The 72089-nt window shown below is 40.7% G+C and overlaps 3 protein-coding genes across 4 annotated transcripts; 1 reads left to right on the plus strand and 2 right to left on the minus strand.

Moving 5' to 3' along the window:
* The first annotated feature begins 35524 nt into the window (after positions 1-35524).
* LOC122638725 (RING-H2 finger protein ATL2-like) lies at positions 35525-36142 on the plus strand. The gene has a single exon (XM_043831577.1). It carries the CDS (start codon positions 35525-35527, stop codon positions 36140-36142), a length of 618 nt encoding a protein of 205 aa, XP_043687512.1.
* Positions 36143-43765: 7623 nt separating this feature from the next.
* LOC122638726 (protein DETOXIFICATION 30-like) lies at positions 43766-55352 on the minus strand. Its single transcript, XM_043831578.1, has 3 exons — positions 55299-55352; positions 54078-54083; positions 43766-44311 (listed from the first exon to the last, which is right to left on the minus strand). The coding sequence occupies exons 2-3, from the start codon at positions 54078-54080 to the stop codon at positions 43766-43768; spliced, it is 549 nt and encodes a 182-aa protein (XP_043687513.1). The 5' UTR covers positions 54081-54083; positions 55299-55352.
* A 1189-nt stretch (positions 55353-56541) lies between these two features.
* Positions 56542-59097, minus strand: LOC122640461 (PLASMODESMATA CALLOSE-BINDING PROTEIN 5-like). Of its 2 annotated transcripts, none has more exons than XM_043833668.1 (4): positions 58491-59097; positions 58307-58334; positions 58048-58202; positions 56542-56575 (listed from the first exon to the last, which is right to left on the minus strand). In XM_043833668.1, exons 1-3 carry the CDS (start codon positions 58900-58902, stop codon positions 58049-58051), a joined length of 594 nt encoding a protein of 197 aa, XP_043689603.1. In that variant the 5' UTR covers positions 58903-59097; the 3' UTR covers positions 56542-56575; position 58048. The 2 variants fall into 2 exon arrangements, with proteins under 2 accessions (XP_043689603.1, XP_043689602.1); XM_043833667.1 differs by lacking the exon at positions 56542-56575 and adding an exon at positions 57326-57345 and having other exon boundaries at positions 58042-58202.
* Between the last annotated feature and the right edge of the window lie 12992 nt (positions 59098-72089).

Below are 72089 nucleotides of genomic sequence, written 5' to 3' on the forward strand. Positions count from 1 at the left end.
TATACCTCTGGACTATGGAATAATGCACAAAAAAACTATAGCACTATCAAAAAAGAGATTTTATGAGTTTTTTCTCACCTTCAGAGGCTCCTTGTGTTGATCTAAATGGTGTAGCAGAAATTTCTGCTTCATTAATTGTTAATTTGAGGTTTGCTAATGGAGGATGGACAGATTCTATTGTTTCATTTGTGTCTGTCTTCCAGGATTTTGTTATTTTTTTGTTTGTGTTTAGACTAACGAATGGGTAGTCTATGTTGTGATTTTTGGCATGAATTTCTAAGTATGTAAAGAATTTGATGTTGAACTTATGACTAGTCATGAAATCATACCAGTGTGTTCTAATTCTTGTTCGTTGGTCTTAAGGAACAGCTCTGAAGAACCAGTCTTTCTTTTCTTTATTTCTGGAAGACTCAAAGTCTTCTCTTAACATGGGTTTGTTTATTTGGAAGTCTTCTTCCGTGAAGATGACTCCAACTCTGGCATCTGGTATTGGGGTTTCCATCTGAGAATATGATGGAGATCTTGGAGGCGTCGAAGTTGAGTCAGACTCCTGTGTCTCAGTTTTGTATTCTTGGTACATTCCATATAGGATGTTTCCTTGTTGTTTAAGGCCGGTAAGGCGACTACTTGCAATTTGGTAACTAAAATTTGAAGGCGTGCCAGAGTATGAGGCTCTGGCAGGTTGTTCTTTGGTCTTTGAGGATCCTACAGGTTCCTTTCCTTTCTGGGTACCTTGGGTCCTAATGAACTTGATTGATACTTCTCCGTCGATGGTCTAAGTGATATACTCGACCTCATGGTTATTTATTTGAGGGATCGGAATCTGACACTGCAGCTTCCATTCTTCAGGGAACGAAATCTCGTCCCATTTTGAGATTCTTGGGAGAATGGTCCTTGCATGAGCAAAGTCCGTTTCAATACATCTTGTTTGGCCTTTCTCGAATTTCCTTAGGGCTCTAGGGCAGGAAATCTTTGTTGGGTAACCTAGAGGGGGGTGAATAGGTTACCACTAGTGGATTTTGCCTCTTTTTCGATTGGTTGCACACTTATATTAAATATAAAAAGCAAAAGTAAATGAGGCACAAGATTTATAGTGGTTCGGCTAACTTAGCCTACATCCACTCCTCTCAACCTTGAGAGAATTCCACTAGTATTTCTCTTTCAATACAATAGGTGGGGAAATGACACCTTTACAACTCTTTTTAACAGGATAAGAGGATCCTTACAATCTTAGTTCCAGGACAAGAGTATCCTTTCAATCTCTTAAGGATGAGAGGGTCCTTGTACTAATCTAAGTACGGTCTAGATTAATACAACAATGCTTTATCAAATCAAAAGCATAAACAAGTAAATACAATAGAAGTTTGGTATAAATACCTATCAAAGAGTAGTGACACTTTTACCCTTTGAGTGATGGTGCTCAATGATATGAATGAGAGTGACGCACCTTGAGTCTCCTAGATGATTCTCCTTGATAGCATGAGTTGGAGAGAGTGGAGAGTTAAGAGCTTGGTAAGATCTCTTTGAAGAGCTTGAATTGAATAATTTAGCTCAATGACAAATTTTCACTTTTGTACTTTCATAAATGTCCTATGCACTTTTTCTATTAAAAGATGTGTTTTATAAAGTCAAAAGTTGGAGTTTGTTTGTTCCTCAACGGATATAAAACAGTCATTTTTAGACTATCAGTCGACCTATAAAGGTTGTTGGTCGACCATAAAAAACTAGCCGTTGAAAAAACTAGCCGTTAAGGCCAAGTTTGGGGCTGTCGGTCGATTGTCGGTCGACCTATGAATCGACCTACAAGTGTCGATCGACCTACAAGTGTCGGTCGACCTATAATTCTGTCGGTTGCAACCGATAGGCTACTAGAAATAGGTGTGTGTTTTTTATATTCTGTAGGTCGACCGACAGAGTCTGTAGGTCGACCGACAGACAGTTGTCCTATTTTTGATTGTCTGTCAAGGGGATTTTTGGTCCAGCTTGCTTGGGACTTCATAGGTTTTTGTCCAACACTTTAATGGCCATGTTTCTTGAGGCTAGAGCATGGGAATGAGTTCCTCCTAGGGTCTCTTACATGTGAATGCAATGTGTGTGCAATGTGATATGCACATGTAAAGAAATGTGTTCTAATGCACTTGAATCTTCTTGGAGAGTCTTTGTCTTGTTAATTCTTGGCTTCCTTTAAAAGTTGTTCTTCAATCTTCAAATTTCTTCTTTTCCTTAACTCTTCTGTTGTGAGCTCCGTTGATCAAGTCTTTCCTGGATGCTTAATGCTTCCAATGTCTGACTATGAAGCTTGCTTAAAGATTGGAATATTAGTATTAATCTTAATGTTTGTTATCATCAAAATCAGTTTATGGAGGAATGTGTTTTCCAACAATCTTCTTCATGTCTTTGTATTGAATCCTATGCACTACTGCAATTGGTATAGATCTAGCCTTCATATTGTAGCCATGGGTTTTGAGGTTGATCTTGAGAGCATCTAAGATGTTCTCATCTTTTAAACCCAAACTTATATCTGGGTAGCAATTGAAGTGTACTGGTCCATAACACATACTGGTCTCTATGGCTCCGATGAGGGAGTCGTCAAACTTAAGGAATCTAGTGTCTCTTAAGGCTAAGAGGATTGATGTATTTAGTCCTTCCCTATGAAGGCTACTTGAATTAATCTTATATAGATATAGTTGTATTTTCGTTTTAGTTCTTCGAGACTTTTGGGGTTAAGCAGGCAGATTTCCTGCATATTTGGGCTGCAGTCTATATATATATATATATATGTTTTATTTATTCATGTAGTACATGGGTAATATAGTATTACTTATATAAATGGAGAAGTAGGAGGTGGCTTATTGGTGAAGTAGGAGGTGGCTAGGAAGCATGAGGTGACTTATTGGTGAAGTACGAGGTGGCTAGGGAGCATGAGGTGGCTTATTGGTGAAGTAGGAGGTGTTTAAGGAAGAAATAATGGGTTGGTGGACAAAGCCACCTTGCACATGCAAGGTGGAGGTGTCCTTAATGAGATTGGGGCCAATTCTCCTATCTAGACAACAGACTTAACGATTGAATCAATTTTGGCAAAATTGAAAGGAAAAAGAGAAGAAGAAGAGCAAGAACTTGGGAGCTTAATTTTGATTTTGTAGGTAAGAACCTCACTCTCTCTTCCATTTTTATGTTAAGCCCTATGGTTGATTTGTCAGCCCTATTCTCTCGTCCAACACTAATCCTTGATAGTTCCTTTAGAAATCTATGGAAATTAAAGCTAAATCATCTCTATAACCACTCTTGACCTTCCATGTAACCTCTCCCTTAAATCTATGAGTTTTAATGGCAAACCCTAGATTTAAATCTTTTTGAATGATTTATTCATTGAACCCAACAAATCCTTTGATAAGAGTAGGGTATTATGACCCTAGATGGCTTAGTGACCATTTTCCCCAAGCCCATATGGCTTAAAACCCAAGTGAAATCAAGTTGGGAGGCTTAAATCTTAGAAATTCGGATTCAGTAGAGGTGGACTCAGAGGTGGACTCAGACCAGAATCCATAATAAGTACTCGCACCTATTCTATTTTCAGGTGGACTCAGAGGTGAACTCAGACCAGAATCCATAATAAGAGTCCACACGTATTTTATTTTCAGGTGGACTCAGAGGTGGACTCACGCTAGAATCCATAATAAGAGTCCACACCTTTGTTGTTTTTAGGTGGACCCAGAGTTGGACTCAGACCAGAATCCACCCAAGAGTCCAGTTCAGGTTTTTGGGGCATTTGCCCTGATTGGACCCAAACACTGTGCCTCCACATAAATGGGCTGAAATTCCACTTCAAGTTAGGTAACATGTTCTGTCTCCTATTTTGGGAGATTGACCCCTATTTAGTAAAAATGGTATAACTCCACCATCCGAACTTCATTTGCTCTAATTCTAATTTTGTTAGAAACTAGATTCATAGGGCTTCATTTTATTAGAATAAACCATTGCCCAATTCTGCCCTAAGTGATCCAAAATTTCCATACAAAATCTCCCATTTTTCCTTTAAATTCTTATAACTACTGTTAAACCTAAATGTGATTCTAAACCTATTCCAACCTAACCCTAAGGCTACCCTAGGATCCCACCAACACTCAAGCATATCCTAACACTTGTGTATGACTTAATAATTATAGGAAATAATCATTTGGTCATTGGAAACTATTGGCAATCGTCTCGAGGACTATTTTAATCTCGTAAACGCAAGCATAACAAGGTAAGTGGGGATAGGCTTTGATTTATTTTGGGAATGTTTATTTCATTTAGAATGTTGCTGGAAATCATGCATATGAATGAATGTTGTCTTTATTCGAAAATTATCTTTTGGCTAATGGTTATGGTTATGGATATGAAAATGTAGAGTGATGCTGATATGATGGTTTGAAATGTGAATCTTTATGTTAGAATAGATGTTGTAGTCGGCTTGGAAACGAGAGGTATGGTGTGCCGTAGTATGGGATGCAGGAGCACTGTACACCTCGTACTATGCCATTAGTTTGCATATGGCTAGGAATGTCACTCCCTGGTGCTACAACCCTTACCAACAGGGGTTTACATGTTGGACAGTCCTCCCTGGGGAAACCAGCCGTTACCAACGGAGGTACTGGAACCGATGATGTCCGATTGAGGATTGGGAAACCAGTAGTTACCAACAGAGGTACTGGGAACAGAAATTTCCGACTGAGGACCGAAACTGTGGTAGAGGACTAAATCTTGGGGGTTTACTGAGTAAACTAGCCGTTACCAACAGAGGTACTGGAACCGGCGATGTCTGATTGAGGACCGGGAAACCAGCCTGTAAGTACCGTGGTCCTCGCTTCTTCGATGAGGGTTCCTCAGCCTTAGGTGGGATGCGGGCATATTAAATGCTGGGTAATATTCAAGAGTGATACTAGGGGATTGGGATCATGCATAATGCACTACAGTAATGTGAAGTCGCCACCTAGGGTTAGGGCCTAGGACCTATTAAGTGTAGCCCTATCCGTTATGAAGGGAATCGGGCTACGTGACTCCATATGGCCTGACCAAAGATTTGGATAAGGGGTCAGGTTACGAGTGTGGGAAGGTGTTAGGCACCCACCTCGTTTGGTTGAAACCGGTCTTTCTTTATTAGATGCTACATAATGACGAATATTCTTTCTCTTTTATTACGGGGAAGGAAGATATTTTGAACTACATTATGCCATTATGAATTGAATTATAACGTAATAAACTACATTATGTATATGAAATATATACTAAAAAGATAGAATACAAAAGGACTACATTGAAACGATAAGAATGCAGCAATTATACCTATATGGTTGTATTCCCTTGGCTCAGGGGAGATGGATGAATGGACTGACGCCGATTCCTTCTGGGCAGAGCAACAGTTCTTTCAAATGATTTGATGGAGAACAAACAAACAGAATAACATCTGTAATAAAGGGATTTTGATTGCTAGCCGTACACTGACGGGATAACAATGCCTAGTAGCGGAAACGCTCTATGCTCGGAGGGATAATTGAAGGATCTATCCACATTGAAGAACCTTCACTCACTCACTCATTTCATAGGAGAAAAGGATGAAAAAGGGTGAAAGGGAAGGTCAGAAACATGTATGGAGGGTCTCCAACCAAAAAAACCATGAGATATGAGGGAAGGGGACCCTCCTATTTATAGGGAGGGGGGACCCTCTCCCTTGGGCCACATAAACCCTCCACGGCGCCGTGGGTGACGCTAGCAAGCTGATGTCACACCCCCTCATGGTGTCGTGGAAAAAGTGCATAGATGCCATGGTGGGCCCCCACGGTGCGGTGGAGAAAGTCCACCGCACTGTGGGAGCGCAGTACCACTTTTTCTTTATTTTTTTGGCTTGAAATGGGCTATTTTGGGTTCAGAATAGTTTTGGGCTTATGGGTTAGGTGTTTTGGGTCCAGAAAGAGAGAAAGTGCTTCGTCCATCGTCCATGTCCCGTTGTCATCATCGCCAAATAGGGGGTGACAAAAATCAGCGTCTACAGTTTTCCCCTCTTTGGCCGAGGCCTGTGCTAACAGCCGAAGGGTAATGACAAAAGACCACTAATTTTGTCACCAAGAGCATGTACTGCTGACACTTTGCTCAAAGGCGACAGAGTTGTTAAAGACAGGCGGTTAATCACGATGAAATCTTTCGATAAACCTCAAAAGAAAAACCTAAAAAAACCAAATCTTTATTATGTGAGCATCGCTCAATCAAATTTTGAGGGTGATAGGGCATCTTTCGACCGAAAATTAAGCTTTGAGGGTGACAAGGCACTGCTCGATCGAAGATCCGGTTTGAGGGTGATAAGGCACCGCTCGACCGAGGTTCAGGTTTGAGGGTGATAAGGCACCACTCGACCGAACTGGATCAAGTTTTGAGGATTTTATTGGGGATAAAGTTTTGAGGGTGATAAGGCACCGCTCGACCGGGGATTAGGTTTGAGGGTGATAAGGCACCGCTCGACCGAGGATTAGGTTTGAGGGTGATAAGACACACTTGACCAAGAATTAGTTTGAGGATGATAAGGCACCGTTCGACCGAGAATTAGGTTTGAGGGTGATAAGGCACCGGTGGACCGAGAAATGGGTTTGAGGGTGATACAGCACCACTCAACCGAGGATTAGGCTTGAGGGTGATAAGGCACCACTCGACCAAGAATTAGTTTCGAGGGTGATAAGGCACCGCTCGACCGAGAATTAGGTTTGAGGGTGATAAGGCACCGCCCGACCGAGAATTAGGTTTGAGGGTGATAAGGCACCGCTCGACCGAGAATTAGGTTTGAGGGTGATATGGCACCACTAGGCCGAGAATTAGGTTTGATAACTTCATTGAGGATCATATTGGACGTACCTCCCATGGTGGGATTAGAATAAATGCACTTTCCTGGTGATGTGGATGAATAATTGTCCCGCAGGTGGGTACGAGTACAAGGGAAAGTCAGATAACGAATCAATCCTGTAAAGAAGACCGCTGGGGATGTGGAATTGTACATGACCCCGGGGAAGATCAACTGTGCATGGGACCCATGACTCGAATTGTATGTGACCTTAATAGTGATCAGATAATCCGTTCGCATGTGAGTGTAGAAATGATCACGTGAGTTGGTTAAATTGCTAGAAGATTTGATAGAACCGAAAGATCAGAAACCAAATCCGCTCTGTCATGACTGTATAAAAAAATTTGAATGGTACATGGTCATGCAAATACAATCCTACGAATGCAAAAAGCCCTCAAAATGTATACCATTAGAGGTCAAAAAGCAGGAAAAATTTTTTTTTATTATTTTTATTATTATTATTATTATTATTTTTTTATTTGAGGTCCACGGTGTCATGTGGGAGTCCGCACGACACCGTGTATGGGTGGCACGTGCTAGCATGGCCTCGTGCCTGATTTCATGGCTCCGTGGGGAATCTCCCACTGCGTCGTGGGCCGCTGGCCTATGGAGCCGTGGAGACTTCCACGGCACCATGGACGCGATGGCTATTTCTATAAATAGAGGGTTCTCCCCTCATTTCTTCATTGCCATTTTTGCTGCGAAGCCCTGCTATTTTTGCTTCTTGACTTCTTTTTTTCGACTTCATTTCCACCATGTCCTTCCACAGACGAGCCCGCCAGCCCTCGAAGGGCGTGCTTCTTGGTACTACTGGTAGGGATGCCCAAGCGGCCTGGTATCATCCTTTGGGAGTTACTTTGGTCGACACTGCCCGCCACGGTTGCTGCTCCATCTGGGGCCAGGTCAGTCATCCTTCTTTTGCTTTAATTTATTTATCATTATTTCTTGCATAAACACCTTTAGACATGTCTTAGGGTAGGCCCATTGAGGTGAGATCATTAGGTATCTCCCTAAGTGTTTCTTAACGCGTAAATTAAGGCAATGCCTCCAGATACCACCTTAGGCACCCAGTGACATGCAAATCAAGGTGAGGCCATCAGACACTATCCCAAGTGTCTTTTAGCACGCAAACCAAGGTAATACCCCTAGATACCGTCTTAGGCACCTAGTGACACATAAATCAAGGCTAGGCCATTAGACACTACCCTAAGTGTCCTTTGGCACGTAAATCAAGGCAATGCCCCTAGATACCACCTTAGGCACCCAGTGACACACAAATCAAGGCGAGGCCATTAGACACTACCCTAAGTGTCCTTTGGCATGCAAATCGAGGCAATGCCTCTAGATACCACCTAAGGCACCTAGTGACACACAAATCAAGGCGAGGCCATTAGACACTACCCCAAGTGTCCTTTGGTACGTAAATTGAGGCAATGCCCCTAGATACCACCTTAGGCACCCAGTGACACATAAATTAAGGCGAGGCCATTAGACACTACCCTAAGTGTCTTTTGGCACAAAAATTGAGGCAATGCCCCTAAATACCACCTTAGGCACCTAGTGACACATAATTCAAGGCGAGGCCATTAGACACTACCTTAAGTATCCTTTGGTATGCAAATCGAGGCAATACTCTTAGATACCATCTTAGGCACCTAGTGACACACAAATCAAGGCGAGGCCATTAGGCACTACCCTAAGTGTCCTTTAGCATACAAATTGAGGCAATGCCCCTAGATACCACCTTAGGCATCTAGTGACACATAAATCAAGGCGAGGCCATTAGACACTATCCTAAGTGTCATTTGGTGTGCAAATTGAGATAATGCCCCTAGATACCATCTTAGGTACCCAGTGACGAGCAAATCAAGGTGAGGCCATTAGACACTACCATAAGTGTCTTTTAGCATGCAAATTGAGGCAATGCCCCTAGATACCACCTTAGGCACCCAATGACATGCTTCTTCCCTATCTTTCTTCTTTGTTCTTATTTTTATTATCCAATTTATTGATCATTGCCTAATATATCTTGACTAACCATTGATCTTTTTTCTTCCTTGTAGGGCCAGTCCCTTCCTTCTTCCAAGAGGTACTGTGGGTTGGAGGCTGTTTCAGAGTGGTACAGAGCACTCTGCCCAACGGTGCAGTTGAGAGTGAGCCAGGCTGGGCTAGGGCATATTGCTGCATCCTTAGCTTGGGAGTTAGATAGCTTGACAACCAAGGCTTTGATAGAGAGGTGGTGGCCGAGCACCTACACATTTCACCTTCCTTTTGGTGAGGTGACGGTCACCCCTCTAGATTTCTATATGATTACCGGGCTATCCTTTGGAGGGGTACCCGTGATTCTAACCCCAGGAGGAGAGGCTCATAGCTTCGACAGAGCCAGTAGAGTGCCTGGAGTACTATAGGCAGCAGTTGGGGATCACGGTTACTGAGAGGGAGATCCCTGCAGCAGCCCTGAGGAGTGCTTGGGACGAGAGGGCTGTGACAGACCAGTCACCCTCCGAGCTTCAGGACCAGCAGGCTAGAGGCTTCCTCCTTTATCTACTAGCGGAGGTCGTATTTAGCAACCTGACGGGGACGGTGACAGCCGACGCTGCATACGTCCGCTTCTTCCAGGACTTCGATCTAGCCGCGAGCTATAATTGGGGTGGTTCGACATATGCCCACTTTCTCTATATGATGGATTTCTTGGTCGTGGGGTCGCCGAACCTCATCGGATGCTGCTATGTCCTCTGGGTAAGCTTTCCCACCTTTGCTTCTCTCTTTCTTTTCTTTTTGTTTTATTTTGTTACCTGAACTTATCTTATTTTATTCTCATAAGTTCATTATAGACATGGAGCTATGAGGTTCTACGGTTTCGGGTTTCGACTTTCAGAGTTGGTGATGATCCTGGGACCACATTCCCTAGGTCTACTTAGTGGCGTAAGTCCCACCTACTCAGGAGTGGCCGCCATAAGGACCTTGAGTCAATTCGTAGCCTCTTGAACAAGCTGCGGCCCGATGAGGTATATCTAAACTGATTATTCATTCCCCCCTCTCTTCTTTTTTTTTTTTTTATTTTTTTTTGTTTTTTTTTTATTGTCTAAATGCATTAACTTAACTTTATTTGACAAACTTCCCTCCGCCCTTATTTGGGGAAGATCATCTTAGAGTTGGACCTATTTGCGAGGACCTCAGCTCTCTCCTCCTATCGAATCCTTTTTGAGGGTCCGTGGGGGTTCTCGTTTTATAAGGGAGAGCGAGTGTCCCTTCAGTTGTCTGAGGCGCAACTGGTCCCCTGCCCTCCCCATGCTCGAGTCCATGAGCCAGCCTTGATGGACCAGGAGGAGATCGAGCATTGGAGGGCAGGCGAGCCCGGGATTGGGTTGGTGTTAGTCGACACGGACTACACCACTTTCCTCCATCGGGAGACGGTCTGCGTCCCTCTTACTCGGAAGGGGCCTCAGGTAAGATTTCCCTTATCTTTCTCTCATTTAATTATTTTTCTTCTCGGACTGCTAGACTGACTCTCGCCTTTCCTTGCTCCTTCTTTTGACAGTTCCCAGATCGGCTTGTATATCCGGGGATCTACGGTGGCGGGAGTTCATCCCGTGCTTCTCACACGGTGGAGGCCGAGTCGGGAGCTGAACCTCATGGTGGAGTCCCGGCTTTGCGGATTGTGGGTCTTAATGATCACATCCCAGGATACCGGCCGTGGTTCATCCGTCATCATGAGCCTGGGAGGGTTGAGACCATCCTGCAGCCTCCCCGTTCTGAGGACACGGATCTAGGCCTCCCTCTCCCTTTTGATGGGGTGAGCATATCCGAATTTCCTATCCTTACATTTATTCATCATTTATTTGAATGCCCTCAATATCCTAGATGAACGATGTGCCTAGGTGGATGCGAGCCGATACGCCGACATGAGGCGCATGATGGCTAGTATGGATGAGGTCATTATCTCTCGCGTGGAGGCGACCCAACAACTGGTAATGCTTCTCTTCTTTTTTTTTTTTATTATTGAGTTTAACTTTCAATGTTTAACTCTTTGGTTCCTTCAGAGGACCGAACTGGACCACTATCGGAGAGAGACTGAGAGGTTGAGGCTCACGAATGGGAGGCTACAGGCCAATTTGGCCCGAGCCGAGGTTAAGAGAGACGCTTTAAGGATGTCTCAGAGTGGTGAGGGTGGAGGCCTGGATATAGAGGATTATTCTCCCGAGGAGTGACTCTTTCTTCTTTTTCTTCTTTTTTATTTTTTTTTTAATTTTTGGAACATTGTCACCATTATGTATATTTATTCTCTTTTTTTTTGTTTATTCCTTGTATAGGTACTATTATGATTTTTTGTATGTACACACATATTATATTTATTTTTTGTATTTGCAAGCAAATTGTTTGTATAAATTCATTGTATATTTCCCTCTCTGTGATTGCCCACATGACTCAATCCCTTTTCTTAGAAGCACAAATTCTATTGATAGGTGGTTTCATCACATGAGAAAGGACAAAAATCGACAGAACAAACAAAACAAGAACATTGGATTGATATCACTTATTTACAACATTTTCTCCATACTTGGGATAACAGAATCACTGCTTCTTGAGTCAATATCTCTGGGGCTCTAAAGTTCTCCAACTCAGGCTGTTCTTACTTTGGAGAAACCAAGGAAAGAATGTAAAAACAAGTGTGAGTAAAACCCATAAAACTCACATGATTGCCTCCAGGTGTTTCTGACTTTTTCATTTCAGCCTCCATCCAAGGGCAGTTCTATTGGATTTCTTGAACATCTCTTCCCTCCAAATACTTCTTCCAATCTTGGATCTTGTGGAATTCTGGCTTTTCTCTTTTTGTTTGATAGTTATGGGTTGGAGATGGGGGCATGGAATTGGAGCTACCAACTCCAGTTTTTCCATCAACCACATTTGGAACACTGTCGAAGATCCATGAAGGAAATCGGTTCCATGTTTCTGAGTCTGACTCATGATATCAAATCCTTTGAACGTTTCTGCCAAAATGGTGGGGACAATGTCGCATCCTTCTTCAACCTATTTGACTACTTTTGCAATCATTGGGGACATGCCTTTTCCCAGAGACGTTAGCATGTATTTCCCAATCATACAGAATAAGTATGCCCGTTTTCTGCATCCGATTTGACCTTCTTTTGCGAGCTTGTTGTTGAAGATCTTCACAACTTTCAACGCATCCACCTTGTCATAATTGAGAATTTGCTTTAACTCCTTATTCATGGCAAAGAAATCTTCCAGATTTTTGAAAAGTTGTTCTTTCTTCATGATTGGGAGAAACAATTTCCCTCGAGGGGGTGATATCTTGCAAGCTTGGAATTCTTCAATGGCTGCGGCCAACCAGACTTTTCCAAAGAGAAATGTGTGTAACTGGGGATTCCAGTATTTTGACGCTTCTCTAAGTAAGTCATGATGAAGCTTGAAACAACTGATTCTGTCCAGTACTGTCAGATGGAGGTCCTCTACAAGCGTAGGCTCATCCACATTCATCCAGAGAGTCCACTGACGCAGCTGTTCAGCCAACCCTTCCTTCTTTGGTCCCCTCATGCTACCTGCATCAAGGATCGGGTTAGCATTTTGTGACACAGAATGAATAAATCCTTTGTTAATAACCAGCTCTAGATGACTCTACACCTATGCTAAGTCATCTAAAATGGATTAAAGGCCAAATGGGGGAATTTACCCATATGTGCAGGGGATGCCGGTTGGCAGAATTGTGGAAGGAAATCAACACAATGCCCTTTCTTTTCTTTTTTTGTATTCTTCCTCTTGTTTTTTTTTTGAGACCGTACTCGCATACGTTGAGTTGCCTATGTATCCTTTGGGGGGAATCAGGTCGAACGTAGTTCAAGTTAGTTCAAACATCTCAGACGAAATACTTCTTTAACTGGTCTATGTTGATCAATCCCCGAAGATCTTCTCTGTCAAGATCAGAGAGTTGGACTACCTGACCTGGCAATATGGTCTTGACTTTGTAAGGTCCACTCCAATTGGGTCAGAATTTTCCTTTTGGGTCGTGGATCGGAGCCCGTTGCTCTCTAAGGACCAAATCTTCTTCTTCAATGCTTCGAGTGCGGACACCCTTATTGAATGCCCTAGCCATTCTTTGTTGATATTTCTTGAGATTGTCCATGGCCTTCATCCTTTTCTCATCCAGGAGATTGAGCTCTTCGTATCTAGCCCTTACCCATTCTCCCTCTGGCAATTGACTATCGAGTAAGACTCGAAGGGAAGGGACTTGAATTTCTACGGGTAATACCGCTTCCGTCCCATACACCAGAGAATACGGGGTAGCTCCGATAGATGTTCAGATAGACGTCCGATATGCCCATAGGGCCAGTGGAAGTTTCTCTGCTCAGTCATTGTGTGTATCTGCCATCTTTTGTAATATGACCTTCATATTTTTGTTGGCTGCTTCTACCGCCCCATTAGTCTGTGGACGGTAAGTAGTAGACTTATGTCTCTTGATGCCAAATTGGTTACAGAGCTCTTTTACTTTCCCTAAAAAATGCAAGCCTTGATCTGAAATCAGTTGCTGAGGTACACTGTATCTTCAGACGATGTTCTCTTTTATGAATTTTGCCACCTTGGCGGAGGTCAGGACTGCGTAAGATTGAGCTTCCACCCATTTCGTGAAGTAGTCGATGGCAACTAGCACAAATTGATGGCCATTTGAAGCTTTTGGAGTTATCTTACCAACTACATCAATTTTCCAAGTAGAAAACGGCCAAGGGGAATTTAATGAGTGCAACTCTGTTGGAGGAATATGGATGATATTGGCAAATATCTGGCATTTATGATATCGTCTTACGAAGAAAGCACACTCAGCTTCCATCGTTGCCCAATAATATCCCATCCTGAGGATCTTCTTGGCAAGCATCTTCGCATTCATGTGTGGCCCATATATTCTTTGGTGGATTTCATTCATGATAATTTGAGCTTGTTCCTCATCTACGCATAACAACTGGATGCCATCGTAAGATCTCTGGTACAACAAGTTTCCTTGGAGGATGAACTGAGTAGCATATTTTTGCAAGTGCCTCTTCTCTCTTTCTGTATAATATTCAGGGTACCTCCTTTCTCTGATGTAATCAATCACTAGAGCGTACCAAGGCCTTCCATCCTCGGTGAGTGCATTGACTGGCTCTCCATATTCTGGGCTGGTCCTTCTTTCTATCAGAAAAGGCCAGATCCTGTCATGTGTATCACATTCTACCATGGATGCCAGCATGGCCAACGCATCAGTAAACCGATTGTTATCTCTGGGTAGATATTCAAAGGAGACTTCTTTGAAGCATCGAATCAACTGCTCCAAATAAACCTGGTAGGGCTTCAGCTTTTCATCCTTAGTCTTCCACTTTCCTTGTGTTTGACAAATCACAACGGAGGAGTCTCCGTAAACTTTAATCTTGTCCACCCCTACAGACAAAGCCATTTTCAACCCAATAGCACAAGCTTCATACTCTGCTATGTTATTAGTGCAACTGAATTCTAGCCGGAATACCATCAGCAAGTGAAAATCCTCTGGGGTTATCAGTAATACCCCAGCGCTAAACCCCTTTTAATTTATGGCTCCATCGAAATACAACTGCCACCCTTCATTTGGTTCTGCTTCTATGGAGTGTAAATCTTCATCTAGGAAAGAGTCATCTGTTGATGAGGGATCAACTCCTGCAGGGAACGCTGCCAAATGGTCGGAGATTGCTCGCCCTTTCACAGATTTTTGATTGACATAAGCTATGTTGAATTTTGATAATAGCAACAACCACCTGCCCATCCTCCCAGTCAATGCCGATTTCTCGAAAAGGTATTTGATTGGATCCATTCGCGAGAACAACTTAACTGGATGTGATACCATGTAATGCATTAGATGCTTAGTTACCCAGACCAGGGATGTGCAGGTCTTCTCTACAGGAGTGTATCGAGTTTTATACTCTAACAATTTTCTGCTCACGTAGTATATTGCATGCTCTTCTCCATCCACCTTATCTACTTGGGCCATCATTGACCCAATTGCTGTCTCTCCTATCGACAAATATAGGAGCAAGGGTTCACCGACAACTGGAGGGAGTATAGGAGGAGAAAGCAGAAACTCTTTGATTTTCATGAAGGCATCTTGGCATTTCCCATTCCACTCTTTCGGCTCTTTCTTCCTTAGAAGTTTGAAGATAGGTTCACAAGTGGATGTTAGCCGAGATATGAACCTGCTGATGTATTGAATGAGGCCTAAGAAACCTCGTACCTCTTCTTCTGTCTGGGGTGGTGGCATTTCTGTGATGGCCTTTATCTTGTCAGGGTCCACTTCTATCCCTCTTTCGCTGACAAGGAACCCCAGGAGTTTTCCTGCCTTAGCCCCAAATGCACACTTCTGACGGTTCAGCCTTATCTTGTATTCTTTGATTCTTTCAAAGAACTTTCTGAGGGATACAAAATGGCCCTGTTAGTCAAAAAATTTGACTATCATATCATCGACATACACCTCTACTTCTTTGTGTATTATGTCGTGCAGGATAGCCGTGGCCGCTCTTTGATATGTTGCCCCAGCGTTCTTCAACCCAAAAGGCATCACTTTGTAATAAAATGTTCCCCATGGTGTGGTGAAGATAGTCTTCTCCCTGTCCTTCGGGCACATACTGATTTGGTTATATCCAGAGAAACCATCCATGAAGGATAGCAGAGCATGGCTTGTAGTATTGTCCACCAAAATGTCAATGTGGGGTAACGGAAAATCGTCCTTAGGACTGACCCTGTTTAGGTCACAAAAATCCACACACATTCTGACCTTCCCATATTTCGTAGGGACTGGGACAATATTGGATAACCATTGAGGGTACTGGGTTACTTAGAGAAATCCTGCATTCCATTGCTTGATGACCTCTTCTCTGATCTTCTCACTCCATTTCAGCCACATCCTCCTTGACTTCTACTTGACTGGGCGGGCATTCGGATATGTCGGCAATTCATGTTGCACAATCTTTGGATCGATGCTGGGCATATCCTTGTAGAACCAAGCGAAGACTTCCTCAAATTCCTTGAGGAGAGAGACCATTTGGGATGTTTCGTCATTATTAAGAGAGGAACCAATTTTGATCATTCAAGGGCATTGGTCGGTCCCTACATTTATGAGATGGGTGTCCTCGCAGACGGATTGGGCTCTTCTTTGCTCCAATTGTTTTAACAGGTTACGATGTTCTAGGGCATTATCATCATCAGAAGAATAGGAAGAAGAAGAAGACGAAACATACTCAGAATCAGTAATTTCATTCATGATAAGGGGAAGAGTACAGACAGACCCAACATACTGGATATTTCCACTTTCTTTAAGGGACTCAGATACAGACTTAAGGACAGACTTAGATAGGACTATGCTAGAGCTGGTTAAAACTTCAGACTCCTTAACATAAAAATCTTCCATCATTCTTGCCCAATTTGCTATGGATCCTTGGAGAGGTTGTATGAGAAGATGTGGTGCTGGTCCTTCTTCTTCTTCCTCGATGATTACTGCAACTTCGAACAGTTCTTTGATCCCTTGATCTCCTGTAGCTTCCTTCTTGCTTGCTTGATCTAGCTCCATGGCCACCCAATCTACTTCATTTTCGAAGAATATTTCAAGCCCTAGCAAACGTTTACCCTGCTCTTGATTGAACCACGGCTCCTGATTTCCACAGTAAGGAAAGTCTTCTCCCTCTTGCACGAAGTACCCATTCAGAGTCTTAAAGCACAGAGTACTATTTACTACACTGTTTCTCCGTCCTGGGGCTTTCTTCTTCAAGTCCCTTGGATTAACCCTAAACCATGACGGTTGGTATTGGATTGTATTTCCAAGAATGTTGGTATTCCTTGTTGGTTCTTTCCCAACCTCAGTCCTGGGAAGTACTTCATCTTCTTCATGATCTTTATAGAGGCCTTGCTCCATACCATTGGGAATTTTTCAAGACTCCAATCTTCTTCATTTGTAGAGGTAGTATGAATGTGGCCAATTTCAAATCCTCCTAGCTGTACTTCCTATGAGAGTGAACCACCCACTTCTATGTTGGCCAGAGTATGCACCATTTCTGGATCTCCGAAGATGGTAATCACTTTTTGGTCATGCATGAACTTCAGCTTCTGATGGAGACTTGATGCTAGGGCTCCTGTTGAATGTAGCCATGGACTCTTGAGCAACATATTGAAGGATGCTTAAATGTCGATGACTTGGAAGTCTATGGTGAAATAAGCTGGCCCGATTTTGACACTGGTGGTAAGAATCCCGATTACCTCCCTCCTGGAATTGTTGTATGCTCTGATGGTTTGACTAGATGACTTCATTTTATCCAGAGATAAATCCATGCATCTTGCAGCTTTGAGAGGCATTACATTGAGGGTAGACCCATTGTCTATCAGAACTTAGGGAACCTGATTCTTGTTACATTCTACAGTAATGTAGAGTGCCCTGTTGTGATTCTTCCCTCCTGGGGGTAAGTCTTCTTCGGAGAAGAAGAGTGACTGAATGGCATAAGTAGCCCCCACTATGTGAGATAATTCTTTAGGTCCCATTTCTATGGGCACTTGTACTTTGGTAAGAGCTTTCAACACAGCTTCTCGGTGGGTTGGTGATGCCATTAATAATCCCCAGATTGAGATATTGGCTTGGGCCGCCTTCTTCAATTGGTCCAATACTCGATTTTCTGGCTCAACAATCGCTGTTGATTGGCTTAACTGATATTTTTCCACTATCAAATCCTTATTCTTGAAGTTTCAGCCACTCCTGGTTTTCGTGACTTCTGACTCCCTTCCTTTGATGACCAACTGGACTGGACAAAAGTCGCCATCCTCTTCATCACTATCGGTGATGATAATGGGGCCCTTGGGACAATTTTGGATTTCTGCTCCTTCATCAGACAAGGCCACGATGGACTTATGGGCTTGATCTAGGATTTTCGATAGGGTTTCTTGCTTCTTAGCAACTTGTTGGACTGTGTGAGAATCTTCTGGTATCAACTGGCTAACGGCATAAAAGGCTTCCAAAGCCGTTTGGTACATCTTTCTTGGTTCCGCCAATGACTTGTAGAAGTTGCGATCCTTCCTTTCCCCTTGAGAACCTAAACTTTCGGCACTCTCTTCGGGGCTTGAAATAACTGGGTGGATGTTCCCTGTTGGGTCATTAACTGCTCCGTCCTCATTGACATGGCACATATGGAAATCATCATGCGCTCTTGCCCACGCACTGTATTCTCTGTTGCCTTGATATGGGGACGAAGGAGGATTCCCACATAGGTCTTGTGCCAAAGCCAAGGTTAGCTTTACAGAGTTCTCCAAATGATGGATTGCTTGAGGGAGTGACCACTGCTCTTTGACGGGTTCCAGCTGTTGGGGCTCCTCTTGGTATTTGTCATCTAAGACCACCGTTCTCATAGCCATTTTTTGGATTTTATCCACATCCCGATGGATCTTGTTCACCTGGAATGACAAAGCCCATGGTGCTGGCCCGCAGATATTCTCATACTTTTCCAGACGCGTCCTTGGTTGCCAAGGTTCTTCATCCTTCGTTTCCTCTTCTTGTTCAGACTCTTCATCTTCAGGTCCTTCTAATACAACCTCTTGTTCCCTTCATCATCGATGTCCATAGGAAAGATACCTCTGGTGGGGTCATTTTGAAATTCTCCGAGACTGATATCATTGATCCATGCCTCCCATGTTTCACTTCTTCGGGGTGGATCCGGATAGGACAATGAATCTGAATATAGGGCCAGATCTTCAGGAGGGGTTTCGAACAGATCCCGAACCAAGGCATTGGCTAACCAAGTCATGTTTTACAACTCATAGAGGGTCCTAGCGAGTACATCACTCTCATTTGGCATCTCCAACTTCTCACATCGTGCTGTAAAATTGCTACACATGAGGTATGGGAATAGAGAAGTAGCCTTGTAAAGGATCTCTTAAGTATTGGTGGAGACATCTAATATATCTGCCACTTGGTAGAACACGGTCATGCTCCATCGCTCGAAATCTTCCCTACCGTCCAATCACTTCTTGGGAGTTCTGGTGAGGATATCTCCTCGTCATCCCTGCTTTCGTCCTCATCTGACGATATGGGTTGGATAAGTTGGTTGGATCATTGTTATCATTGCTCTCAATGTTGTTTACCCAATCCATCGCACTAACTCCTTCATCATTCATTGTCGGACTCTGCTCGGCATATTCCATCCATTCTTCGTGGACTTCTACTTCATTTGAGCTATCATCAGTGTCTCCCCCTATATGGATAAGAGAGACTTCTTCTGATAGAACTTGACCAATAGCTAGTACTGAGACTACTTTGAGGAGCTAGGGTGTGACTCTAGTGATTTCATTCCTTTCTACTTCTTCCTCTTCAGGGACCAAGTGACATACTTTGGACGATGAGAAGCCATATTTGCACAATGGTGTCATTAGTTCGAGACCTTCTAATCCAAACTCTAGGAAATCCAACTTTCGGAGCCGATTGATGGATGCTATGCTCCTACTGCGATCACATGGTTACTTACCTGTTCGAATATTCCTGTCATAGTTAGTTCTGGTGCAATATACACAGACCTGCATCTTCTCTTCCCGTACTTGACGTGACTGTTCATCCTTCCCTAAATACCATGGGGTGGGCTGAATTAGTGTAGTAGGGTCTCGGCCTGGTGCTTCCCCTTGCTACATGTTTACCGACCTTGTAGATGATTTTGGAGAATAAGCCCCCTTCTCAAGTGGCTGCGAGACTCTCCATGCGGGTATCTGGTATTCCACCCAAACGGCACCTTCTGACTTTGGATGATAGAAAGGGGAATCGGGTCGACCCACTTCCTGAGACATCTCCTACTGAGTCTGCCATTTCTTTTCCTCTTTAAGTCTCTTGGTCAACATTACTATATAGACATGCGCCTTCATTAGCTTCCTCTTCCCGACTGGATAAATCAAAGCGGTAGGATCTATATACTTGACATCATCTTGAAGCATGTTCACTCCATGGTTGGGCAGAGGATTTGTGGTGACATTTGGCAGCTGCTTCTTCTGAAGTTCAATTTTGCCTTCGTCAATCAGATCCTGGATCGCATGCTTGAGAAACATGCACCTATCAGTATGATGACCTTGTTGGTCATGATAATGGCAATACTGATTGGGCTTATACCATGCAAGTGGATTACTCAAATCCACAGGCCTAGGGGGAACTGAATTGATCATTCCCTACTTCTTGAGCTTGGTGAATAACAACGAGGGTGTCATTCCTCCGAAGTCAAAAGTCCTTCTGGGTGGTTCAAGTTTAGCTTGGATCACAAGAGGGGTGGATCCTGTGGTTACCACCTAAACTTCCGCTGCTTGGTTGCTTGTCCCTGCTGCATTTTCTCCCTTTATTCTTGGACTCTTCCTTGCCGAATAGCTTCCTGAAGCATCGCGGGTCATACTCTGGTTCTGCCTTTCTTTAAAGAGCTTGTCTTCAATCTTCTTTCCAATTGTCATAAGGGCATCAAATGTCTTGATGTGCTGGTAGTATATCTTCTCACAGTATTCCCCATATAGATTTTCTAACAATATCTCGACCTGTTCCTCTTCAGTAGGGTGGTTCCACATCTTCGCAGCCTTTTCTCGGAACCTCATGATGTAGTTTGAAAACTCTTCACTTGGTTCTTGCCTTAGGGTCTCCAACTCTCTTCGAGTAATATCCATCTCAGTATTGTATGAATACTGCTTCGTGAACGCTTTAACCACAGAGGCCATGATAGGGTTTGAGTGTGATCAAGCTGCGTTAACCACCGTAAAGCAGATCCAGCCAAAGAGTACAAGAACGCCTGCCCCATTTGGTTTTTGGAAAGTCCCCAGGATCTGGCAATGGCGGCAAAAATCTTGAGATGAGCCCTAGGATCCCCTGATCCATCAAACTTGTCCAACTTCCATTTGAAGTCTTCAGGAATTTTTCCTTCGGGGAAGAACAACAGGTCCTCTTCATCTTTCTCCTTGACCTTGCCTTTGACAACCACTTCCAGTTCGGCCACTTTTTCTCTCATCTTCTTCTCCATTTTAATTTCGGGAGGATCCATAGGATGACTGTCATCCCCTTCCTCTACCAGTACGGTGATTGGAGTCTTGGGGGGGTTGCAGAGTTGGTTTTTTGGACCTCCTGCTCCATTGGTCCGGATACAGATCCGCCCTTAGAGAGTTCATTGACTAACTGCACTAGTTGTTCCATGAGCTGCCGCATTTCGGCCAAGTCTGCCTGCAGCCTATCTACTCGATGTTCGACGTGACTTTCGGACAAGTGATCCTCCGTAGGATCCATGTTGTTTACAAGTGATATCTCAGATGATGAACTAGAGGAATGAGAGGAGAATGGGGAGCTTGGGGAGAATGATGGATTGGCTTGAGTCAGCCTTCCATCGCGTCGGATCCAGATGGGTGAGGATAGAATTGTGCTTCTACGAAAAAGAAAAGAAGATTTGGTTCAGATCCTAAGAAGGAATAAATCTTATTCAACAATTTTTTTCTGTTTTAACTCTTTCTTTTTTATTTTTTTTTCATTATTATTTTTCTTTGTATTTCATCATATTTTTTTTTTTTTTTGTTGTTATTATCATTTTCTTATTAACAACATTTCCCCTTTTTTTTTGGTTGTTTTGTCTGACTCAAGTAATTGAAGCTATCATCAAAACTTCAGTTGGACCTTTCTGAATGCAGGCTTCGAATGCCGTCATTGCCAAAGCATTTTTTTTTTTTTGGAAAACACAAAATAAACAAACAAAAGAAAGACTCTAGTTATCGGGTTACTAATGATTATGCCTGGAGTCAACATGAGACGCCCTTATTTCGAGGGACACGTAAGGTTCCATCATATGGAAGCAAACTTCCATTGTTCTTCGAGGGACCATCGCGGGACTATGGAATTCCTTACTTTGGGTGGCGTCTCGTATTGAAGCCAGATTAATCATCAGGTGACCCTAGACTCGGTCTTTCTTACAGCTACCAAGGGTTAGTTTGTGGCATACCCTAATCATATATGGTCTATTTTCCTACATGATGCATGCAATGGGTGGGCTCTTAATAGGACAGAACAAGGCCACCCTTGACAGAACTGATATACCTATCGCTCGTGGTCGCAAATTGTAAGCACGTGGCTCTTTTGAGATACCTGGAGAGTAAGTCACACAATCTCAGAGTAATCAAACTAGTGCCTTTTTTGAGTGGTGAAAGCACCCCACAGCACACTAGTGACTACCCTCGCTGGTGATTCTAAACTCATACAGTAAATATCAAGGGCTGTAGCTTCGCCGCGAATTACCCATGACTACTCATGGGGTCCAACGAACTAACTACAGGGGTAAAGGGGGTTCCCATGCAGTGTATGTGTGCAAGAAAGTGGTACAGGAAGCGGCTATCATCCGACCTTAGAGTACTTAACATGACGTGCCTCACCTCCCCGGGGGTAAAAGCACGACAGGGAGTACCCTCGTTGTCTGATTTCACTTTGAGCACTATGCATGATGCGGTTAGTACACACAAGGGTTAGTTAGACAGACATATTATGGTATTTGAGAATTTCTTGTATTTTGTTTTATATTTTTTTTTTATTTTTACACCAAAGTTTGGAGAGAAAATTTTTTCATTAATTGGTAGCATCTATTTAGAAAGTTTGACCTCGAGTGGACGTTTGTCCACTCCACCTCCCCAGCGGAGTTGCCACTATAAGTACCGTGGTCTTCACTTCTTCGATGAGGGTTCCTCAGCCTTAGGTGGGATGCAGGCATATTAAATGCTGGGTAATATTCAAGAGTGATACCAAGGGATTGGGATCATGCATAACGCATTACAGTAATGTGAAGTCGCCACCTAGGGTTAGGGCCTAGGACCCATTAAGTGTAGCCCTATCCGTTATGAAGGGAATCGGGCTACGTGACTCCATATGGTCTGACCAAAGATTTGAGTAAGGGGTCAGGTTATGAGTGTGGGAAGGTGTTAGGTACCCACCTCGCCTGGTCGAAACCGAACTTCCTTTCTTTATTAGATGCTACATAATGACAAATATTCTTTCTCTTTTATTATGAGGATGGGAGATATTATGAACTACATTAAGCCGTTATGAACTAAATTATAACAAAATAAACTACATTATGTTTATGAAATATCTACTAAAAAGATAGAATACAAAAGGACTACATTGAAAAGATAAGAATGCAGTAATTATACCTGAATGGTTGTATTCCCTTGGCTCAGGGGAGATGGACGAATGGACTGACGCCGATTCCTTCTGGGCAGAGCAACAGCTCTTTCAAATGATTTGATGGGGAACAAACAGACAGAATAACGTCTATAATAAAGGCGTTTTGATTGCTAGCCGTACACTGATGGGATAACAATGCCTAGGAGCGGAAACGTTCTATGCTCAGAGGGATAATCGAAGGATCTATCCACACTGAAGAGCCTTCACTCACTCACTCATTTCATAGGAGAAAAGGATGAAAAAGGGTGAAAGGGAAGGTCAGAAACATGTATGGAGGGTCTCCAACCAAAAAACCCATGAGAAATGAGGGAAGGGGACCCTCCTATTTATAGGGAGGGGGGACCCTCTCCCTTGGGCCGGATAAACCCTCCAAGGCACCGTGGGGGACTTTTCCACGGTATCATGGGTGACGTCAGCAGGCTGATATCACACCCCCTCATGGCACCATGGAAAAAGTACATAGGTGCCATGGTGGGCCCCCACGGTGCCGTGGAGAAAGTCCACGGCGCCTTGGGAGCGCAATACTACTTTTTCTTTATTTTTTGGCCTGAATGGGCTATTTTGGGTTCAGAATAGTTTTGGGCTTATGGGTCAGGTGTTTTGGGTCCAGAAAGAGGGAAAATATGTCATCCATCGTCCATGTCCCGTTGTCATCATTGCCAAATAGAGGGTGACAAAAATCAGTGTCTACACAGCTGTTACCAATGATGGTACTGGGATCGGCGATGTCCGATTGAGGATCGGGACTAGCAGGCTTCCAGCGCAACTTGGGTTTGACATCGCCAACGGAGGGGATGCTACCTAAGGTGTTGCTGTAGCACAAACTTGATTTAGGCATTTGTTCGTTAGGTGGATTGAATATTAAAATTGAACCCATGCATTTAGGATGCATGCTTGTGTGTGTGGTCTATCCTTTACTTGCTGGGCTCAGTGGAGCTCATCCTTGTGGAATTTTCTCTTTTTAGATGATCTTGCAGGTGAATGCATTCGTGGCAAAAAGGATTACTTGGAGAACAGGAACTGATGATGTGGCATTACCTTTTTATTTTCTTTTGTTTAATACTATCTTTTTGGTGGATGAATTTCCACTGTTTATATTTTAGAATAGTTGTGTTTGGCTCGATGGTCGTGAACTTGGGAACATCGAGCTGTTGGAACTTTCAATGTAAATAATATGTATAACACTTATAGCACTTTACTTTCCCTGCACTCTAATCAATGTAACACGTGTTATCTTGAAATTGTGTTGTGCTTGTGACGTGTATTTACTGCATCTGGATCTTGGGGGTCTTCGAATACTTCGGGTATTCGGGTCAGCCGTCGAATCCTCCCAGGGGTGGTTTCGGGGTGTGACAGATACCTCCTTTTTGTTCGCAATAAAGGGGCTTATGTCAGCTACATCTTGATCTATGTGGATGACATTTTGGTTACCAGCAGTGATCCATCTATGATCTCTTCCCTATTACAATAGCTATCTGGCGAGTTTTCCATTAAAGATCTTGACGATCTGCATTTCTTCCTTGGTGTTCAGGCCACCCGTCATTCCAAGGGGTTTCATCTCTCTCAATCTCGTTACATCTCCGATCTGCTAAAACATGCTGGCATGACTGATTACAAACCAGTACAGATTCCTATGGCTATGACTCAGGTTGCATCTGTTGCAGGGGGTGCTCTCCTATCGAATCCCACAGAGTATAGATCGGTAGTGGGTGCTCCCCAGTATGTTACTTTAACATGCCCCGATGTTTCCTTTGCTGTAAACTGTGTTGGTCAATTCATGCATGCCCCTACTACAGATCATTGGCAGATGGTGAAGCAAACTTTGCTACCTCAAGTAGACAAGTACTCATGTTTTACTTATTGAGCGGTCCCCTTCTCGTTCCTTATAGGCCTTCTCGGATGCAGATTGGGTCGGTGATGGCCTTGACCAAAAATCCACGGGGGGATTTACGATTTTTCTTGGCCCAAACCTTGTCTCTTGGACGTCACGAAAGCAAAAACTGTGGCCTGATCTTCCACATAAGCCAAATACAAAGCCTTGGTTGATGCTTCAGCAGAACTCATTTGGCTTAAATCCTTATTCGGTGAACTCAGTTATCCTCTTGGTGGTGCTCCAATTCTATGGTGTGATAACATTGGCGCAACCTATCTCTTGGCGAATCCTGTTTTTCATGCTCGCACAAAGTATGTAGAAATTGATTTTCACTTTGTCCGTGATTGCATGGCCAAGAAGCAGCTTCAGGTTCAATTTATCTCTACTAAAGACCAATTGGCAGACGCGTTTACTAAACCACTTGGAACGGCCTGCTTTCAGTTTCTACGAGACAAGCTGAAGATTCGGGTTCCCGATTCTCCACCTTGAGGGGGTGTAATAGGAAGATACACTATCTCTCACTCTTTCCTCACATGTGATATTGGTTTTCAGCACATGTGATATTGATCACATGTGATATGGAGTGCTGTCCAAGGCTACTCAAGATTTCTGGAATCCGTCCTACATGGAAACTTTGTTTTACAATATTTATTTCCCTTTCTATTGTGGTGAGCTATCTCATCTATTATATTTGTTATATATACTCCCATTGGAGAATCAATGAAACTAAGGAATCAAATTGCAATTCATTACAGGTAAATAGGCTTTACATGATTTATAGCATTGATTGGGTTGGATGACCCTAAGAATAGTGTAGACCCTACCGATGTTTCATAGTAAAGAGAAAAGATTGTTAGAGGTACGATTTGTGGTGAAGTGTCAACTTCATGTGAGTTTTAGAGAACCATCAAGTTAGAATTTAGAAATGTCCAAAGCATGAAAAACGTGGCAAATTGAATTAGCTTTCTAGAAGAAAAACAATCAAGTCATTTAGATATGTATCGGTTGAGATACGTCTGACACAACAAGTAAAGGTCGACCAGAGGAATTTTGAGTAAGCAGCCACTGTGACCAACCGGTCCAAATGGTTATCCACCGGTTGGCAATGTCAAAAGGTCAGTAATTCAACCGGTCCAACCGGTTGCTCGTATCGGTCGACCAGTTACACCATAAAAGGTCTTTTAAAGAGTTGATTCAGCTCATTTCTAAGTGTTCTAACACTTGGAAGAGAGAGAGAAAGGGAGGAAAAGAAAGAGAAAGAAAGAATACGAGAGAATTGACTAAAAAAACTTCAATATTTGACTACCAAATCATCAGTAGAGGCTCTTGGATCGACGGGGAAGAAGAAGAATCCAAGGAAATCTTTCTAGTTAGGGTTTTGAAGCTTGAAAAGGTAAACCCTAAGCCCTTTTTTAATCCTTTGAGTATTTTAAGATGATTTAATCCCCGTTAGAAAGTTACAGGCCTATTAGTGTTGTGATCGTGTTAAAGTTTATTATATAGAAAGGTGATAAGACCCCATAAAGTTATGGAAGAAAAAGTAGCAAAAATCACATTTTGGGTTTAGGTTTTCCCATTTTAGACTATTGGTTTGACCTATGGGCTGACCGATGGTACCTAGATGCCTAAGTAGGACTGTAGAAAAAAAGCTTAGTTAAAAATGGATGGTGGAGGACCATACCCACGATTCCAAGCGTATAAAAGAGAAGTTTAATGAATTGAAATATTGTGTAGGGGTTTTGTTTGATTCGGAGAGGATAGAGAGATAATAGAGATATTGTTGATGACAATAGATAAAGTACAGATAGAACGAAACATAGAGGGAATTCTTATCATATCACCATTTTTTTTCATAGCACTGCATGTTTAAGATGTATTATGCATTTTTTGAGATTATGACATAGTACTATCTTATATGTTTTTATAAGAAATGAAGTATATGATACGTTTAGCACAACATATTGTATTGTTATGAAAGTGATCATAGTATATCAAGATCCTAAAGCTGAGATAAGAAAGAAAAGAGAATAGAGACAAAGATAAGAAACAAAAGATCACAGAGATTGAGAGCTCACCTAGGTGACTCTCAAGATATGACCTAGATCCTTTGAGTCCGAAAGTTAGGGGCCAAGAAAAGGGAGAGGCGTTGAGGGAGGAGCATGTGGGTGTCACTCTCATGAGTGAATAAGAAAGTAAAGAAAAGTTAAAGCACAGTAAAGATATTTTCAATAAGTATGCATTCCCAGTTCTTTTAAATGTCATGCATGTTCTTATATGTATGATCAGTTATAGTATACAAATTTATAGATAATGTTAATAACATGTTCTTAACATGATTTGTCCAGCATTTCATGATTGATTACATTCATGAGCATAATGTGACATGTATTCTTCTCACTAGGCTATTTGAGCTCACCCCACAATTTATGATCATTTTACAGAGTATGCACATGTTGAGTTATGCCAATGTATGGATTGTATCTAGAGAACAGAGGGCAGAACGTCAGACCTTCCAAGTAGTTGATCAAAGAGATCAAAGACCTTTGATGAATTGATATACTTGAGGGGTATATTGACAGATAATCTTTCAAAATGAGAGTGCCTGTTAGGGTTTAGGGTTTAAGCACAAGGTTGCTTAAAGGATCACACCTTGAGTATCTAGTTTGGAATACCTAGACTGCTGCTTTCAGCTAGTATATATAGGGAAACTAGGGTTTAGGTCAGATGGGCTAATTATTAGATTGCCCCTCACAACCTATGCATTAATACAAGTAGGATTATATTAGAACATATGAAGGGATATTATATAAATACCCTTACAATCTCCTCCTATGTTCTACATATATCCACTACACATGTATAGAAACTATTGTTCAATCAGTAACTGAATCAATATAAATTGAATATCAATAATCCACTAAATCAAATGAGTAAACTTTAAGAAATAAAACTAGGGTTTTAGATCAAAACTAAACCCAACAATAAATCCGAAGTTCCACATGCAGGTGACTAAAATAAAGAAAAGTTCTTGCAATTCATGTGACTTTACTCATCAAGTAAGTCATCCTCATCGAGATCCAGATGCAACCGTTCTCCTCCATCTTCACCATCCTCTGTAATTTGTCAAATATGAATTTCATAAGATAATATGAATTGAATCATTTGTACAATAGTATCTAGTTCAACAATAAGAACTTAGTACATTCCATATATGGTTGAAGGTAAGTAAAAAAACAATAAGCATCATCATCAAGTTTCTTTACAAGAACTCGATCCTATATAGTCTCTATCACAAGGACCATACCATGTTTCCATTTGGAATATTGTGTTCATCATATCAGTCATAGATTTATGTTGTATCATCAAATTTGAAATGGTACACCATACTATGAAAGACATGTCATCAAATTTGGAATGACATAATGACTAGCACAATATCATTGAAATATATTAGACATTTTCCATATTCCTTTGTGGAATAACAAATTAAGGAAACTTCACATGAAATTTTGCTACACCATCAAGTTTGGAATGGTTTCACAAACCCCCATACTTATCCAATGGTGTGGCAGCTTATGCGATCTTCTCAACTCCACATGGCAGAAATTAGATAGCCATGTAGATATTCTCTCCATCGTAACTTGTGTATAGAAACCATTTTTTGGGGGAAATTTGAGTGTAACAATGATTTGTGATTAGTAACCTAACTAAGTTATTTGAAGCATGTAAACTGTCCCGAATACTTTTCAAGGCTAGATGAGATTCGAATAATTCAAAATAATACTGGGTTAGGTTAAGACCTGACTAAATGGTCTTTAACCCCATCTCCCCCGTAGTTTTGAATGTTTGATCTTTATTCAGTCTCTTTGTAAGGGCATCTGCCGTATTATCCTTCGATCTCACATCAATCAAAGTGATAATCCCTTGTTCTGTTCTATAATTCAGCATGGCCTGTTTCAGCTTGATGTGTCTCCTCTTACCATTAAAGAATGAGTTATTCACAATCATCTTTGTTGCTTGATTATCATAGAATATAGATATAGAGTTTAACTTAAAACTCCTCAATAGAACATCCATGATCAGATCTTTTATCCACTCTGCTTCATCTCTCGCAGAAGCTAGAGCATAAAATTTCGATTCCATAGATGACAGAGCAATACTAGTATGTCTCTTGGATTTCCATGTTACAGCTGCTCCTCCTAGTGTAAATACATAACCATTGGTGAATCTGCTGTCTCCCAATTCTGAGCACCAAGATGCATCAGAATATCCTTTCAAAGTTGGAGGATGTCCAGTATAACATAGAGCATAACCTTGAGTACCCTTAAGGTATCTCATCAGCCTCGTCAGGGCATCCCAATGCTCTTTTTTAGGATTACTAGTGAAACGACTCAGCATACCTACCGTAAAAGCTATATTTGGCCTACTGCAACTCATTGCATACATGAGACTACCAATCAGTTTTGAATATTCTAACTAATTCATGGTATCTCCTGTGTTAGGTTTCAACCGTTTGTTATAGTCATAGGGTGTCTCAATCGGTTTACAATCACTGTATCCCCAACTAGAAAGTAGCCTCTCAATGTAATGAGACTGACTAAGGGTGATCCCTTGCTCATCGAAGCTTACTCTCATTCCAAGAATGGTGTCTACCACACCAAGACCTTTCATGTCGAATTCTTTGGACAAGGTTTTTTTAATGTCACTCACTACAGAGAGATCAGAACCTAGAATCAACATGTCGTCTACATACAAGCAAGTAATCACGACCTTGTTTGACACAGACAAAAAATAAAGGCACTTATCGGAGCTGCTGGTCCGAAAACCAAGGCTCTTTACTGTCTTGTCAAACTTCTCATGCCATAATTTAGGTGCTTGTTTAAGACTATAGAGAGATTTGTTTAATTTACAAACTCTTTTTTCAAAACCTTTCATGACAAACTTTTCAGGTTGGTTCATGTAGATTTCTTCCGTTAGGTCCCCATTTAGGAAAGATGTTTTTATATCCATTTGATGCACAACATAGTGTTCAATAGATACTATGGTAAGAAGAATCCTTATCGTTGCCAAATGGCAGACTGGGGAGTAGATGTCAAAATAATCTATCCCTCTCACCTAGGTATCACTTATCATTGTCAGACTTCACTTAAAAATTTTAAAATTTTAAAATGCTTCATCTTTAGATTTTAACAGGTATAAATGACAATATCTAGAAAAATCATCTATAAATGTTATCAAATACTTTCAACCTCCTCTAGTTGTGTAGCTTTTAAAGTCACAAATGTCAGAATGTATAAGTTCAAGAAGTTGAGTGCTCCTAGAAACTGGTCTGAAAGGTTTTCTAGTTATTTTGGTTTGAGCATACACTTCACATCTATTAAATCTAATTGAATTGTCTAATGGTAAATTATGAGTTTTAGCTAATTTGAGCATTTTTCTATAATTCACATGTCCTAACCTACAGTGTAGTATTTTTGGATCAAGTGAAGTATGATTAACCTGGTTTATTGTCTCATTAGCTTACCTCAACATAAACATACCATTCAAATTGTAAGCACATCCAAAATAAAAAGAGTTAACAGAAAGTGTTACTTTACTACTATTAAAAGTAATAGATATGCCAGCATTACGCAGAATTCCAATTGAAATTAAGTTCTTTTCAAAATCAGGAAAGATTTTAACATTTTTCAAAGTTAATATTTTGCCTGATGATAGAACCAGGTTCGCTGTCCCTTGTTGAATCACTTCCACAACGTTTCCATTTGCAACAGTGACAGTCTCTGGTACTTGAACAACGTCAGTGAGCAGGTTCTTGCTATTGCAAACATGACAAGTCGCTCCAGAATCTACCCACCAATCTGAAGATGTATTGGCCAACCCCTTACCCTTGCCAACCATGACAATAAAGTTAGTACGCTCAGTCTTGTCCACCAACATGTGAACTTCCTTCTGTGGTATGTCAGTGTTCCCTTTCTTAGGACCCCTACACTCAGATGCATAGTGACCCCACTTTCCACAGTTACGGCACTTGTCCTTCTTTTTAAAGTTAGTCTTTTTGACCTCCAACTGTTGGGGTTCTTTCTTAGGTGGCTTAGACTGCCTAGGATTTTTGTTGGATTATGAAATTAAATTGGCAGATGTCTGTTGTTGTTTCACCATCTCCAAGTTGTTTCTATCTCTATTCTCATCTTCGATTCTAATGAACCGTTTGAGATCATCCAGCCCCACTTGTGTTTTCTTCCTATGCATCTCAGTTTTAAAGGAATGCCGAGTAGAGGGTAACTTAAAAATAATTGCACCTACTAAGAATGCATCAACAACAGAGATATTTTCTTGGTTCAGTTTTGTTCTCAAGTTCTCAAAGTCTGTTACTTGAGGAAGTATTTCTTTGTCTTCTTGAAACTTGAAATCCATAAACTTGTCAACCAAGTGAGTTTTTGATAGGTCCTCCTCCTTTTTGAATTGGGCTTCTAGGTTTTCCCAAATCTCTTTTGCAGTCTCATATTTACTATAGGTCTCTACCAGCCTATCTGACAAGCAGTTCAATAAGTTGGCTTTGCAAAAGTCCTCATCACTTATCCATTGGGCTTCAGTTAGGTCCGTGCAATCAGAAAATTTATTTACTACAGTGTAGAAAATATTGAGGTACTTCAGTCCAAACTGAGTCCTCCTTTTCCAAGAACTGAACTCAGAGCAACTAAAGCTTTCCAATTTGATCATCTCAATTGGAATATCGTGTTTCTCCATATTTATGTGATTTGTTTACATGCTCAAGCAAAAAATTCAAATAAAAAATAAATGCTCAAGGAACAGTCACACCTGAGATGGAGAACCCTGGATTTAGGCGGCGTAGGAAATGATGATGGCGGTGCAGCGACATCGACACTCGTGACGTACACGCTAGTACTGGCTAGTGCGGGTCGTTGGTGCAGATGTTGGCGCAGGTGCTGGTGCCAAAAGACTTTGACAAGAGTATGACAAACTTCTTTTTTTTTTTTTTTTTTTTTCAACAAATCGTAAGGCTTTGAAGAAAAACTTACTGGAATGTCCTTTGATTTTGTAATCAATTACAAACTTTGAAGAGAAGCATACTGCCAACGTCCTTTTTGGTTTTTGTTTTGTTTTGTTTTTTTTTTTTAATTTTAAAAACAAACAAATCAAAGTTTCTGCCAACGAATTCTACAAAACCCGTATTCTGCAAAACCCACTTTCTCTTTTTTTTTTTCTTTTCAATCAATCAAATTAAAAGCTCTTTTGTCTTCTTTCAAAATTCAAAACTTTCCATGTGAATAGAGACAAAAAGCTGATTGCAAAATTCACTTTTGTTTATTTGTATTGAAATCAATCAATCCAAAGAAAAAAAGAAAAAAGGCTCGTAAGAGAATACCTTTGAAGAGAAAAACGAAGACTTATCTCTTAAATCCAGAACGTCAATGGGCACCAATACCGATTTGCTTTAGCCTTTGAAATCAATGAACAAAAACCTTGAACGGAGACAAGCAATAACTATGAAGCCGATTCCGTGAAACCGATTACCAAAAATCGATATCTCAAGAGGTCATCATTGTGGATTTGATCACCAAAAGCCGATCAAAGAGGGAATAAAATTTTGTTTAATGCTTTAAGATTGTTAGGGTTTAGGGTTTAAGCACAAGGTTGCTTAAAGCATTACACCCTGAGTATCTAGTTTGGAGTACCCAGACTACTGCCTCCAGCTAGTATATATAGGAAAAATAGGGTTTAGGTCAGATGGACTAATTACTAGATTGCCTCTCACAGCCTGGGCATTAATACAAGTAAGATTATATTAGACCATATGAAGGGATATTACATAAATACCCTTACAGTGCCCAGGTGATCTTCTCTTTTAGAAAATTTATGGGTATTACGACAAACTTTGAGGCTGAATTTCAAGTTCTGGTTTTGGGTTTGGAATACGCAAGAGTCAAAATTTGTCTTACCTATGGATTGAGTGTGATTGTGGCGGTATCGCTTCTAGTGTCTCATAAGAAGGTCCCTTGGTTCATTTGGCAGAGTTAGTGTGGTCTCCAAGACTTCCTAGATTCAATTGACTGGAAAATTTTTCACTGTTACCATGAAGCAAACCCCGTAGCTGACTTCTTGGCAAAATCAGCAGCTAAACTCCAAGACTCTTCATTGATGGTGCTTCTTTCTTTGATTCTTGATGACCTTTTGATGGATGCTCAATGTAGACTGAGGTTTCGATTATTTTCCTCTTGAATTTGTTTTCTCTCTTTTGGCAATTTTTTTATCTCCCTATTGATGGCATTGCCGGAGGTGGGGTTTTAATTATTGCTTCTCTTATAGTGTCTGGCTTTTAGTAGTCATTCTTGTACTTTGTTTTGTCTTTTTTTCTCAATACAAATGACCTTTTTAGCAAAAAAAAAAAAAAGAAAAGAAAGAAAGATAGTCTTTTGATGTAAAAGTACAGACAGTTTCAGTAATGCAATTATGATAGTAGCAATAGAGATGTGATAGTATGAATGTTTAAAGTATGATGGCTGATGCCAGAGTTTATAGATGATTATAGGAATGTTTAAAGTAGTTCCGTTGCAATATTCTGATGTCTCTAATGTATGATATTTATTTATAATTTCCATACTTAGAAAGTAACAAAATTGAAAGACCAGCCGTTATTTAACAGCAACCCGCAAGGTCGGCACCCATATCTTTAACCCGGATTTTGGGGCATTACATGATCAGAGATATGTTATATTCTAGATTGATATATTCATGAAAGAAGCATGTTTATGGTATGATTTTCCCATGTATGCATGATTGGTTTTATTGATTTGACTCTATTCTCTTCACTAGGCTAGTTGAGCTGACCCCACCACTACTTATTCTTTACATACCCAAATATTGTATATTGCCAGTGTGTTGAGTGCCAATTTGGAGGAAGAGGCAGTTTTATAGCACCCTCTGAGCAGGAGATCCTGTGCTAGAGACAGTACAAACCTTTCCTTCTTTTTTTTGTGATTTTTGACTAATATGTAATTGAGGGAAATTTGTTGGGGATAATACAATGATGTTGGAATAGGTAAAGCTGTGTAAATGTGGGGAGGTAAGAGAAAATACTTTGAGGATGATACAATGGTTCTGAAAGTACATGTTATGTGAATAGAAAAGTTAGAATGTGATAACTTAGATCCTGTGCAATTTAAAAACTTTAATCCTGGGAATTGTGAACTATTAAATGCCATCAGATAGTTCAATATTTCAGATTTCTGCTGTAGAATGTATATGAGAAGTTGAAAAACCAGTCGTTATCACATAGTGGCCCGTGAGGTCAGACCTTTTACCCGGGTTTGGGGTGTGACACAATCTACGATTTTTATTGTCTCCCTTCCCCCTCAACCGAATTCTCTCTCCCTCTCTCTTTGTGGTGTGTAAAAACTAAGGTTTTTGGAAATCCTAGGGGAGAGAGTGTTAGTCTGGCGATCCTTCAATTGCTCGAGTGCGGAAGAGCTAAGTTCACACAGAGGAGTTCAATTGTGGTTCAAAAGGTAATCCCATATATCTTCCCATTAATTTTTGTTTGGTGATGTTCACTAGAGATCGATCTGATCCTCCAATGATTTAGGGGTTACCCAACACCCATCGAGTACATTTCCTAAATCTTTAAATGGGAGAATGTTCTCTGTGCCGTAGCGCAGCCTGTGCCCAAGCACATGGCCAGTCTGTTCAGGAGGGCAAGGTGGTCATTGTGCCCACTCCCATGTGCTTGGGCGCAGGCTGCACTGCGGCATAGAGAACAGCGCCCCATCTTTAAATACTTAGCTCTCATGTATTCTTTCTTACAAAACAATATCAACTAATAATGTAACCTACACCATATAGATCCATATGACTAACATTCTTATTATATTTATTACATGGTTAAAAATAGTTAATTTGATCCTTCTAGATCAGACATTCCCTGAGGTGTGACCCATTCCATATATTATGAACAGATATGAGACATGACAATTTACATGTTATAGGCACCCTAGTCCATTCTATGGGTTAGCTCTCAAGAGGTCAACTTCAAAGATCCATCTAAAAAGAATACTAAAATATAATTAAGGAAATTAGTTTTTTGTATAAGAGGGTGGGCTATGCCAACACTCCCATGAGTCTATCTCTCTCCTCCTAAAAACAAGGGTGTAAAAAAATCTTTTCAATTGGAGGGGAGAGAGATAGACTCATGGGAGTGTGGGCGTCCCGGACAGAGATCTTTTTCCCAATAATTAAACATGAAAGAATTTTAGAAAGAAAGGGCCAATAGAGGGGGAAAGGGTAAGTTTGTTTCTCTTGAGCCTCAGTCAAACCTTTCTTGATGTTTCCTTCCTTAGTTACCTCCTCCATTTCACTCACAAAAAGACAAAATAGAAACACAATCAAACCCACACCGCCCGCACGTAATCTAAATTATTTTCTTATTCCACTTGTCAGTTTATCACACAATTGCCTAAAATAAAAAACCCTAAATTACCTGAAAGATCTCAAATCAAAAACAACCCATCAGGTTTGTTTCTTTTTGTTTCAATTTACTTTCATGGCTTCTGATAATTCAGGTTACTACTTTGGTGATGATGTCTGGTACCATTCAGCTGGTAAGGTCACAGCTTTATGTGTTCTAATTGTAATTGTTATCTTTATCTATTTCTATGCTTGGAGAACTTACAGACGCCATGCAAGAGAAACTGCCCAATCCTCCATTAATGGAGTCTCATCATCCTCACAAGTAGTTCACTCTCGTCAATTACCCATCAATAAGGCTCTTCATCAATCTCTAATCGATTCTCTTCCCACCTTCCTCTACAGTCCAACCCATCATTTCTCCAACAGTACTAGTACTACCACATCAGAATGCCCTGTTTGTTTGTGCAATTTGGAAGAAGGAGAAATGGTTAGGCTTATACCTACATGTAAGCATATGTTCCACTTGCAGTGCATCAATATGTGGTTAAGCTCTCACTACACATGCCCTATCTGCCGTTCTCCTGTTCAAGTCTCAAGCACTGGTGGGCATCAAGAGATGAGCATTTGGGTACCTTCCCAATTGGATTCATTTAATCCTGCTACTACCACAACAAGTTCAGAGAGTACATCTGATGATGCTTCTTCACAAACTTCTTCAAGTATTTCATCTGTCCCTCTTTGTCACTCTTGAAACATGATTTCTTAATTTCTCAGTACATATATACAGATGATATGTTACAATAGATGGGGTTTATGCAATCCTTTTTCTTCTGTACAAATTAAAAACTACAAAGCATTTCGGATTTGAGTTTGTGATGGGGAGGAACTGTACATCATGAAACTTTATGCAATCCTTTTGTAGCTTCTGTTGGGCGGGTTTAGGGATAGTAGGGATCACTTATTCTTTGAGTGCTCTTTTACCAAAAAGATTTGGAGAAATATTCTGGGTCTTTGTTCTCCTTCTCCAAGATCTCGGGAAGTATCCTTTTAGAATCTATTTGGATTGGAAAGATCTTCAAGGGAGATTATATTGGGTGTATTGACAAGCTAGTGTTGTTCTGTGCTACAATTGCCCACATTTGGAAGGAGAGGAATTTTTGCTTATTTCGAAATAAGACGAAGATGTTGACGTGCATCATTAGAGACATTATTGCGAATGTAGAGGATAAGTGTAGAGCACCTAGGAACCTCTACCTTGTTCAGAAATGGGAAATCCATCCTATCTGGATCGAGGGGCATGAGCCCTCAATGAGTTTATCTGAAGGGCTAGTCATTGTTATTGGTGCTGCTTTGACTTTTGGTTTGGTTTATTTTGTAGTGCTTTTCAGGCCTAGTGGTCTTTCCTTGCCTCCTGACTCTTGAGGGTTTCTCTTCGAGGCTCTGCTTGGCTGCTTTGCTGTTGTAATTATTTTTCTTCCTTTTTAATAAAATTAATGAAGAAAAATTGAGATTGAGAAAAAGATCTGAATTGAAGAAGTTGAATGAACAAGAAGAGGCCATGTAAATTATGGAAGATTAATTAATTTACACAGAAATTAAGGTGGCCAACCATTAATAATAGAAAGCATTTGGAACTCCATTAATAAATTGGAAAGAACAAGTTTCTCTTGTCAAGTATGTCTGAGTCAAGCTTGTCTCCGGAGGCTACCCAGATAGATTTGGTCGAGATGAGTTCGGCTAAGGAGTTGAGATGATGAAGCCATTAAGTTGCATGCGGCCATGACTGTGCTATGGTGGTCCCATATATTGACTTTAAATATGAGAGAAGGATCAATATTCTTGTCTTTCAGTGGGGAAGATAATAATAATATTGTGGATGTATTATATATAGAGGCATGGAACATCATAATGTACAGTTGATTTTTTTTAATAACAAATATCAAATATCAAATTCCACGCATGACTTGCTTGGTTTATATTGCGTAAATAATTATATTTATATATTTTTTAAAAAAAATTCTAAGTATTAAATTAGTACTTAAAATGTTATTAATTACACTAGAAACGTCAGCTTATTTAGTTTTGTATATATGTGTAGACCACATTGGATAAACTACAAACATCATGCATTGCGTAAGGTAGTAGTATGTTGACTTCATTTAAATGAAATAAAGGCTGTGTTTGGTTGTATTATTGTAATGCCTTTCAGGTTGATTTTTTTCGCATTCTTGAATGATTAAAATAACTATTTTTATCATCTGAGAATGTGAAATCGACTTAGAATGTATTCCAATAATGCATACCAAACACAGCCTAAGAGTAGAGATCAAAATGTAAAATAGTGATGGATGGTTCCTTGGCACAAAAGTATGACATATCTCTAGGGAAAAGGCTGGGCACACCGCCCGTGCACAGCAAGCTAGTTGGCGTTGTCTATCCCTTTCTTACCCCCCCCCCCCTCCCTTGAAATGACCTCCATGTCCCTCCTTTATATATGATGCCTTGTCCCAGACATCTACGATATTAGTGGTACCCACTAGCTTACCGCACACAGTGGTGTGCCTATCCCTTTCCCCTAATGTATATAGGATTCGGAATCCTCCCCCGCCCTCCCCAACATAAAAAAGGTCCACCACTGGGAGACTATTGATACCAAAAACCAATGCGATTAATAGGCATTTGACTATCTGTTTCAACATTAATTTTTTTGACAATTGTCTTTGTAGAAGTGGTCATAACTCAAGAGGGGTGAATTGGGTGTTTTAGAATCAAAATTTGCTAAATTTTCAGGATAGCTGTGTTTTATATTCAAAACGCAGTTTGTCTCTTATTTCATCAAAATACAACTTTACAGGCTTTCCGCTTCGAGCACAATTTTGATTGTATTTTCAGTCAAATTTTTTTGTTGATCTCCACATCATTGGATAGTACTTGAAAAGATTTTGTCAATGATATATAAATCATCAAAATCTGAAAATCGAATCTCACAGAGTCATTCCCAGAAATTTTCAGGATCATATTGATTGGATGAGAGCCCTCAAAATAGAATCTTTTTCTGTAGACTACTTATTGGCATGATTTTCACACCATCGGATTCCAAATCTTAAACTTTGATGTCTTAGACCTTAAGATCTTCGATTTCTTGGTTTACCATGTCAACCCATCTTTGATTTACCTCTGCTTCATTCTGACAAAGAAGTTCCCTTTTCCCTCTACCGCTGCATCAACTCAGTATTGAGTCAGTGCTAAAAGATAGTCGTCGGATATCGTATCATTGACTCTGGGCTGATTCGTGCCAAACATTTTTCGCTGCTTTGATTGTGTGCTCTTGTAACTGGTCACCCCTTTTGTTTTGTTGTCGTGTCGTCCAATATTGAGTAAGGGCTAAATGATAGTCATTGGATCGTTATCCTCTGTTGTTCGCGGTCCGAACAGCACTTGCTATCCCCTCACATGGGATTGAAATAACGACTTAACCTCCCTGCCTGAGGAAGGTTAAGTCGTCATTTCGTGCCCCATGTAAGGGGACAACACTGTTATTCGGACAGCGAACAGCAGAGGATATATGCATCGACTGTGTGTTCTTGTAGTCAATCACCTCTTTGATCATATCCACTCCAGTCCCAAAGTACTGATGCATTTTGGAGCATTTACTGATATCCCGTGTCTACATTTTCCTCATCGGTCAAAAAGAATGCTAGTCCAATTTGTAGTATATGCCTTCTCATCATATCATTTTCCACATATCATGCATCACATTTTATTGTGTTTTAATTTGGAAAGATCATGAGTACTAATCTGTTAAACCATGCTTACCGATTTAGCCATGCATGCACCTTTGAGCAAAGTGCATGCAATATTTAGCTCGAATGTGACAAAATTTAGACTTATTTCTTTAAGTTTCATCCAATTGTCTGCCCTTAGTTAGGCAATATGTAGACATTGAATTTTGTCACCCTTGAGGAGCCTCTGAATAATGATGAATTGACTCTGATATAGCTCCCAGTGACCTTACACGGCGGAAAATGATTGTCTTTGCTTGGGTTAATAAGGTAACATAACCTTTTCAAAATCAACTGAAACTTCTTGGATAGGTGTGTTTTATAATTTATGGCCTAAATCTAGCCTTTGGTGCGAAAAAGACCCCATTTGACTATTATTTCATCAAAATTATAGTTACACAGGTCCCCTTTTTCTAGCATAGTTTTTATTGCATTCCCGACCAAATTTGTGTCTGATATTTGCATCATTGGATAGTACTGAGAAAGACCTTACCAAAAATATATGGCTCATCAAAATCAAACCATTTGATAGGGAGATATCTCCATCCAAAGTTTTGCTGAATTTTGACTATATTAGGGATTTTTTGCCTGAAATTTGCTAGCGAAAATCAGAATTTTCACTGACAAATTTTGGCCATTTTCACTAGAGAAAATGGCTAAATTGCGCTGGAAGATTTGAACAATGAAAAAACAAACGGAAAAAATCTAGAGAGAATTAAAACATTTCAGAAGTCCTCTAACAATTTTGAAAACCCTAGAAAATTCCAAAACTAGGAAAATATCCAAAATACCCCCTTGGGCCCAATCGAAGGTTCAATGAGAGTGTCGAAACTCCACAGAACTAAATTTGCAAGCCCTCTCTAGCCAAACAAATTGTAACAAGGCAGAGTCCTAGAACACCAGAACCGAGAAAATGACGAGAAGAGATGGAGAAGAGGGACAGGGATTGAGTAGAGACTGATGATTGAGTTAGAAGTCCCCTGTCCTATAACTTTTTATATATATATATATGGTATCTATCCCCCTCTAGCTGGAGTGTACAAATCACCAAGACCCAGCTTGGAACAATTTCTTTGGAAGGCTGGTTCAAACAACGGCTTGGTAAACATATCACTGAGTTGATTAGAAGTGGAAAAGAGCAGAGTACAAACTAGCTTTTTCATAGCAACATCACGAACAAAATGACAATCAACTTCTATGTGCTTAGTCCTCTCATGAAATACTGGATTGCTAGCAATGTGAATAGCAACCTGATTATCACAAAACATCTTCATAGGTTAAGTGATAGAAAATCCCAACTCTCGAAGCAATGATTTAATCCACATTAACTCAACTGTAGTATGTGCCATCGCTCGATATTCAGCTTCAGCACTAGATATGGCAATAATAGTTTGTTTCTTGTTTTTCCAGGTGACAAGTTTCCACCCATGAAGGTACAATAACCAGTAGTAGAACGTCTATCATCATCAGCACCAGCCCAATCAGCATCAGAAAACCCTACTAGGTTGACATTTCGATTAGGTCGATAAATGAGACACTTGCCAGATGCACCTTTTAGGTACTATAACACACGACAGACAGCATCCAAGTGAATCTTCTTTGGGGTTTGCATAAATTGATTAATAACTCCAACAGCAAAAGATATATCTAGATGAGTGACAATAAGATAATGAGTCTTCCAACCAATCTTCTATATTGACGAATATCTGAAAAATCCTCTCTCAATGGACCCAAGCTTTTGATGGGGATCCATGGGAGTATTTGCTGGTTGGAAGCAAGCATTCTAGTGTCAATTAAATCAAGGACATATTTCCTTTGAGATAAGCTAACACCTTCCTTACTTCGCAACACTTTAGTACCAAGGAAATACATGAGAACAATTATCCCTTACTAGGGTATTGTAGGAAGTAAAAGAAAATTGCTTTAAAGAGAAAGGTAGATCAAATCTGCTAACTTCAAAATAATAATGATCTACTAATTGGATCAGAAAAAGAGGTAGAAGTATCATTTGACTTGAACAACAGCTTCAACTTGAGAACCTCCAATCTACCAGGCCTTTTAAAACCCTAGCCCAACCTGAGTCCCCTTAGCTGGGCCCAGACCCGACCCTGACTCAGGGCCAAAAAAATCCAACCCTGAGTTGCTCTCAGGGTCTGTTCGGGCTGGGCTGACCCTAATTGGCCCTGACCATGGAGGTGAAGGGCAATGCATGGACTGGCCAGGCTAGGAAGAAGAAGAAAGGCAAAAAAGAAGAATAGGAAGAAGAAGATAGGGACGGGTTGGGCCGGGCTGGGCTCAACTCGAGTCCTCAACCCTGACCCGGCCCAACCCTAACTCAGGGTTGGAAATTCCCAACCCTGACTCGCCCTCAAGCCCTAGGTATCTCAACTCAGGCCCTATTCAGGCTCAAGACAGGCTCAGGCCGTCGGGGCCAAACTTGCACCTAAGGGTGTTAAACGGTCCAGCTTCGGTTTAACAGTCTAGTTTGGTTTAAACCTTTTAATTAAATGGTTTCAATTTTGAAACTATAATCGAACCATTTAACGGTTTCGGTTTAAATGGTTTAATTTAGTTTCGATAAACGGTTTCTGTTTGATTTTGTTACATTTTATGTACATCTAAGAGTGTTAAACTGTTTATTTGGTTAAATGGTCCGGTTCAGTTTAAATTGTTTAATTAAATGACATCAATTTTAAAACCATTTATTCAATTGTTTCGATTTAAACGGTTCGGTTCATTCTCAGTAAACGATTTCAGTTTGCTTTTGACACCCTTACTTGCACCCCTAGTTAGTTCTAGGATACACATACTTAAATTTCTAAACTAACAAATATGATAGAAAATCCATGTTTGGGATGGTATATAATGGGTGTTGGTGTCATTGTTTGGAGGAGTGCAAAATAGAAATCTATAGCCGATTTGACTACCAAAATAGAATACCTTACAGCTTATGATGCAACAAAAGAAGGTGTATAGTTGAGGAAGTTTCTATCAGACATGGAGGTTGTGCCTTAGCTTGTTAAATGCCCTATTCTCTATTATGAGACAACAAATGGGCAATTGTTCAAGCAAAAGAGGCTAGGGCCCATTAGAGGAACAAGCGTGTGCAACAGAAGTATCACCTCATCTGAGAGATCATTCAGCACGGCAACGTGGCTATCTCCAAAGTTGACACTATTGAAAATGTTTCTGATGCCATGACAAATTGTTGTCTCCTACCATGTTTGAAAAACACATGGAGGGCATGGATTTAAAATATATGAAAAATTGGCTTTGATGTACAAGTGGGAGATTGTTGGTTTGATATAAAATTACAAGCTATTTATATCCTAAAGTTTACACTTTGAGTCATGACTAGGGTTTGGGCTAGGTACCCTTATCATATGATTGTCGCATTGTCGTATGCCTAGACATGTTGATGTCAGGGTATGAATGCAAGCACACAGACGTGTGTGTGTGTGTGTGTGTGTGTGTGTGTGTGTTTGTGTATGTTGGCGAAGAATCTTTTCATGTCAATTCTCACATGTGTTGCTACCAATTGTAGGAAAGGGATAGACACTTGTCATCGAGACCCTATACCTGAGAGGATCTTATCACTACGAGATGCGAACACGTACTTTGGTATATCTAAGGTCCTATGGTCCAATACCAATATGTTGGGTGCAGACGAGCATTTTGTGAGTGAAAGAGTCACTAAACAAGGTTTTCACTGACCGATTGGGAACATCAAGAGAGAGATTATTTGTTGATGGTTGAATGAGAATCAGGATCTTGTACCGTTTCAGAAATAATTTGCAAATATTATTCACAAAAATTATTAATTATATATACGATTTTCATTAAAGTGTTTAATTGAGTTTTGTGATTCCGATCACCTACACAGACATTCTGATTTAGACATATACTATGGACTGGGGTTTGACAGTTTTTACATACATGTCCTAGATTCCATAATAATGGTGTTGATGAGTGGAGGGTTGGTACATAATAAAGGTTAATTATGTAATTTCATTTTGAGATTAGTTTGCTAATTAAAATAATTAATTTATTTTATTTAATGGAATTAGAGCAACATTTTATTTATCCATTAAAAGAAAAATAATAATTATTGGGAATTACATGACACCCCCTGAAAATCGAACGATACTCAACTCACCCCCTATTTTTTGAAAATACTCAACCGTCCCCCTCCACAGTAACGGTGTTATCTTAAATCAAACCAAAAAGTGGAGTGACATATTTACCCTTTAGATTTAAACAAATAAAACAAATGAAATCACTTTTATTTTTGGGTGCTTTCTTCTCCTCTTCCATCTCTACCCATTCCTCTCTCTTCCATCTTCGTCTTCCACCCATCCATCCTGCTTTCTGTTACAGAAGCTTGCTTTCTACACGACCCATGTCTCTGGTTTCAGACTCATGAGAAGAAGCTCTTTTGACCTATGCCAGTCATGCTAAATTGGTGATACAGATTAAGAAAAGTGGAAACTAACTAGAAAGTAAGCATTGATTTGGTAAGGAATTTCTGAGAAAACTGCAAAAATCATGAGACCCAACAAAGAACACCTACCATGGAAATCAAGTAATTATTCTTACCAGAGCATAACAGCGGATGCCAGCGATAGCCTGATGAATCCCCAGAGATTCTGAAAAGCCTTCCGTGAGAAGCCAGTCCAAGCTCGATCACATGTCTCACTGAAGATATAGATCAGCTGAGCCACCACTATGAACCACCAGGAGGCGTTGAGCATGATGGCTGCACCGACTAATCCCCAACCAAGCTTCAGCATCAGGAGCCAGCTAAAGAAGGTGTGGAGTAGCAGAGCCACTGCCAATATCAATGCCATCACCGTCATCTTGCTTTGACACTGCAAGAACTTGGCGATGAGGAAGTTCATGGTATAGGCGAACAGCTGCGTAACCATCCATATCGCAAACACCCCAGCTGCCTTCGAGATCTCATCTGATTGCCCTATCAGCTTCAAGAATCGCTCCGCAAATATGTACAGAAAGGTCAGGACGATGGCCGTTGTATTCAAGATCACCCAAGATCTCTGCATATAGATCCCCAACATGTCCAGTTGCCCAGCTCCGAATGCTTGTCCGCATAGCGTCTCCAAGGCACTCCCCATCCCTAACTGCTCCATCATCATTAATTTCAAGCGTCACTGTTGAATCACCTCCAATGAATGAAAAATAAAATAAAAAAATCTAAACATAACATGACACCTGATACACCATATTGTATCCAACCAATTACAGGATGACACGTGTCAGAGAGGGGGCCCTAGAAGCATATTCCTTCGAAGACTCCTACATCATAAGAAGCAAGGAAAACGTGGAGGAACACGTCAGCAAAGTTAGTTGGAAAGAATCCTGAGGTCGTTAAGAATGGAAACCGCACTCCATGTATGGAAGACTCCTAATGGCTAAAATTTAGGAGGGGATCACTCCTCCAATGGAAATCCAAAGCTTAGAAGGACTCAATCATCCAGAGAAGAAGAAAAGCAATCTCGCACGTCTTTGGCAAGGGAATCATGGGGGAAACATGCATAAATAGAGGCCATAGTGCCATAAGAAAGGGATTGATCACTGAATCAATCAATAAAGATTTTTGCAGAAGTTCTTCGTGTCCAATACAATTTCTTGTGTTGCAGAGAGGGAAACCTCACTTCTTTCTTTGCGCAACATTTTTGGCGTCGTCTGTGGGAACAAAGAGCAAGAAACCTGCGAAGATACCACGATGACCAACACCCGCAACCAGTCGAAGGTCTCAAAAGCTACTGCCATTGGCGCCACAGCCATTGCTCAGGCCGCTGCTCAAGATGGGGCACCGGACGGACCCTCAGGCCCTCACGTCGAACGGAAGGATGTAATCATAGAAGAGAACGATTCCCAGAGGAAAGATTCAAAGCCCAGACTCCCTGGAGATCCACCACGGTATGTAACGATGGAACAATTCAAAGCAATGCAAACTCAATAGCAAGACCAGATGCACCAGATGATCGAGATGCAACGTAACATCCTACAAGGAATTCCACCACCACCTCCACATCCATCCCAGGCGAAGGAAAGAACACATTCCCCCGAGCACAGCGAAAATCACACTGATGCCAAAAATGTCCGGGGGAAGGATAAGGAGGCTCTGGGAGACAACAAAAAGCAAGGATCTCAGATGACCAAGGTCGAACAGGCCTTTAGCGACAAGGTGATGGAGTTGTAGGAGCAGTTCCAAGAAGTTCTGAAGGGAAAGGGACATGCTCCGAGCCACGAATTCCAATTCACCACCGATCTCGCCTCACAGAGGAGATCAGGGCAGAACACATACCTAAGGGCTTCAAGATGCCCACCATTGAGCAATACGAAGGCACGATGGATCCGGAGGACCATCTTGAGAGCTTCAAGTCTTTAATGTTCTTAGGGAGCATCAGACGCCATCATGTGTCGGGCATTCCCCTCTATCCTAAAGGGCTCGGCAAGACAGTGGTTCGCGCGCCTGAAGCCACGATCACTCTCTAGCTTCGTGGAGCTTGGACGGGCTTTTCTTGCCAATTTCATGAGCAGTAGAGTCCATAAGAAAACAACGGCCAATCTGTTGGCCATCAAGCAGCGTTCTGATGAAACGATAAGAGATTTTCTCACGAGAGTCAACAATGAGGCATTGGAAGTACGAAACTTGGATCCTATTGTGAAATTCCAAGCCCTGCGCAGTGGAATCAGAGATGCGGAATTGAAGAAGTCCCTAATCATGGACGAGCCAGCAGATATGTATGATCTCTTCTCACACTGCGAAAAGCACATCAACCCTACAGAAGTTCTTATAGCCGAGCAAGAGAAGGAAACCAAGCCCAAAAAGAAAAAACTGGAAAAGAAAGATTCCCATCCTGGAGGAAATAGCCACAAAAATGGCACTAACCAAAAGGATGGGAAGAGAAAGAGAGATGATCGGGCGTGGGTCCTAAGGAGCGATTCGAAGCCGGAGCCAACCTATACTTCCCTCACCCACAACCGAGCGTATATCCTTAATGAAATTAAGGACCAGGTGACCCTACACCGGCCAGTAAAGATGATTAAGCCTGCGCACGAGCACAACAAAAACAAGTACTGCAGATTCCACCAAGATCATGGCCATGACACGGAGGAATGCAGGCAGCTGAAGGAGGAGATAGAAGCCCTCATCCAGAGGGGCCGCCTGAACAGATTCGTAAAGAATGATGGCGGTGACCGGAGGCAAGAGAACCGACCACGAGAACCTGAGGAGAGGATAAAATCCCCTGCTCGATTGGGGGATAGTAACGACATGACAAATCCAGTGGGGTGCTGACGCCATACCGAGAATGCCCCCCTCAAAGAGATAGCTACAATCTTTGGAGGCCTAGGTTTGGAGGGAGAATCCTCGAATTCTAGAAAACATCATGCTCGGTGTGTGTTCCAGGCTGAAATGCCAGATAAGAAGAGAAGAACTGAGCAGCAAATAACCTTCTCGGAAGAAGATCTCTCTGATATCCAGTCACCCCATGATGATGCATTAGTGATCAAGATGGCTATTGCCAATTGCTCGGTGGCCAGGATACTGGTAGATAATGGAAGTTCGGTTGACGTGCTCTACTATGATGCATTTGAGAAGATGCAGTTGAAGCCAGAAATGCTGAAAAGGGAGGATTATCCACTATATGGGTTTTCCGGAGCACCCGTGCACATGGAGGGCTCTATCGAGCTATTGGTGACTATGGAGACTGAGCTTTTGCTATCTACAGTGATGATGAACTTTCTGATGGTAAAGGTTAATTCCACCTTCAATAGAATACTCAGCTGACCAGGCCTCAATGCCCTGCATGTTGTAGTCTCTACTCCCCACCTCGTAATGAAATTCCCCACTGAGGGAGGTGTAGGAGAGTGTCATGGAAGCCAGATAACCTCAAGAAAATGATATGAGGGGTATCTGAGAGGAAAAGGGAAGGAAATGTAGATGCTCCAAGTTATACTCGAAGATGCTCGCGATGATACCGAGCAAGAAAGATCAGAGCCAGCCAAGGACCTAGTCTCGGTGGAGATTGTTAAAGGGGATAGTCGCCGCACTGTGCAAAGAGGTGCAGGCCTAACGGGAGAGCGAAAGGAGCGCATGGTGGAATTCTTGAGGGTAAATGCAGATATTTTTTCATGGTCAGCCACTGATATGCCTGGAATTGACCAGGAATTAGCCGAGCACAGGTTGAACATCCATCCAGTGTTGCAGCCAGTCTTCCAGAAGAAGAGGACCTTTGCACCCGAGCGCTAGGGAAAAGTGGTGGAGGAAGTGATCAAGCTGCTGGAGGCAGGATTCATTGAGGAGACCATTTATCCGGAGTGGCTCTCTAATGTAATTATGGTGCCTAAGCCTAATGGTAAGTGGCGTATGTGTATTGATTTTACTGATTTGAATAAAGCATGCCCTAAAGACTAATATCCTTTGCCTCATATTGACTTATTGATAGATGTCATGACAGACCATGAATTGCTGAGTTTCATGGATGCCTATTTAGGGTATAATCAAATCAAAATGTATGAACCAGACATACTAAATACCTCCTTCATAGTAAGCAGAGACACATTCTGCAACAAAATCATGCCCTTTGGGCTAAAGAACACAGGCGCCACCTATCAGCGATTGTTGAACAAGATTTTCCAAAAGCAGATAGGGCGCAACGTGGAAGTCTATGTGGATGACATTCTCGTGAAAAGTCTGAAGGCATCCGACCACATAATCGACCTTGAAAAAACATTCCAGGTTTTGAGAAAAAGCAAAATGAAATTCAGTCCTGCCAAGTGTGCGTTGGAAGTAACTTCTGGTAAATTACTTGGTTTCATGGTATCAAGAAGGGGGATAGAAGTAAATCCGGCCAAGATCAAGGCCATCTAAGATATGGTGCCACTTGGAAGAATCAAAGAAGTGCAAGGGCTAACAAGAAGAGTAGCTGCACTAAGAAGATTCATTTCTGCTTTCGGTGATCGGTGTCTTCCATTATTCAAAGCATTGAAAAACCGAGCAACTAAAAGGCAGACCAAAGGGGTAAAGCTTACATTTGAATGGACGAAAGAATGTCAAAAGGCGTTCATAGATCTGAAGAAATACTTGGTAAATCCACCATTGTTAACGAAACCTGACCCTGGAGATGAGCTTCAGCTTTACCTGGCTATTACCGCGGTAGCCATCAGCGCAGTATTGGTAAAAGGCGACGGGCGAGTGCAAAAGTCAGTATACTAAGTTAGCAAGATGCTCCTGGATGCAGAAAAAAGATATAACAACATAGAAAAGCACGTCTATGCGCTAATAGTGGCTGCACGAAAGTTAAGGCCTTACTTTCAGGCTCACACAATAATGGTGGTGACGAGTCAACCTCTGAAGAAGATATTGGCAAAACCCGACCATTCAGGGTGATTAGTCGCATGGTCGGTTGAACTCGGAGAATTCGAGGTCCAGTATAAACTGTGCACGGCTATAAAAGCACACAGCATTGGCAGATTTTGTCGTCGAATGCACCGTACCAAACAATAACTTAGCAGCAGAAGCCGATCATGAAGGTCAGGCAGAACCCTAGACGTTGTATGTGGATGGCTACTCCAACAGCGCCGAATGCGAGGCAGGGCTGATTTTGATGAGCCCAGAAGGATTCAGAATTCAATATGTGCTGAGATTCGAGTTCCAAACTACAAATAATGGGGCAGAGTATAAGGCACTGATAGCTGGTTTGGGCCTTGCAAAGAGCCTAATGGTAAAAAGCACCACCGTGCATAGTGATTCACAACTGGTGGTCAATCAGGTGAACGGAGAGTACAAAGAAATAGAGCAGTGCATGGCACAATACCTTGAGAAGGTACGTAAATTAACGGTTGAATTTGCTTACTTTCAAATTTTGCAAGTACCCCGTGCACAAAACGTATCTGCAGATGCACTATCCAAGTTGGCCACGTCAGATTTTCAAGAGCTGGGCCGAACAGTGTACATAGATGTTCTCAAAGCATCGAGCATTGAAGAAATGGAGAATATAATGCCAATTGAAGAAGAACCCTGCTAGATGGACCCACTCATCGCATATCTCCAGGGGGGCATACTCCCGACCAACAAGCTAAGAAGATAAGGATGAGAGCAGCACGGTTCATCATGATTGGAGGAGTACTCTACAAAAAAGCATATGCTATGCCATATTTGAAATGCCTCAGACCATCAGAAGCTGATTATGTCCTTAGAGAGGTACACACTAGCATTTGCAGATAACATTTGGGAGGCATAGCGTTAGCTCACAAGATGATCAGATAAGGGTTGTTTTGGCCGTACTTACAAAAAGATGCGATGAATTTTGTATGAAAATGTGTTAAGTGTTAAACATTCGCACCGATTACGCGCCAGCCGGCAACCGAGCTCACCACAATCTCAAGCCCATTACCTTTTGTGCAACGGGGGATGGATATTCTGGGACCATTCCCAAAAGCAACTGAGGGAAAACAATTTGTGGTAGTAGCAGCTGATTACTTCGTCAAGTGGGTAGAAGCAGAAGCATTAGCAACAATCACAGCAACCAACGTGTGGAAGTTCTTCCTATAGTCTGTTATCTACAGGTATGGAATCCCAAAGACCCTTATCACAGATAATGAGAAACAATTCGAGCAGAAGTTCAAAGAATACAATGATCCATATAAGATTCAACTACGTAAGACTTCAGTGGTGCACCCACAGTCCAATGGTCTAGCAGAAGCCATGAATAAAATTTTGTTGGATGGAATAAAAAAGAAGCTGGAGGCCAACGGGTTGGGGACGGAAGAGCTGCCGAACATCTTGTGGGTGTATCGAACAACCACGAGGCTTGCAACAGGAGAAACTCCATTCATGTTGACATATGGAACTGAGGCGGTAATCCCTGTGGTGATCGGAGAAACTTCAATGAGAGTACAACTCTACAACCTAGAAACCAACAGTGAAGAATTAAGAGCGAATATGGACCTATTTGAGGAAATTAGAGAAATAGCGCGAGTGAAGAATGCCGCTCATCAACAACGGATAGCACGCCACTATAATGCAAGGTGAAGCCTAGAGCCTTTTACCAAGGGGACCTCGTGCTCCACAAGGTAGAAGCTTCTGATCCAAGAGCCATGGAAAGCTAGCACCCAACTGGGAAGGGCCATACAAAATCTCCAAACAAGTGGCTTCAGGAGCTTATCATTTGGAGACTTTAAAGGGTGTACAGATACCAAGATCATGGAACTCAGAAAATTTGAGGAAATTCTATCAATAGAGGTTAGTCCTCATATATCGTTATACACTCAAGTTTATCTCAATTTTTTAGCTTCTGTACTCAATAAAGGCATTTTCATCAAATAATTTCAATGGACTTCAATGTCTAAAATTAATGGTCTCCCGACCATAGTGGTGAGCTGCACCACAATAAACATTAATGGCCTCCCGACCATAGAGGTGAGTTGCACCACAATAAAAATTAATGGTCTCCCGACCATAGTGGTGAGTTGCACCACAATAAAATTAATGGTCTTCCGACCATAGTGGTGAGTTGCACCACAATAAAAATTAATGGTCTCCCGACCATAGTGGTGAGTTGCACTACAATAAAATTAATGGTCTCCTGACCATAGTGGTGAGTTGCACCATAATAAAATTAATGGTCTACGGACCATAATGGTGAGTTGCACTGCATAAAAATTAATGGTCTGCCGACCATAGTGGTTAGTTGCACCACAATAAAAAATTACAGGCCCATTGATCCTAAGGGAATAAATAACGGCAGAAGCAAACGACAGAAGGTGAACAAAAAGCACCGCTGATAAATAATGAAAAGTAAAGGTTTTATTAGCAAAAAGTATAATTTACATTTATAGTGTACATGATACATGACAAGGTCACAGATACATAAATCTCTTGCTGGGACGTCAAGCATTAGGAGGCAATGGATCAAGAAAATTTTGAGGAGGAAAGAAAGATAAAGAAATAGAAGAAGGCTCTAGCTTCACGTTCCGTACTGAGAGCTCGAGATTAAAACCTAAATTGATGTTTCCCCACTTAAAGTAGGGGGCAACCTTCCTCACTTTATTGCATAAACGTTGAGCACCCTCCAGGGCCTTGTCCATGTAAAAACGGTTGAAGACCACTGATTTTAAGAGATGGTCAATGGCCAAGTTCACAGCGGCATGCCTCTTAATCCAGAGATAGTCAGCAACATCGTCAACAATATCCCTAACGAAATTCAGCCTCTTAACTAGATCATCATCCCAGCTCTCAAGTGACTTCTAGTAGTCAAGCTCCTTTTCAAGACGAGTCTTGAACCTCCATAAAGCGGCATTTGAAGACTCATACATCCTCAACCGAGCATGCAGTTCCTCCTCTCTACTTGCTCCATCGGAAGGCACACCGCGCATTATGGGATGGCCCTACATGTAGAATTAAAAGGTCAAGCTTGAAAATTGAAAGTGTTTAAACCCAAGAAATAGATTTCAGTCGAAAGCTGGAAAACCATCATATTAATAATACTCTCTGCATACAAAATGGGATATAGCAATAGAGCTCGGTTACAGTCATAAAGCAAGAACAAAAGAGACAAGGTATGAAATGAGTCTAAACTAGGGCTTGAGTATCCGTGTTCAGATCTTCAGCTTCGGAGGTAGGGGCTTGCTCATCGATTTTTACCACAAACTTGGCACGCTCAGCTTCCTGTGTGACAATCTGTTTAGCTTCAATTGCAGGATTCTATTCGCCCGTGCCCGAGCTTCCCGCCTTAGCTCCCAAAGATTTAGCAGCTCCCGAAGATTTAGCAATACCCTTGGAAACCTTCAGTACGGGGATCCTCACCTCCCCCTTGGATGGGATGGGAACAAAAAAGCCATCTTCAAGCATGGACAACATCTTCTCCACCTCCTTCATACCATTGAAGTTAAAGGTGGGATCCCTTCCTTCACTTATTTCCAAAAGGTGTTGTCGTACTGCATTAACGTCTTCGTTGGGGTTTTCAGGTGTTCCACCTTGTTCTTCTCAGAGGCTATGTAAGCCGCCACCGCTTCACTCCCAGCCTCCTTCACTGAATTCTCAGCATTTGCCAGTTTGGTCTTCAACTTAGAGATCTCCACCTTCTGGCCCTCCACCAAGTTGCGCCTTTTCTTCGACTCTTCTTCGACCCTCTTTTGGACTCAGGCAGAGTAATCGACGCGCTTCTCAGCCGCATCTTGAGCAGTATCAGCGGCCACCCAAGCAGCCTCGACAGTCCCCTTTGGCGACTCCTGCTCCCTAACTACATTCTAGAGCGTAGAAATTTGTTGGTCGCGATCTTAGCAAACCCGCTATAGCTTCTTAAAATCCTGCTTGAGTTTGCCATATAAGGAAGCATACTTCCTCTTCTGCGGAACAACCTCAGAGGCATAAGCCAGCGCCTGAAAACTTAAATGGGTCAAAGAAAGGAAGAAAACTCATTGGAAATAAAGGAACGGGTAAGACATGGAGTTACCTCATAAGCCCGAGCACAAGCATTTCTCTCCAAAGAGTCATCACCCATATTGGAGAGTGCATCCCGATCAACGGGAGGAATGCAGTTCAACGCCATTTGCTCGGCAGCATGGCGTCATCCAAAACTTTTTGGTCGACTCTTACCAACCACTTGGGGATAAACATTTCCAAAGACAACTTCCCCTTGCCCTTAGAGGGCTTATTCAGTGTGTCCTCGGGCAAGCTGGTGCTCGATAGCACCATAGCTTTACTGCTTTTATGGGACTCAGGAGGGACATCATCCCGAGCACCACGTTCGGTGGCTCTAAGGATCTTCGTCGAGAGCGCCTTATCTTTCTTACTGTCGTGGAGGCTCTGGCTGTCGGGGACCTCGGTAAGCAGGCCACCCTTCTTTTTGGACTCCTTGGGAGGAGGCCCCTCTGGCTCAGTGGAAGCCAACTTCCTCTTCCTCCCATCCAACGGCGTGGGAGAGGTCAGCTCGTCCCTAGTAATCCTGACTTTCCCCTGATTGAGGAGCTCCATCGCTGAACTAAGGTCAATATCTACTGCATCAAATAATGAAACTTGGTCAGTATAAGGAAAGAAAGTAAAACTACACGGGCAATATACTTAAAGCCTCACCCCTCTCCAGGCAAGACATGTCTAGGGCATCAATATCGGCCAGTACCATAGGATTCTTGGAATCCGTTATCAGTCGAAGAGTTTTCAGATCCTCGTTGTCGAGGAGCGGGACCTTATTCAGAGCAGAAATATTGGGCGAGCACCACACACGGGGAAACTTGTATCCCGAATACGAAGTCCAGAAGAACCTCTGTTTCCAAGCGTGGATAGCAGAGGAAATTTTACCCATGATCGGGATGTTTGGATCATGTTGGCAGAAATAATACCATCCAGGGTGGGCACTAAGTGAAGTGAGTAGGAAGCATCTTATGACCAGTGCGGGAAGAATGTCTACGTAACCGAGCACACCTAAGGATGAAGGCACCCACACACCTCCAGGAATTCGAAAGTAACTGGCTGGGAGCCACTCTATAGTGTTCAAGAAGGCGAAAAAAAAACTGAGGAACGGGAAGGCGAAAACCAACCTCGAAGGCATTAGAAATAAGACTAATCTCACCAGGATGATCGGTATTCGCTCTATCCTTGGGATCGGCGGCCCTAAGGTCAATGGATTCGGAAGGGATCTCCTCTACCTTCTTCCCTATAATGGGATCAATCTGGGACTGGCGAGTGTGAGAAATCCTATGGCGGGAGGGGGCAGAAGTCTTCTTCAAAGGCTTACTAGAGGAGGTACTAGTAGTGGCACCGGACTGAGTGTGAGGTGCCACCGAAAACTCCCTAGAGGAAATCGCGATCGCATCCCCAGACGCAGGAGCATGGAACAACTTGTCTAACTCCTCAAATAAGGACTTAGTGTTCCCCATGGCCTTAGGAGCCAAAGTATTCTTGAAACTTGACATTTCTTTGATAAAAAAGGAAAGAAATCAAATGTAGAAAGAATGAGAGTAAAACTTACTCGAATGAGAAGAGTGTAGTTGAAGAGAAGGCACAGAGCGAAAAGCTTCAAGGAAAGTTAGAAAGGCAAAAAATCAGAACTCTAAAGCTTCATAAATTGAAAACGATAATGAAGGAGAAAGGTCCAACAAAGTTAGTACCTTATATACCCAGAGAAAAAGGATGGATGCTTCAGATCAGTCCAGCATGTGCCAATGGATGGCTGAGATGTAATCAAAATTTCAAAATCAGAACGTGGGAGGACACGTGTCATACGCTCAAAGGAAGCTTCTTCGACAAGGTGAAACAGGGATACTAAGCATTTCAAATTCAACTTTATGATGTCCCTTAAAGTCCCCTCGAAAGGCGTGAAATTCAAAAGATATTTTGGGTTCACGTCCTAGAAATGGTAAATGGCGGCGCACTTTTGGGAACCCACGTTTCATATCCAAAACCATAACCGTCAGCGGCAATAACATATATCTTAGAAATGAAACAATTTCTCTAACTCGAGGGATGTTCGGTGATGCCGACCATCCTAATTAACCGATCATCAGCGCAAATCCCATGGTCCACCAAGGTCAAGAAAACTGATAACCGATTATGATGGTCAATAAACTGACACCCGGAGGAGATGTGAAGTCCTCCTTATGCCTAGCTCCAGACAAAGGGAGTAGGGGGCAAATGATACACCATATTGTATCCAACCAATTACTGGATGACACGTGTCAAAGTGGGGGCCCTAGAAGCATATTCCTTTGAAGACTCCTACATCATAAGAGGCAAGGAAAATGTGGAGGGACACGTTAACAAAGTTAGTTGGAAAGAATCCTGAGGCCGTTAAGAATGGAAACCGCACTCCATGTATGGAAAGACTCCTAATGGCTAAAATTTAGGAGGGGATCACTCCTCCAATGGGAATCCAAAGCTTAGAAGGACTCACTCATTCGAAGAAGAAGAAAAGCAATCTCGCACGTCTTTGGCAAGGGAATCATGGGGGAAACGTGTATAAATAGAGGCCATAGCGCCATAAGAAAGGGATCGATCACTGAATCAATCAATAAAGATTTTTGCAGAAGTTCTTCGTGTCCAATACAATTTCTTGTGTGGCAGAGAGGGAAACCTCGATTCTTTCTTTGTGCAACAACACCAAAGGAGAAACCAGCGATGACAGAGTTCTCGATGGAGACGATGATGACGTCGAGAGTGCCGACTTGACCTGCAAATACCTGTGTAATGGCGCCTACAGAGTATTAACATAAGGATGTGAAGATTGCCGGTCCGATGAGGAACAAGAGCTTCTTGGATTCGACACCGAACTGTGTGAAGAAATCTCAGAGTCCATTCAAGTGTTCGATGTCTCCTTTGACGGTAAACGAGATGATTCTTCCTCTGGGGAGCTACTGAAAAGGATCATCTTCTTGATCCCATTTGGAATTGCAGTGCCCCTCACTCTACTTGGAGGAATTATGATGAAATTAATGAGTTCTTCTGGAGCCGCTTCCAGCGACTCAAGGCCCATCGATAGTAGCAGTAACTTCTTCTGGAATAAGGCTCAGGAGAAGGGTGTGGGTAAGATAGGCTTTGTGGAACAGAGGTTGTTCTGGAATGTATATCGCAGCTTCGATCGACTTTTGGTTCTGCTCATACTATTCCTTTAGTCGGCCATTATCGTTGCTTGGGAGGGCAAAAGTACCCTGTGGGGTGCGTTGAGAAGCCGTGATGTGCAGGTAAGGGTAACTCAACCTTGTTCATCACCTGGGCTGGTGTTCAATTTCTTCAGTCGCTGCTTGATGCTGGTACATAGTACAGTCGGGTGTCCAGGGACACGATGTTGCTTGGGTGAGGATGGTTTTGAAGAAGAGGGTTGTGTAAGGAGGGTTTGTTTAAGAAGAAGGTTGAAGATGGAGATTGAGTTGCACATCATATGAGGAAGAGAGTGGTGTGAGGAAGATGATCCATTTTGGGGTTTTTAGATTCAAGGGTAAAATAGTAACTCTACATTGGTCAAGGGTAGTTTAGGGATTTAAATATATTTAACTGGCTAACATCATCACTTAACAGCATAAAACTAATGGTAGGGACTAATTTGTCATATTGGGGTCTAATACAGGGAGTGATTTGAGTATTTTCAAAAACCAAAGGGTGATTTGAGTTTTATTTGAAAACCAAAGGTGATGTATAATTTACCCATAATTATTTTACTTTCAATTTAAGATTATGCTTCTTCCCTAATTTGATGCACACTTGGATAGGAAGTTGGGATTCAAGTCAACTTGGAGGAGAGAGACTCTCACTAGGAATACAAACTGGACCCTTTACACCCCACATATATAAACAACACAGGGAGGAGCCAGAAGCCAAAATTTCCTGGCTCCCCTCCTCTAGGCCGAATTTCACTCTGCCCTCTCTCTCTCTCTCTCTTCTTTTGTTCTCTTGCTCAATCAAGAGTCGGAGATTAAGGTTTTTTGAAACCGTAGTATTATTGAAGATTAGAGTGATTGACTTGAAGAACCATGGTTGCACCAAGAAGGTTCAAGAACATCCTTCCATGTGTGCTCATTGGAAGAAGAACCACTATCTGGAAAAGGATCAACTTGAGGCTCTTCAAGTTAGCAAATCTATTTAGTTTTTGTTATGAAAATTTTTGTTTGGTATTCTTGGGATGCGAAAGAACTTTAATCGATCTATTCCACTCGCATTCGGGTATGGGATGGTTTCACTAGTTTTATTCCTCCCACCAACAATATCCCTTAGTCCTTAAGAGATATTCATCATCATCAGAACACCCTCCGGAGTGACAACATGAGATGTCTACATCTAACCTGATCCTGGGTCTGAAAATCCCAAACCTAGTCCAGCCCGTGGGGTGAAACGCTATAGCCCAAGCCCTGAAATTTTTGGGTGGACTTCAGGTGGACTCTGACTCACAAGGACAAACTTGCAACCTTAATCCAATCACCACTCAATCTTCATAACCAGACAATCCAACCACCAACCATGAATCTAAAGTTTCTCAAAAAAAAAAAACCATTTATTTGGTCCTTAGGATGAATAGAGCTAGCGGATTATGGCTCAAAGAACATCAGCTTGGGTCACGTGACCCTCCGGTAAGTGCCCTGTACCTAATCCTGTAAATCACCTAGGCATGGTGTGATGGGCCTGAAGATGGCACAATCTCTCTCTCTCTCTCTCGTGGGCTGGGTTTGAAACACTATTCAGCAGTCGAGTTTCCAATGGGCTCCAACAGTAATGTACCATATGCCACACCATCATGTATAGGTCGGCCTACCTAATTCAATCATGTTTTACAAGTGCTTCTTTATTTCCATTGACAGGGGGGATAACCCAAAGTGCCTCAAAAGGTGAGTTGTGCACATTACATTTTCTTTAAGAGCATACCATTAAAGAGAAAAGAGTAGTCCAAATAAGGCTAACAATGAATACCCCACAAAGTCCTCACAATACAACTCTTTTCCTTAACAAAGAAGAAAGTATATACTTCATACAACTTCAACCCTTACTGTGGGTGCTAAAAAGTTCTTAAAGCTAAATATAGTCATTGGACTTGGACCAAACTCCAAAGTGGAATTAAATTTTCTCTGGGGCCTTTTTCAAAACAGTTTGCAGCTTCTCCGAAAAGAACCAAAGGAGCCAATATACTATATACTTACATTCACACTATGGGGAAGCTTTACCATTCTCTAATAAACAGAAATTGACCAATGGGATAAAAATTTAAAATCTCCCAAATAGGTAATTATATTAGTGTAATCATGCAAAAAAAATCTAAAATCAGAATCACTTTGGCTTGGTTATGGATGTGTTAATCTTGGGCTTGGCACCCCTATTTTAACTTTGTAATTCTACAACCAAATAGAATTTTGGGTTTCTCTCTTCAAATTAAAAAGGCTAATAGTGTAGATGTGAAAACCAAAGGAGAGATGATTAAGGTCCAACTCCACCTGCTGATGGCCTGACAACCATTGATATCTGCTCCAGTTGGTCCTACCTGAGCTGTTCCACCAAAGCTCCCACTGAGTACCAGTGAGCTGCATCATCATCATCCATCCAAGAAAACCACAGATTATCATTTTTTTAGAGCAACAAGAACTAACCCATAAATTTAAGAAATCATGGATCAATTAAGACTCACCTTGATGGAAAAACACACTTCCCGTTACCTGAAATGTGAAAAAAGAAAAGAAAAGAAAAGAAAAGTAGATGAGAAAGAATTTCAGAATTTACTGCTCAGAACACTGTTTTCGTTTTCAAAGAAACCCTAATGGGCTAATGGCTAAATTTCAGTTGAGGAGAAAGTGAAATTGCAAGAAGCTTACTTGGGTCTAAGGAGGTGAGATCCCCAGTGTTACCAAAATTGCAGCTTTCCCTTGTCGTTCCATGCTTGAGGAAGTAATCATTGAAGGCATAGGAAGCCATGTTCTGAAGATTGTTTGGATCGTAACACGGACCTCCCTGCTGTATTGGACCACAATCAGCGCCTCCAGGGCCACAAGTCCAATCCAACGCCGACTGCAAAGTTGAATCTTCGGCGCTGTTCTTCGCTACGCACCACAGAGGTGTTTTGCTGTCGACCTTCGATTCCAGATTTGGATTTCTGCTCAAATGAGAAGAAATAGACTTCGAGGGTTTCTCAGAAGATGCTAATGCAGTGGAATGACACATTGAGGCTGTGGTTAGGATGATTGAGAGAAGAAGATAAAGAGAATAGCACGTTCGTATCACAGCCATTGAAGAGATTTTGGGAACAGAGGAAGTAGGGAAGCAAACAAGAAGATGCGAAACGAAATATAGCCGTTTGATAGACGAATTCCTTTCCTTCCAATCTCGAAATTTGGGGTGAGAAGCTCTCTCAAAGCTGGAGCTTCGTATGTTACCGTTGGAGTTTGGATTTGAAGAGCAGGGGTATTGGGGGAGAGTTGAAGAGATCAATAGATGGATTCGTTCACAGATACAGAAAGAGAAAGAGAGTGTGTGTTATAACTTACAGTGTCAGTGACTCAGTACTGACTGTCTTCTTCTTATTCTGCGTTTCATAGGTTGCTTCCAATATTTATTGTACTTCTGACCTTTGTCAAGGGCAGTTTCGTCATTGCGAGCATCACATGATATAGATATGATGAATGCTGATTGCTCACTGATCAGTGCCATAATTCTTTTCTGTTTTGGTAAAGTCAGTGTCATAATTCACAGACCTAGTAAAATCAGGGGGCATGTGGCCCACTTGGTAAAAGAATACCGATTACCCTTAATAAACAGGATTTTTTTTACTGTTGTACCCTTGTCCGTACCGTGTCAGCGATATGATATCAACACGATATCGAGATATCGAGATACGGCAACTAGCAAAACTAATATGTATCGCCGGCTAGACAAGATATGATACCGATACCTCAAGCCATGCATCCAATTAATGATGATCTCTTTACTATCTTATTGTTGGGCCCACGGTTTGAGGTATTGATATCGGACTGCTCGATATGATTGATACTACACAGTTTTGAAGCTAACTGATATCAATATCTAGATGATATCATATCGGAGAAATGGTACGGATAAGGGGTAAAATAGTAAAAAAAACCTAATTAAAAAACGAAGGTAAACTTGTCCAATACAGTGAATCTATGTCGAAATCCATATTTTAAAGAAAAGCAGGGGTATACCTATTTTTAGTTAGGTGAGTAGTTCCTTGTAAGGGAGGGATCCGACTCCTCTCCAGGGAGTGCCCAGGGACACATCCAACGGCTAGGTTGCCGTGCACACATCCATGTGTGCCACAAATGCTGACTTGGCATGCATCGGGATTTGTGCACGACAGTCCACCCGTTGGATGTGTCCCTAGGCACTCCCTAGGTGATGGACTCCCGGTAGTGGAGCCAAATCTATGGGGGAGTGTATCGTCCACGCCTAGACATAGTGACGAGCAAAATGACCTCCCCACCCCTTCGAAAGGAGTAAATCCCACCCCATGATACTTCCGTGCCCGGGACCACTGTAAATGGGCGAACCACTACTGAACATGTCAATATAGTTCGATCTATGAGAATATACTAAAGGATTTCAAGGTGATTATTGGGTAATGAAAGGTCTAATCACATATTTTTTGTTGTGTTACATCTTCATTGGCTGTTTGGGATGTAGGAAATTATCAAACGCACATAAATGCCAATAAGTGTGAAACAAATGGAGCAGAAGTGATTCCAGAGAGCTCTCGAACCCAAACAGAGATGGAATTAGGCATGCATGATTCCGCTAAGGTAAGATGATATCAAATTCTGTATAGCTGTCCAGGCAAAAGCAAATATGTAGCTTTAGTGAAGTCATCCTGTTTCTTATTATGCTCGTGAAAGATCCAAAATCTATCTAATATTAAAAAGAGTTTAGGCTGTTTGCACATTTTTTCCTTTTTTTGTGAGCTCTTTTATAAGCAGCCCGCGTGTTGTTTTTTAAAAGTTTTTATTTTTAAAAATTTGGTCGGTGTTCTTTATGGGAGAGCGTGACCTATGTACATACGAGGACACATGCGTTGACATCATGGGGCGGGGGACATTTAGAAAAACTATGCCTTAGGTGCCTCATATTTGATATATTGTATTTGGAGTACCTTTCTTCATGTTTCCAACTTCGCCAATAATACCACCACCTCAACAACTTCTCCCTTATTACCCTAAAAACAAAACTCCTCCCTATCAACAATTCCTCCTCCTACCATTTAGTCGGTTATTGCCTTCTGCAATTCTAGTTGGGTATATTCTATAACCCTATTATATGTTCTAATATAAGTCTACTTGAATAAGGAATCAGGCTATGGTGGGTCTCACTGAAAAAACCTCATCTTAAAACCCTAGTCTTTCCTATAAATACTAGCTAGAGGCAGCAACCAGTTTATTCTAAACTTGATATGCAGGGTGTATTGCTTTAAACAACCTTATACTGAAAACCAAAACCCTAACAATCTTAAAGCAATATATTTTATTTTTCTCTCCTTGATCGTGTGTTAGCTCCTCATTTGTAGTTCTAGGTTTTTAAAAGATCAGCGTCGGTGTTTGTCTTCATCCATGTTTTTTCGGTTTTTTGTGCGATCCTTATGGAGTTCGGATTCACGTTTTGGGTCTATTCGTGTGATTGACAAAAGAAATCTGCAGGATTTTATCAAAGGCTTTGATTGATCGTTTGATTTGAAAGAAAAAAAAAAAAGAAAGAGGGAAGTTTGCTGGATTCAATTTTGGTGGAAAGCTTTTTTTTTTCTTACTCAAAGCGTTTAAGCTTTGATAGATTGCTTCAAAAACAAAAACAAAAAAGAGGGAAGTTTGTTGGATTCGATTTTGGCAGAAAGCTTTTTTCTTTTTCTTAGTCAAAGCCTTTACATTTTAATTTGATTAATTGCTTTCGGAAAAAAAAAAAAAAAAAAAGAAGTAAAGAGACGAAAAGGAATCTGCAGAAACTCTTTTTCTTTTTGTCAGATAGCTTTAATCAAAGTCTTGATCGTTTGAATGAAAAAAAAAACAAAAGAAAGGAGACAAAAGGGGTCTGCAGGTATTTTTTTGTGAAAAGGTCTTTTTATTGGCTACGGTTTTTTGTAACCGAACGACACTCGTCTGTGACCAGCGACCAGCGCCTGCATCACCAGTCGCCGATTGCACTGTTGGTTCCATCCATTCGCCAGAATCAACCGGGTCTTTGTCAGTTGTGCTTGATCTGCTGGTATCCTCCGCTTCTCCTCTCACCAAGTGCGATTGTTCTGCTTTAAATTTTTTTTAAATAAAATATATATAGCAATCGTTGAGATGGAGAAATATGTTGTTTTGTTTGAGATGATCAAATTGAAAATTTTTAGTAGATCTGAGTTCAATGCATGAAAACGGAAGACTCAGTTTGGTCTAAAATATTTGAATGTGTTCTATACCATAACGAGTATTTTTAAAGATTGTGTTGATATTGAGGAATCTCAATGGGTCAGTGATGGAGACTTTTGCAAAGATTATTTACTGAATTGCTTATCAAATAGACTTGTAGAAACTTACAGTACATTTGAAACTGCAAAGGAGATCTGGGATACTTTAGACGCTCAATTTAAGAAGGAAGAGGAACTATCCAAAAACTCACTTGGTGGATAATTTCATGGACTTCAAATTTTAGGAAAACAAAGCAATCCTCCCTTAAATAACTAATCTTGAGAATTTACGATCTAAATTAAATGTAGAAAAAATACATGTTTGTGATGCATTCCTAGTTGGTGTTATTAATTTTAAGTTACCTTCGACTTGGCATTCTTTTAAAATTGAGATGTATAGAAAGAAAGTGCAAATGGGATTGGATGATCTTAAACGATTCATTAGAATCAAAGATGAGAACAGAGCTAGGAATAACTTAGAAATGGTTAAACAACAACAGTCAGCTGTTAACATAGTTTTTCATCCCAAGAAATTTTCTAAGAAATTCAAGCTACCTAAAAGTGAACCAAAACAGTTGGAGAACAAAAAGACTACTTTAAAAAAGAATTTCAAGTACCACAATGTGGTAAATGGGGTCACTATGCAAATGAATGTAGACTCCCTAAAAAGGGGATGCTGACACACCAAAGAAGGAAGTCCACATGATGGTGGATAAGACTGAGCCTACCAATTTTGTTGCCATGATTGAAAAGAGTGAGACCAGATCTTCTTCGGATTGGTGGTTGGATTCTGGAGCAACTTGTCATGTATACAATAATAGAAATTTACTGATTGAGAAAGCCAAAGTAGCAGAGACGGTTACAGTTGCCAATGGAGCATCAGTGGAGGTGACTTAGAAAGGAACTGCAAATTTGGTCTTGTCTTCAGGTAAGATTTTAATTTTAAAAAATATTAAAGTAGTTCCTGATTTTGGAAAGAATTTAATTTCACTTAGCCTATTATGTGATGTTGGCATGTGTGTTTTTTTTCATGGTGGTAGAGTAATTTTATCTATTAACTCTCATTATTTTGGTTGTGCTTATTTAGTCAATGGCATGTGCATAGATTAAATTTAGCAAATGAGACAATTAATCAAATTTGTTCAAATTTGTTTGATCCTAAAACATTACATTGTAGATTAGAACATATGAATTATAAGAAATTGCTCAAACTAGCTAAAACTCATAATTTGCTATAAGACACTTTGATTAAATTTGACATATGTGAAGTGTGTGCTTAAACCAAAATTACTAGAAAATTTTTCCATCTGATTTCTAGGAGGACACAACTTCTTGAATTAATACATTCTGACCGTTGTGATTTTAAAAGTTTAACTACCAAAGGTGGTCGAAAGTATTTAATTATTTTTATAGATGATTTTCTAGGTATTGTCATATTTATCTGTTAAAATTAAAAGATAAGCTTTTGAAAATTTTAAAATTTTTAAGAACCGAGTAGAAAATCAGTTGAACTTAAACATTTAAAATTAGAAGTGATAAAGGAGGAGAATATAAATTGTCAGAGTTCAAGGAATTTTGTGCCTCTCAGGGCATAATATTTAAAACTACTACTCCTTACTCGCTTCAATCAAATGGCATAGCTGAACGTAAGAATAGGACATTGATTAAAATATTAAACTCCATGTTATTGACAACTGACATGCCTGCTTGTTATTGGGGAGAAGCAGTGTCGACTGCCAATCACATTCTAAATAGGTTATCGCACTCTAAGTTGACTTCTACTCCTTATGAAATTTGGCATAACCATCCCTGTAGATTTGACACTCTTAAAACTTGGGGTTGTATAGTTTATGTAATGATACAAGACCCTAAGAGACCTAAGGTGGAAACTAGAATCATTACTTGTGTGTATCTAGGATGTGCAGAAGACAGTGCTACAGATCAATTTTTGGATTTTTTAACCAATGTGGTGATAGAATCTAGGGATGATATGTTTTTTTAGGATAAATTTCTCAAAGGCAAAGGCATGACCTTACCAGGTCTGACAGAAATGGTTACAAAATCACCTTTGGAATCAAAACCAATTATATCTGACACTCATCCCACTATGCTCCATGAATCAGGATCTAGACATGTTTCTACTAGGGATCGAGTACCCAAGAATTTTGATGAGAATTTTATGACTTACCATTTAGAGGCTGATCTATCCAACTTAGGAAGCGATAAGATCTAGGGACTCACTATTATGGAAAGAAGTCATTGATGAAGAAATAAACTCTTTAATGCAGAATAAGACCTAACAACTTGTTGATTTGCCTACAAGGGCTAAAACGATAGGTTGTAAATAGGTTTTGAAGAAGAAATTTAATTCTGATTGATCTACAACCAGACATAAAGTATGCTTAGTAGCTAAAGGCTTTACTTAAGTAAGTGGGATAGATTATTTTGATATCTATTCACCAGTCTGTCACTTGGCTACGATAACGATTCTTCTTGCTTTGGCATCTATTGAGCATTATATTGTACATCAAATGGATGTGAAAATGGTCTTCCTTAATGGAGACATATTGGAAGAAATCTACATGAATCGACCTGAAGGGTTTGTTATGGAAGGTTTTGAAAAGAGAGTTTGTAAGTTGAACAAATCTCTATATGGTCTTAAACAAGCACCTAAAAATTCTGGCATGAAAGGTTTGACAAGACAGTATGAGTTTTGGTTTTCATACCTGTAACTCAGATAAATGCCTTTACTTTCAAATAAGGTTACGATTATTTGCTTGTATGTAGACGACATGTTGATTCTTGGTTTTGATCATTTTGTAGTGAGTGACATTAAAGCAATCTTATCCAAAGAATTTGACATGAAAGATCTTGGTGTAGTAGACACTATTCTTAGTATGAAAGTAAATTTTGATAGGCAAGCGATCACTCTTAGCCAAATTCATTACAATGAGAAACTACTTTTCACATGGGAAAATAGTGATTGCAAACTGATTGAGACACCTTATGACTATAACAAACGTCTGAAACCTAATGCATGTGACACCGTGAATCAGTTAGAATCAAAACTTGTTGCTCTAGCTTCTGCAGAAAATGAAGCAGAATGGATCAAAGATCTGATTATGGATATTCCATTGAGAAATTTGAAGTTAAATTCTCCATCTATATTTTGTGATAATCAAGCTACGAAAATAATAGTTAATAACTCACTCTTAATAAAAAGAGGAGGCATATCAGGCTGAAACAGGTCATGCTAAATTATTTGACAAAGCACGGAATCATCACTTTGATCGATGTGCGATCGAAGGATAATATGGTAGATGCTCTTACAAAGGGACTGAACAAAGATCAAACATTCAAAACTACGGGGGAAATGGGATTAAAGACCCTTTAGACAAGTCTTAATCTAATCCTATATTATTTTGAATTATTCGAATCTCATCTAGCCATAATAAGCATTTGTGATAATTTACATATTTCAGATAATTTGGTAAGATTACTAAGTATGGAGGTTTGTGAAACCATTCCAAATCTGATGATGTAGCAAATTTCTACATATCGTTACCTTATTTTGTTATTCCACAAAGAAATATGAAAATTATTTTGATATGTTTCATTGATATTATGTTTGTCTTCCAGTTCCTCATAGTATGATGTATCATTCCAAACTTGATGATACAACATCTGTGATTGATATGACGATTATAATATTCCAAAACAAATATGATATGGTTCTTATGAAAGAGACTATATAGGGTCTTGTTCTTGTATAGAAATTTGACAATAATGCTTATTTTTTAATTTTGATTCATTTTCAGTCATTATATGAATTGTACTAAGTTCTTATTGTTGAACTAGATACTCTTATATCTTTATGCAAATGACTGAATTTATTTTTCTTATAAAATTCATATTTGATAAATTGCAAAGGATGGCGAAGATGGAGGAGAACATTTAAATTTGGATCTCGATGATGACTTCTTACTTGATGAGTAAAGTCATTAAGGATTACAAGGATCTTTTTCTTTTTAATTTTTCACTTGCATATGAAACTTCTTGTTGTTTGGGTTTAGATTCGATCTAATACTCAAAGATTTTATTTCTTGAAGTTTACTTTATAATCCGTTAAAATTTTAAACATTCTGTTTATTTGATTCAATATTTCGTTTGAACAATGTTTATCTATTCTTGGTATTGACTATATGTAGAATATAGGAGGAGATTGTTGCATATATTCTATAACCCTATTATATGTTCTGATATAACTCCGCTTGAATAAGGAATCAGGTTGTGGTAGGCCCCACTGGATAGAGTCCATCTAACCTAAAACCCTAGTCTTTCCTATAAATACTAGCTGGAGGCAGCAACCTATTTATTCCAAACTTGATATGCAGGGTGTATTGCTTTAAACAACCATGTGCTTAAACCCAAAACCCTAACAATTCTTACTCCTCCTCCATTCTCTCTCCCCAACCCTTGTAGGCCCTCCTGCAGTACCTCTCTCTCTCTCTCTCTCTCTCTCTCTCTCTGATGGGTTTCGCTCAAACAAGACCATGAGAACAAGGACACAAATGAGCACAGTAATGCATGTGCTTATTTTGATTTCCTTTCATCGATGCGACCTCTATTGAAGAAGAAGGAATATTTGCCTTCTTTAAATAATCTGCAAAAAAGAGGGAATTGAGAAAGTATTCGCTAGCATAGCTCCAAATTAATTTTTTTTTCCAATTCTCAGTGATAGATCGAAACTCACTCAGTATGGGTTATTCGAATCAAACATCTCAATTTGGTTTAGGCTTAACTCTTTAATGTCGTAAGTGAAGCACCTCCAACAGCTCACCATACTTGAACACCAAACTCGTAGAAGTAAGAATTGATCTCTACTCAACACTTTGATGAAGCAAGAAAGCAATTGAATCCATTCTTGAACGATGGCAACACCTGAAACTTGGAAAGAGAGAGAAAGAGTCTGCGATTTTAGGAGAACTTTGGTTCTCCCAAAAATCGATTTGAGCTATTAAGTGTGATCTCTTTCACTCTTCTTTAATTAGGCTATTAAATAGCCAAACAAGATTCCTTTCCTTCTTTAGATTCATATGTCAAGTGGTACGATCCTATTAGGTCCTACACTAAGGCAGCTTTATTAGAGTCCTACACTAAGGCAGCTTAATTAGAATCTTACTCAAAATGCTAATTAATCATAATTGCTCATAAAGACACCTTAGTATTGTAAGCGTAAAACCAATGTTAATAGAAAACATTGCATGTATGTCCCTCCATTTTATAATATCTCATAATGCACCTCATAGCATAGAATTAAATTATTGTCATCACCCTAGTCCATTAAAGAGAATATCCTAACCATTGATTAGACACAAAAGAATGCAATAAAATATAATTATTACAAATAATAATTTATAAATTCTTTGCAAACAATTCACAATTAAACTACCGAGCTCAGAATTTGCCCAATCAAATGCAGGATTGTATCTCAAGATATCTCCATATACGGGAAGTAGATTCCTTATTAAGCATCACTTTCGTGTAGTGATGGCCAATCAAATGTAGACATTAACCATATGTACACTAAACTACACAGAGTTGGTCTGCAACAATAAAGACCTCTAAAATCAAGGTAGGGGTGTCAAACTGGTCGGGCCTATCCGGGCCTCATGGTGCTTAAAGCCTGCACTAAGACCGTCCATTTAAGTATTCGGGCCAGACCTGGTCGGGCTATAATCAGGCTAGTGTAATCGGCCCTTAACCGGGCCTTAACCAGGTTGTGGCCATGTTTAACTATAAACGAATCTTAACTGGGCCTTAACAGATTAAGAGTAATAGAATAAGCAACTTATATGTTCAATGGTGAAAAAAAAATCCTAATCATGTGGTCCTCAAAATATGGGTAAATAAGTTAATCAAGGTATCAATTAATGTGCAAGGTCTTTTGGGCTTAATCATGGGATCAAGCTACTGCATCAATTTTGATATGAGAGTGAGACCATATTATACCATATATGTGTGTATTAGTAACCTAATCCATTGACCAATAGGTGAAAATTTTCAAGACCCATATTAAGTTAAAACCTAATCGATCATCCACAGACCAAACACGCCGCTAAAGTTTATAGATATTCAATTCACAAGATTTCAAAACCATCAAATAAGGCCAGGCGCCCGATGGGCTAGGACCCCACATCGGGACCGCCCGATTACTAAACGTGTCGGGCTTAAGCATGATACATTTAGTAAACGGGCCGGGCTTTAGCCGGGCGTGCTCGATCGATTCTGCTGGGCCGGGCTTGGAATTGACACCCCAGGTCAGAGGACCAAAATATTATCATGAGAACCATGTTACACAAAATAACTGATAGTGAACAACGCAGGGTTCTCCAATGATCGAGTCTAATACACACACAAATGTGTACCTGCATTTGTGTCTAGAATCTCTTTTCTCAAAGACACACAATGCGGCAACCATGCTAACAAAGAGCCCAACTTTGTCCTTAGTTGTGAACGTCTTGAGGTCCAAACTATTGCCTATAAATGTGAGTTAATTAAAATTGAATAATTTATTTTGGATTTAATGGACACAATATCCAATAACAGTCTGCTACTTTTACATCAAAGTCAATATTCTATATGCTTTAAACCTATATTCTCAATATATATATTGAATACATTCTGTGGCAGTCCCTTGGTAAACGGTCTGAAAGATTTTCAATAGTGTCAACTTTAACGATGGACAAATCACCATGTTGTATGATTTCTCTATTGAGATGATACTTTCGCTCCACATGCTTGTTCTTCTAGCGTGACCTTGGTTATTTACTTTGTGCAATAGCTCCTCAGTTATCACAATTTAAAAGTGTAGGAATCTTCACAAGATCAAGTATCATCTTAAGTTCAGCCTAGAACTTCTTTAGACACATATTTTCTTTGGATACTTCACCAGCTGTCAAATATTCCGATTCAATAGTGAAGTTAGCAGACGAGTTCTGCTTAGCACTCTCCAAATGACAGCTCCTTCTTCTAATGTAAATACAATACTTGACGTTGACTTCCTATAATCTTTGTTAATTTGAAAATCCGAGCCCATATAACCCTTAAATGATAGAATATCTATATCATACACAAGAAAATAATTCTTGGTCTTTCTTAATTACTTGAAGATGCACTTCACTGCAGACCAATGTTCTTGTTCTGGATTATATTGGAACCAACTCACTATGCCAACTGCATAACACGTACCTGGTCTAGTGCAAAGCATGGCATACATAAGATTTCTTATAGCAAATACATAGGGAACTCTCTTTTTTACCTCAATGTCCTTAGGAGTCTTAGGGCATTGAGCTTTTGAGAGACTTACACCGTGTCTAAAAGGAACATTTCATCTCTTAGAGTTGCAAATTGAATTTAACCAGAATTTTCTCAATATAGCTTGCTTGTGAAAGTCATAGCATCATGTTCTTGCGATCTCTGACAAGCTTGATTGAGAAGTTAGTGGATGCGGGGATTCCATCCCATGCTACTGGTAATCCCCTGCCTTGTAATGTACTAGCCATTGTCAGCCTCTCCGCAAAGCGGGGATAAGATTGCATACATTATGACCCTCCATAGACCTCGCAGCGGCAGGAATCTCAAGCACTAGGTACACTCTTTTATTAACTTATATTATAGAAAAATCCCTCTAGATTGTTTGTAGGTTAATTTTTGGAGTCCACCTCGATTGGTTCAATACGGCCTAGATATTTTGATTTGTATTTTCAATCATCAAACCTAGTTTCTGTCCAACCATTTCTCCAGATGTGATTTATTATAATTAATTTTTAACGCTTTAAATTGACTGGGGAAATTTTTGAAAGGAAAAAATTGAGTATATCCATAAAGTTTCAGCCAAAACTAAGGTTTGAAATGACAAAATATTATGATCTTACAACCATAGTTTTTAAAACTAGATCAGACAAAACAATCGATTGGGACCAAAAACATTTTTTTGTTCAGTTCAGTAATCCTTTGTGCCGTCCATTGTAGCTCATGTATTGCCCAAGTCATGAGGGCCAAGCTGACTTGATGTCATCCTCACCTTCCTTCGGTTTATCACCGGTTGTCTGTTCAAGGTTTCAAACTCAATGGTGTCAACTAAATAAGAGGGTTGCGCTTGTTGCGGGATTTAACCCAACACCTTATGACATGAGCTAACAACAGCCATGCACCACTTGTGTCCGCGTTCCCAAAGGCACTCCTCTCTTTTAAGAGGATTCATGGCATTTCAGACCCTGCTAAGGTTCTTCGCTTTGCATCAAATTAAACCACTTGCTCCACCTCTTGTGCAGGCCCTGTCAATTCCTTAGAGTTTCATTCTTGTGAATGTACTCCCCAGAGGGATACTTAACGCACTAACTACAACACTGCACAGGTCGATACACATAGCACTTAGTATCCATCGTTTATGACTAGGGTTACTGGGGTATGTAATCCCATTTGCTCCCCTAGCTTTCGTCTCTTAGTGTCAGTATCAGCCAACGAGTTCTTTCGTCATTGCTATTCTTTCCAATCTCTATGCATTTCACAGCTAGCTCCACCAAAAATTCCTCTGCCCTTACTATACTCTAGCTTGGTAGTTTCCATTTATGCATTGGAGAGACTGCTTCTTATTTTGTATCGAAGCAATTTATTAAGCACAGGTCAAACCGGGTGAAATCAAAAGACATTACTTAAATACTATGTCATGTACATGTGAAGAATTGATCAAAAGGGTTGTCTTTACCAGAGAATTGGGAGTTTCTATCATAATGCATGACTACTTGACAGGGGGATCCACTGCAAATATGACCTTGGTTCATTATTGCCAAGATAATGGCCTACTTCTTCATAGCCATCATGCAAAGAGAAATTACGTTGGCCTTTGTACGTTGATATACTCCGTGATGATTTTATTGAAAAAGACCGAAGTCGCAGTATTTATTTCACTCAAGATTGGTAGGCTCTCTACCAGGTGTTCTGCCCATGGCTTCCGGGGGGTATTCATGTCTAGAATATGCCCGCTTTGACTAAGATCTTTGAGGATGATTTTGTATCGGTGGAGGAACTTTAGGGCACCCTTGGGAAAATGCACCCGGTGCTATAGCTAATTGAGAAGCCCTATAAGCATGTGTACAAGCTCATAATGAGGGATGTGATCTTTCTTATTAAGGTAATGAAGTTATCTATGAGCTAGCAAACGGAGCCCTGAACTAGCTGTTGCTTGTGATGTATGGAAGGAGATCAAATTCGAATTCCAACAATGGATACTTTGTAATCCAGTAATTACTCTTTGTTCCCTTAATTGAATTGCAATTAAAGTCAGCCCAATTTTTTCCTATAAAGGAAAAGATCAAATACTTAACTAAACCAACCAATTTTGAAAGTTTTGTGGTTGGTTTACTTTGAACCATAGAAAAATGGTCTGATTAATTTGATGGTTTTGTATTTTTGTCCATCTTTCAAAATTTTAAGTGTAGTTATTGTGTCACAAGTGTTTGTGACTTACCCAGAAGTATTAAGACAAATTTAAGCCATCTATTTTCACGGTTTTTTTTTATCTAAATCGTATGTTCTTGCTCAAAGTTGAGAGTGCACAATAATGGCCAGAGTACTGGTACACATACATACACATAGACAAGATGCATGTGTTGGGGGTATGATCTATTGTATTCCATTGCTTGCATTTGTGGGTTGATTCCTACATGGGTATTACCGTAAAGTGTACATATGTAGGGTTTCGCTATATATTTGTAGCGAGATGGTTTTTTCCGTAATCTGAGAGAGGTGTGACCATGAGTGGCTGTAACATATTCTCCACTTATAGTAAAGCAAATCTCATCTTACCATGGAAGTAGCCAATCTTGCCAAACCATGTAAATCTCTTTGTGCATTATGTAATGTTTGTTTGTGATTTCTATTCTTTTCTGCATCGTTTTAGGTTCTCTTTTTCTTCAACATGTCAATACACAATTAGGCTCTGAAATTTGACACATATCTA

This window comes from Telopea speciosissima, chromosome 9, assembly GCF_018873765.1.
Source record: "Telopea speciosissima isolate NSW1024214 ecotype Mountain lineage chromosome 9, Tspe_v1, whole genome shotgun sequence".
Lineage (NCBI taxonomy): Eukaryota > Viridiplantae > Streptophyta > Magnoliopsida > Proteales > Proteaceae > Telopea > Telopea speciosissima.

Bases quoted from the DNA above. Each gene is read 5' to 3' on its own strand.
- LOC122638725 (XM_043831577.1), top strand. From the start codon at position 35,525: ATGGCTTCTGATAATTCAGGTTACTACTTTGGTGATGATGTCTGGTAC.
- LOC122640461 (XM_043833668.1), bottom strand. From the start codon at position 58,902: ATGGCTGTGATACGAACGTGCTATTCTCTTTATCTTCTTCTCTCAATC. The intron at 58,335-58,490 runs GTAAGCTTCTTG...TTCACATTTCAG, and splicing joins TCTCACCTCCTTAGACCCAA to GTAACGGGAAGTGTGTTTTT. The intron at 58,203-58,306 runs GTGAGTCTTAAT...ATGATGATGCAG, and splicing joins AAGTGTGTTTTTCCATCAAG to CTCACTGGTACTCAGTGGGA.